Source organism: Oryzias latipes, chromosome 1 (assembly GCF_002234675.1).
Source record: "Oryzias latipes chromosome 1, ASM223467v1".
NCBI lineage: Eukaryota > Metazoa > Chordata > Actinopteri > Beloniformes > Adrianichthyidae > Oryzias > Oryzias latipes.
In genome coordinates this window covers 28372519-28443187 of record NC_019859.2, presented here as the reverse complement: position 1 = coordinate 28443187, position 70669 = coordinate 28372519, and the positions used below count along the sequence as shown (strand labels likewise).

General features: G+C 42.4%; 5 protein-coding genes across 5 annotated transcripts in view; 4 read left to right on the top strand and 1 right to left on the bottom strand.

The window, feature by feature from the left end:
- Positions 1-13689: 13689 nt before the first annotated feature.
- LOC101169836 (cell death-inducing p53-target protein 1 homolog) lies at positions 13690-19876 on the top strand. The gene is made up of 5 exons (XM_004066139.4): positions 13690-13791; positions 14373-14592; positions 14674-14817; positions 14897-15044; positions 18842-19876. Exons 2-5 carry the CDS (start codon positions 14427-14429, stop codon positions 18945-18947), a joined length of 564 nt encoding a protein of 187 aa, XP_004066187.1. The 5' UTR covers positions 13690-13791; positions 14373-14426; the 3' UTR covers positions 18948-19876.
- Positions 19877-28230: 8354 nt separating this feature from the next.
- Positions 28231-38450, top strand: LOC101174248 (G-protein coupled receptor family C group 5 member B). Its single transcript, XM_011478918.3, has 4 exons — positions 28231-28570; positions 30308-31415; positions 35356-35456; positions 35531-38450. Exons 2-4 carry the CDS (start codon positions 30308-30310, stop codon positions 35573-35575), a joined length of 1254 nt encoding a protein of 417 aa, XP_011477220.1. The 5' UTR covers positions 28231-28570; the 3' UTR covers positions 35576-38450.
- Positions 38451-43471: 5021 nt separating this feature from the next.
- knop1 (lysine rich nucleolar protein 1) lies at positions 43472-51525 on the top strand. The gene is made up of 6 exons (XM_004066138.4): positions 43472-43778; positions 47444-47512; positions 47587-48657; positions 48725-48781; positions 50868-50918; positions 51106-51525. The coding sequence occupies exons 1-6, from the start codon at positions 43677-43679 to the stop codon at positions 51409-51411; spliced, it is 1656 nt and encodes a 551-aa protein (XP_004066186.2). The 5' UTR covers positions 43472-43676; the 3' UTR covers positions 51412-51525.
- A 3930-nt stretch (positions 51526-55455) lies between these two features.
- Positions 55456-63663, bottom strand: exosc1 (exosome component 1). The gene is made up of 8 exons (XM_004066137.4): positions 63559-63663; positions 61610-61725; positions 61269-61343; positions 60426-60514; positions 60325-60358; positions 60209-60259; positions 60050-60134; positions 55456-56038 (listed from the first exon to the last, which is right to left on the bottom strand). The coding sequence occupies exons 1-8, from the start codon at positions 63584-63586 to the stop codon at positions 55929-55931; spliced, it is 588 nt and encodes a 195-aa protein (XP_004066185.1). The 5' UTR covers positions 63587-63663; the 3' UTR covers positions 55456-55928.
- Positions 63664-68397: 4734 nt separating this feature from the next.
- Positions 68398-70669, top strand: part of pi4k2a (phosphatidylinositol 4-kinase type 2 alpha) — a 6487-nt gene continuing 4215 nt past the window's right edge. The window contains exons 1-2 of the mRNA XM_004066136.2: positions 68398-68843; positions 69458-69658. Of these exons, the coding sequence (XP_004066184.1) occupies positions 68511-68843; positions 69458-69658 (534 nt within the window). The 5' untranslated portion in view covers positions 68398-68510. The remainder of the gene's footprint in view (positions 68844-69457; positions 69659-70669) is intronic.

The window sequence follows — 70669 nt, the reverse complement described above, 5'->3', positions numbered from 1 at the left end:
ATGTCATAAAAGTAAAACATCCAACACAAGAGACCTTCAGTTCTTATCTGTTTATTTAGCTGTCGGACCGTGCAAGTTTAAAAAATAAATAAATGAATAAATAAATAAACAGGCTCACCCACAGTTTGAGAGCATTTAAGGGCAAGGACCAAAACCCCCACCACAGGGACACGGAAACCCCCAGGCTCAGTTGTGATGTGATCCCAGGTTTGTGGTCTTGCCGGAGAACTCAGTGATCCCTCTCTCTGCATGAAGAGAAGGCTGTCCAGGAAGCAAGCACCTAAGGAACAAGGCCCCCGTTGCAGAGGGTCTGGTTCCCCCGCCAGGTATGGGGTAGTGAACAGAAGATCAGAGGTCCCTCTTTCCTTGTGTAATGTATGTGTGTTTATAAGCGTGTGTGTGGGGTAGAGTGTATATAGTTGAGGCATAAAGGATGTGTGTAATAAAGGGTGGTGGGTGGGGCACTTAGAAGACATCTCCTGCTTGCTGGCAGTGATGTCCAAGCACCCCCCGAGCAAGGGGCCCTACATGTCTAAGTTACAATTAACAGCGGGAGGGGAAGGGTTCAGTCCATGCATCATGACTCATTCTTTAATAAAAAGTTTAGTTTCTGCCTAGAATGTTTCTGTTATACTGTGACCACGTATTTATTAAATAACTTTACACCTTTCTAAAGTTTTGCATCACTTCATTTGCTCCATTGTTTTGCTGTCATTGGTAATGTAAATACATATTTTCAGTCCTAACAGGTATCTTATAAATAACTAACTGATGAGAATGATGTTTTGGCAATAATTCACACTTGCTGAGGTTTCGTTTTAAACCAGATGCTTTAGAGAGAAAAATCTACAGTCTGAAAGATCTCATGTATTTGATGACTGTCCTTCATGAATATGGCCGTGTCATCTGCTAGCTAAATAATGGTTAACTGTTCTCCCATTGAGTTTACAGAAATCAGATTTTTTGAGGTCCTGATAATATTTCTTTTGCAATTCCAAAAAGTACTGGTGGGACTGGACTGCCTTGTCTAATTCCTTTGTTAATGAAAAATCTGGGAGAAATGCCACTTCGTAATCTACAGTAACTACACAGTTTGTATCATTATAGATTGTTTTAACAAAACTTGTGAAATTAGGTCCAAATCTAAATCATTTTAAAGTGCAAAACAGACATTTTTGCTCAATCATATTGAAAGCTTTAAAGAAATAAAAAAAATAAAAAAAGAAGCCATCATGTTCAATAGATTAGTATCAATCAGTTCAAGAACTAAGCGGATATTATTGTGAATTGATTGTTCTTTAACCCTTGTGCTATCCTAGGCACTTTAACATTGGGAGTTGGGTCATCTAGACCCACTAGACAGTGCGCTTAACCCTTTTTTCTTTAATGATTTGTGATCTTCACTGGTGTCCATGAATTACATGAAATCCTCTTCACCTTTATCCACCTTTGTCCTGGTAGGGAGAACACGTCAATGTTCATCTTGATCCCATAGGATAGCACAAGGGTTAAAAACCCTTATTTTGTGTCAGAAATAATCTGATTCATTCCTGTTTTCATTTTAGATGCATAAATATTGGTTAGAATTGTATAATCATTGAGGAGGGATATTGGTCTAAAATGATCAATTAGTCTGGCGTCTTTCCCAGGTTTAGGGATTAGGGTGATAAAATCCTGCTTTATGGTGGTTGGAAGGATGTTCAAGACAGAAATTTCATTTATAACTAACATAAACTGCTCTTTCAAACATGCCCAAAATATTTGTAAATGTTGATGGTAACCCCAACAGATCCTTGAGATTTATAGCAAAACTTCTAATGGCCTTTGCTGCTTCTCCCATTTAATTGCTGCTTCACACAGTTTTCATCCACTTTGGGAGCCAAATCCTTAAATGACTGTAAAAGGCATCAGCAGCCTGAGATGAGTAAGAAGAAGAGTACAACCTACAACCTCGTAAGGTTGCAGGTTCGATTCCCGCCTTGCACGCCCATGAGTCGAAGTGTCCTTGGGCAAGACACTGAACCCCACCTTGCCTCTGGTGGTAGGCGGGCGCCTGTGTTTGGCAGCGGAGCGACCACCAGTGTGAGACTGTGTGTGTGAATGTGTGTGTGACTGGGTGAATGGGTCTGTGACTGTAAAGCGCTTTGTCCTTGTAGGAAGAAAGGCGCTATATAAGTATACGCCATTTACCATTTTACTGTAAAACTAGAACATTTCTCTATTCATTTCTTCCATATTTGTACTTTCTCTGTCAACTAGTAATCTGTTATTAGCATTTTTCTCTTGCCTCGTTTTTTCCAGTCTACAAAAGGAAACTGAGCTGTTCAATCCATTTAGCCCCTGGACCCAATACGTGCACCTTTGACTTTAGATACGTACATGTTATCCAGTGAGGTTGGCAGGAGTGTAAATCTCTGTTTCTCGCTTTCCCTTAAAACAAGATTTGCATCAAATAGAATTAATTTCTCTGATAACTTCCATTTCTTTTTGTTTACTATCTCTGCTCAATCTTTTTTTTTTTAACTTGTCCTGTCCAACAGCTGGGCAGGCAGATGAGAGCTGACGGCCTCTTGTGTTGGAAATATTTTACTTTAACAAGAGGGGTTATTAATCTTTAGACAAACCAGAGGTATGTCTGAATAAACCCCTTTTGTAATTGAGGCCAAACTTTTTAATTTCAATCATGTTTGAAAATCTTTGGTGTTGGAACGAATGGAAAAGGAAAGAAGGGAAGAAGAGAGAGGGGATGTAAGGGGGGGTGGTAGGAGGGTGATAATAGCAGGGGGGGGGGTAAGACCATGAAGCAGCATAAAGCAACAAGTTTACTGGTTGTTTATCATTACGGTAAAGTTCAAATGTAGCACAAAAAGGGCGGGGCCTGTCCACACACACACTCAAATGTTATCAACACACCTGCTGGCTGAAAAAAATGTCCACATGTCAACATGTACACAAAACTGATAGTGTTCACACACGAATACTTATGCCTTTAAACCAACTAGTGTGAAATATTTCAGTCATTCAATCATGCAAACTATTAGTGCAAAGGTGAGCTAACACCTGTGCTCAGGTGAGTGTTTATGGTTTTCTAAAATGGATGGTGGAATGTGAAAAGAAGGAAGGAGAGTGCCCAGCCATCCCCACACCAAGACCCCCGCCGCAGCAGCAGCGGCAGCCTAAACCCCCCACACTGCAGCAGGCAGGGAACAACCGCCCCCCGGGCGACCCAGCCCGCCACCCAGGCCAGGGCCAGCAGGACCGCCGCGAGGCCCCCAGAGCCAGAGAGCAGGGAGGCACGGGGGGAAAAGGAGCGCCGCCCCAGCCCAACCAGGAGAGCAGCCTCCCCGCCGCGCCGGCAGAGCCCAACGCAGGGCCCCACCCAAGAAGGGCGCCCACAGCCCCAGACGAGCAGCCCACCACCCCCCAGAAGTTCCGGGCATCTCCCCCCCCAACCCCAGGTACGAGCCAGGACCCCCCAAGGGAGACCCGCTCCGCACTCCAGGCAGCCACCCACCCTGCCCACGGTTGGTCCAGGGAGGATCAAGGCAGGGGCCAGCCGCCCCCGCCCAGGAGGGGAGCGCCCCGGGGAGAAAGGGGGCCCACCAGGGATGTTGTAAACTTGGCCCGACCAGGCTCGGCCACAGTTGGAGATTTGGAGGGGCCCAGCACCCAGGGGCAAGGACCAGAACCCACCCCCCAGGGACACGGACACCCCCGGCTCAGTTGTAATGTGAACCCCCCCCCCGCACGGAGACCCAGGGGACACGGCCGCCGTTGCCAAGGGCCCCGTACCCCCCACCAGGGAAGGAGTAGGGGACAGATGGTCCTAGGTCCCACCTTCCTTGCAAAATGTGTGTACATGTATGTGTGTTTGAGAGGGTCTGTGTGTGCATGTGTGGGTGTTTATGTTGGAATGTATATTATGAGGGGGGAGGGGTGTGTGTACTAAGGAGGTGCAGTTAAAATTGGCAGTAGGGCACTCTGCTCAATCTTTTACTGTGCTTATGAATTCTGTCTAGCTTTGAATTTAAGAAACTCCCATTTATTCCTATGAGTAGTGCACTGTCTGTCATTAGTTATTAGTTAGTTATTAGTTGTCTGTCATTAGATTTCCTTTATGATCGCCTGAGAATAAACTTTATCCTCTAGTATTCTGGAATTCCAGTAGCCCTTGTTTTGGGGATTATTGCGAGGTTGAATGAGAATAATCATACAATCATCTGTTAATAGTGCTGAAATGTTAGCTATTCATGAGAAATTCAGTTGATTTTCATGTCAACTAGAAATCCAACCAAGATTTAGCAGATCCTTCTAGTTTAAACCAAGTGAATGCTTGAACATCAGGATTTTCACGGCATTTTAATCTCTACACAAATGAGGAAGAACTGGATTATAATGATGAAATTAAAAAGCCGAAGGAAATCTGTCAAGTTATTCATCTTCCACCATATTAAAATCACCTCCAATTATAAGATTACTGTTAGGATATCTTTGATTTAGTTCTTTAACAGAGTTTGTAAAGTCTGACAACTTGGCTTTGGTTTGTGCTGCAGAGCTGTCCATATATATTCCACAGAATTAAAAAATCTTATCATCTTTAATAAAACACAAAGTAACCAGTGACTGGAACCAACTCTATTTGTAATTACAAGCTTGCCAGAAAAATGATTTAGTACTATTGCGACCCCTGCTGATCAGTTGATGACATTGAACTTTTTGGCTTTTGCAAAACAAATACAGGGATTTTCTTTTAACAGAGTCCCTAAAACCCCTAGGATTTAGAACTTAAAGACATAAAACAAGAAGAAAAAAAAGGAAAACTTAATATAAAAGAAGCTGGTGTTTTAAATTAAAGATTAGCCACACCTTAACTATTTTCTAATTATAAAACTGATACTTTTGAAATCAAATAGTAAATTACTCTGAAATGTTTACCTGAAAAACAGTATAAATTGTTATGAGATATATGATGCAAACATACTAATGAAGACCCCCCAGATCTTGAAAAAAAAGATCTGGGGATCTTCTGTAAGTAAAGATAAATACTTAACTTAGTTTTGCTCTAATATGTAAACAAAGTGATTTAAATCAAATGTAAATAAACCAATAAACCTTTGAATAATTATAATTTATCTATTTCAATAGAAAAATATCATATCTCAATAACAAAAATCATTAATCCACCTCCATGTAAATATCTCACTCTACAGTGACCCTAGTCCTGTTGATCTATCCCACATTTCCCCTGAAGTACACACGACCACTCGAGCTTCCCGGTCTGCTTTACTGAAGTCCTTTGCAGGTCTGACAGTTCTCAGTGATTTTCCAGAAAGCATCTCTATGGCACCTCATAACGAACTTCCGGATGACCTTCTCGGCTGTTCTTGTCATCTTTTTCTTTCAGACCATGGATTTTCAAGTTCCAGCTTCATTTATGTCTTTCCAGTTAGGCAGCTTTTTCCCTCAGTTCTTGGTTCTCTTTCACTATCTGTGGTATCTCTCTTTCTGTCATTGCAGTCTTTTTCTCAGCCCCATTATCTTAACCAACCAGGAAATGTTTGCCACCATTATAGAGTTTTCACGCAGCTGACTTTCAGTTTCAGCCAAAGTAACCTCTTCTGACCTGGATTTAGACTCCTGTCTCGCCTTCACCATCAAAGGTGGTCCAGTAGATTTTGTGGTAGTTGGTGGTAGTTTCCTTTTCATGTTGGAAGTGACCTCCATCTGAGTATAGTCATGCTTGCACATGGTCTACAGCTGGGATGTAGCTTGCTTCAGACCAGTTTTCTTCAACAGCATTCAACTACCCCTGGCTGCAGCCTGCAGAACTGCACAACATAGTGGAATGCTGGAACGCTGAGGAATGTGTACACGCTGTGGAATGTTAACCCCGCCCACATTGAGTCTGTCTTCTTCATTGGTTTTACAAGTTTCCATGTGCTATATTGCCACCTACCGGTTTTTAAGGAGTTTTTCCATACCGTGAAGGGGGGGGGGGGGGTCTAAGGGCAGGAATAACAGTTTAGTTTTGTCTGTTTTGTTAAAGTTTAGTATTTTCCTAATGCATTCTTTGTATTCATGATCCCCTTTTTAATGTTTTTCATTGCGCTAAATAAAAAATTTATCCAGTGATTCCTGTCTTCTTATGCCTTTTACAAGTTTCCATGTGAATGTATTAGGGAGTTAATAAATTCAGTCTGGCCTCACAGACTCAAAAAAATAACACATTGGATGAACTCAATTTAATTGTGGGCAGGATTTCCATCCAATAAATATGAGTAACCCCACCTCAAAGAAAATTCTTCCATGTAACGAAATATAATCGAGTTAGTCGAACTCAGTTTTATCAAGAAAGGCAAAGGAAAAAGATCACGCAACAGAAGTCTTAAGCCAGATTCGAACTCAGAACCTCTGTATAATTAAGCCGCTAACTAAGCCACTGGGCGGTATAAATAAATAGATTCCTTATTTCTATAAATGAGGCTCGTCGTGTATCGTCTTATTGGGAGAAGCCGAGTTGAAACGATTTCATGCCACAGTTTCGTTTTTTACGTGGAAAAAACGAACTAAAGTTTTCACTTTTGAAAAGTCGAAGGATTTGAAGGACTAATAGTCATACCAGGCATTACATTAGACGAAGGAGTTGAACATTTTAAAAGTTCAATGGTTAAAATAGGTGAAAAATTGTAGCCGTGAGACGGCAAAAAGCATAAAGAGAAACAGGAAAACAGCATTCAACAGCATGCCCCTTACTTGAACTAAATTATTTTGGATTACTGGAGTTATAGGGGAAACTATTAATACATTTTGTGTTAGGTCAATTAAAATTAGATACAATCTTTTAAAATAAATATTTTTAAATAAAACAAACAGAATTTTATTGTGTTACATGAAAGAGAGACTTGAATCATTTTTTTGAGGGATACATAAAAAAAATTGCACCATTCAAATTTTCCTCCCCTCTGTTCTCTTTCTTCCTCATACAATTCACAATGACACAAAATGTGCTCCACTGATTCTTCCCCTTTCCTGCAATCACAACTGCTGTGACAAAGATGAATCAAATGCACGGGCTCAGCGTGGGCGGGGTTAACATTCCAGAGCATGTTCACATTCCTCTGCGTTCCAGCATTCCACAATGTTGACCAATTCTGCAGGCTGCAGCCAGGGCTTACTCACAGCATTAAAGTAAAATGGCAAACTTACAAAGCTGTTTTCCTCAAAACAAAAATTCAGTCAAAGCGCAACTGTTTTTCAGTAAGGCCGTTTAGTGTCAGTTTTAAAATTCTACCTTTTGCAGCAGAAAACAGAGCAAAAAGTGAGAGCTTAGTGAAAACCTATATAAATAAAGTTTGCAGTTACGTGTGCAAATTATCTTTGATTGGATCAAGCATCGGATTCGAATCGAACTGTGTACATGCGCCAAGAAAGACTTTATCGCGGATGCACCTAAATCCATGCGGGCAATGCCATAAAGCGCATCCTGGCTGCACGTAGAAATGTGAGAATAACTTCAGCCTTTATTGTGTCTAGACATGAATCAAAAGACATATGTCGGGTGGCTTATCACATGTTTTTTTATTGAATATTTATGTGGGTTTCTGTGTTGCATGACTTTGTAGTGGATTCCTTGATTCTTTGCATGAACTCTTGCATGGACTGATTGGTGATGCATGACACCTGCTAATGAGCCGCACCTGAAGCACACAGGAGTCTATAAAGAGGAGAACGTTTGAGTGAGCGGGGCGCGAGGGGGAGCAGCAGAAGGACGAACAGGAGCAGCATCACCAGACGAGTAGGTGCCGGTGTAGGTACCGGATGTTCTCGGGTTGCCGCATGTTCTCGGGGTCCTTCAGGGTCCTTCCAATGAGTTATATCACTAGAGGAGACATCACGTAGTTCCTCATGGGAGGAGAGCACCGCCATCTTGGTGAGGTCAAGTTTTGAAGACCAAACCACTTTTATAACATTTAATAAAGAGCTCTGTTTTTGCTTTCAATCACTTCATTATATGAAAAAGAAGAATGGCTTGAAATTGCTTAGTTTTGTTCAGAAATAAAAACTTCACGAGTACCCCTAACTTAACTAGTATTAGACTACTTAGATTTTTTCTATGTTCCTTTATTTTATTTTACTTATGTTTTTATTTATTTGTGTGTTATGTTCATTGTTTCTTTTTTTCCCCTCTATTCTTTATTTTCTATGTCAATATGTTATATTTGGCAATGGTGACTGATCTTCGAGGCAATATTGATTACATCGTTATTGTTCGTTGTTAACGTTTATGTCATTGTTAATGTATGATACCGCAATTGTCAATAAAGTTTTTAAAAAAACTTAGCGACGTTAACTCATTGGTCGTGGCAACTTACAGCCAATCAAATAGTGTGACGTCATCATTGGTCGAAGGACCCCGAAGGACCCCGAGAACATCCGGCAACCCGAGAACATCCGGTACCCACACCGGGACCGACACAGGGGAGGATCGCTGCGGCAGGAGCAGGCTTCGGACTGACAGCGGAGGAGTCCCCCCCCCCCACCCCCGAAGGAACGCTCACCGGGTGAAGCAGCTCGGGGTGAAGTGGTGCCAGAACGGGTCGCCCTACGAGTCAGTCAGACGATCGAGCGCTGGCTCGCAGCAGAAGAGCAGCACCACCAGAGAGCGGCCAGGGACCAGCAGGAGAGCCGACTGGAGAAGAGAGGCGTGTGGTCGGAGCGAGGGGGGCTGCGGAGTAGGACCAACCCCAGAGGCCAGTTGTGATGGGCCTGGAATGGATGTGATGAATCGCCTCTAAAGCGTTTAAAGGAACGTATCTGGTGTTGTGGCTATTGTCTGGCCTTGTTGAACTGCAGCTGAGTTTCCTTCTCCCCATTCCAGTGGCGTGCAGGAAGGGGCCCACTGCTGAGGCAGAAAAGTATTAATCGGGACCCCTTTCGTGGACTGCTGCTCACCCACTGTTTTAAATTGAAGGACTTGCTATTTTTTTTCTTTACTATGCATGAACTGCCAAGATGGACTCTTAATGTGTTTTTATAAGCGTGTTTTTTTGTGATCGATTTTGCTCCTTTTACCTGGCCATTTTATGCTTTTGGGACTTTTAGAATTTTTTAGCTTTTTTTTCTCGTGGTAGTCACCACTGGTACATATTAAAGATTTTTTTTGACACCAACATATTTTAGAATAGAATGCCTTTATTGTCACTGTACACATGTACAATTCACATCACACACACATGCAGGGAAATTAAAGCCGCTCACTATTCAGTGCAAACATACAAGAGAGAAAAAACTCGCAGAATAATATAATAAAATAAAATAATTTCTCAAAATGAAGGGCACAATTTACAAATTACAAACTACAAAAGAACAAAATCTACAATAGAAATTTCTGCAGAGAGGTAGTTATGACAGAAGAAACCTGCTGTGTCCATGAATGCAGAGATATTTTGCGTTCATCCTAACGGTGGAACTCGTGCTGGTATCCCAGAACCTTGCGCTGAAGGCGCGACACATATTCACATGACTGTTTACATGGTTTCACAGGACTGTGCGGAGCGGCATTTCTCCATTCATTTTTGCCAGCTCACACACCGTCCCAAAGCTGCTCCACTGCTTGGGGACACAGTTCTACCTGGGAGACACGGCTCTCCTAAGTCTGGCAACTCGCTCACACAGTGCAGCTGGACCAACTGCGGTCTGAAGCCTCCTCCAGACTGCACACCATAACAAAGCACCCTCCCCTGCCCGCAAACACAAAGCCACAAGTCCGGCTGCTCTGCCCAGAGACATGGTTTGCCAACGTGGAGCAGTCGGTTGGCCCTGTTCACGCTCCAAAGCCTTCTCTGGAGCGCCACACCGTCTAGCTATGACGTAAAGGCCAGAGCAGTAGTGACTCACAATTGTAATAAACTGTTTACATTCACCCGATCGGATCAACAATGGGCACAACCCACAGTTGCACTACAATTTTAACTTTGGCATATTTTCCTTGTGCAATATTGTTATGAAAGAACTTTTCTGAGTTAATCTTAGAATATAAAGCCTGCTGTTTGTGAATTAAATAAAATTTCAGATTTTTGGAAATGTTTTTGTTTTTCTGTTAGAATTCACATTATAGTTGGTGATGGCACAGTTGTTAGGTAAAAAATTTCGAATTGCCACTTCATGTCATAAACGTTGCTGACCGCTGTTCTATACAGTACAGCTATTTAAAAAATTCCACATCCATTGAGAATGATTACGCACAACTTCTGAAGGCGGGGCCACTGAGGAATACCAAGTACTGAAGGAGACTCTCAACAGCTTTTTGTCCTGGACTGTAAACAAAGAACCAGAATAGACAGCCTGTGTTCAAACCCCCCCCCCCCTTCCTTCCACACACACACACACACACCCACACACACAGACACCACCCCACACACAACCACACACCCACCGACACAGCTATAAGCTATAAGCCTGAATGTCCCTCCAAGTATGTGTGTGTGTGTGTGTGTGTGTGTGGTGCAGTAAAGTAAGTTGTTTGATATTGTTTTGAATTACCAACAAACAAGAGTCAAATTTACATAAATCCATGTCTGTGATAAGAGCAGGCAGACTGCTGGTTCTAGAAGCAGGAGGTTTATTTACTCAGCTCAAAGTCCACAAAGCTAAGTCAGGATCAGGCAGGCAGGAGTCAATAATGAGCATGAGAGCATAAGAAAAGTAACAGGATCAGGATCCAGGCGAGATTTGGGGCGGGCAAACAGAGTCAGAGGCAAACAAGGTAGGAAACAGAAGATCAGGTTCAGGTATAACACTAGGTAATGAAGGCAGAGTGGCACAAACAATACTTCACACTGAGTGAGACTCAGTACAGTGTTTAAGGATGCTGTAAGTGATTATACATGAAAGTCAGTTGTGTGGCATCCAGGAAGTGTGCGCTGATGTTACAAGGAGATGTAGTGTCTAGAACTCTTGGGACAGCTGGAGACAGAGTTCTGACTTCTGTCAATGTCTCACTTTACAAAGAAAACTCAGATCCAAATGAACAAATATTTGTATTTTGTATTTATTTATTTAAGGGACAATGCATACAACAAACAGTGTAGAATACTCTAAAAGTAATGAGACACTGTAAATATGCAGGATTGTAGCCTAGGCTAATTTCCATCCTCTGTCCCGTTCTGACCATGGCCAGCCACCTAGAGACTAAAAATAAAATGAGTAAAACAAAGTAAAAATGTACATATATAGCGTAAAATTGCATTAAATAAATGACATAAAATTAACATAACTCGGATAACATTTAAAACTGTTTCAAATGCATAGTTGCCCTAAATATACATCAATAAAATCGCCAAAATCAGAACAATACTATGACAACTGTGACCACTTTTTTTCTCCCCCCAATGGTTTATTTTTACTTTTTTAGCAAACAGTTTTCTTGCATTGTCCCTAAAATTAGCTATGAGTGCAAGTTTGGTTTTCCAGCAGCCAAGATCTTAATTGTTTTGAGAAAGATGGAAGTGTGGAGAGAGCTCTCGAATGTTTTCTGGGATTGTATTCCAGGTTTGAGAAGCTCGAATGGAGAAAACAGTCTGTCCAAAGCTGCTTTTCTGGAAGGTTTGATGCAGTCGCCTCTTGAACTTGCTCTGGTGCTTCTGTTTTCTCTTTTTTTGACAAAGTCCTGAAGTGGGGGAGGAGCCAAACCGTGAAGGATTTTATAGACCAATATGCAATCTGTATGTTGAATCATATTATTGAAGCTCAGTAGATTGTGTTTCTGAAGTATTCTACAGTTATGGTGACTTTTAGGCTTTTTGTCCAAAGTTTTCAGAGCTTGTTTGTGAACAGTTTGTAGAGGTTTCAGAATGGTTCTGCATGCTGATGCCCAGCTGGTCATACAGTAAGTCATTTGTGAAACAATCATTGCATTACAGTACAGCTGAGCAGCTTCCAGAGTTAAGTTGTTTCTAATGTGTCTAAAATTTGATAAATTTAATTTAATTGAGTTAACAACCTTTTTGATGTGTGATTTGAATGTTAATTGTGTGTCAATTGTTATTCCTAAATATTTATATTCAGAGACTGATTGTATAGCTGTTCCATTTATCAATACCGGAGGGGTGTCTTGGTTAGTTGAGCTTTTGGAAAAATACATGCACACGGTTTTAGATACATTGAGAATCAGCTGGGATTTTTGGAGCCATTCTGAGACCTTGTTCATGGCTGATGTCAGCTCTTGCGCTGCTTGGTATCTGTCCCTAGCATGAACATAGATGACAGCATCATCTGCATAAAGCTGGCATTGCACATTAGGCGGGCAGCAGCTAGGGAGGTCATTGATGTAAAGACTGAACAGTAATGGGGATAATGATGAGCCTTGAGGTAATCCTAGTTGATTTTCTCCACATGATGATGTTGTATTATTGACTCTGACCTGTTGTTTCCTGCATGTCAGGTAAGATTCCAGCCGGAGTAGAGTTCTTGGTGAAAGATTAAAATGATGTAATTTTTCGGTTAAGATATCCCTGTTGATTGTGTCAAAAGCTTTCTTAAGGTCAAGGAACACAGCTCCCACAACTCCTCCTCTGTCACTCTTTAGTTTTAAGTTTTCGAGAACAGACCGCTGTTTCCGTAGAACAGGGTTCACCAACCTTTTTGAGACCGAGGGCTATTTCATGGGCACCAAGTGGTATGAAGGGCGCCACTAAAAACCTCCTAGCCCCCCCCCCCCCCCCCTAAACTTTTAAACCTTTAAAACTTTAACTTAATTTTAACTTTTTAAACATAAATGTAAATAAAAACAGACAGGAATATTAATCCTCACATTAATGGATTACTCAACCACCTCAACCTATTCTCAAAATCTCAGAATTGATATTGTTGTCATTGACAGACATGCCGTGGTTGTTTGTTGAATATTTGCTTCAATAAAAAAAAAAAAAGATTTTTTTTGGGTGCATTCCCTGCGGGCGCCACAAGGGGTGCTCGCGGGCGCACTGGCGCCCGCGGGCACAGGGTTGGTGACCCCTGCCGTAGAGTGATGCTTTCTAAATCCAAATTGCATTTGATGGAGGTTATAAGAACTATAGTTAAGATGTCCTGCAAGTTGTTCTGCTACACACTTTTCCAGCACTTTTGACACGGCTGGCAAGATGCTTATTGGTCTGTAATTGCTTATTTCTGTTGGATCTCCAGATTTAAGGATTGGTGTGATCACTGGTGTTTTCCAGAGGTCTGGAAAAGTACTTGTGTTTATTGATTTGTTGATTATGGTGGTAATAGGACATACCAGTGACTCTTTGTGAGTTTTTATAATTAATGTGCTCAGGCCAAATGCATCTTCGGCTTTAGAATTTTTGAAACCACCAAGTATTTTTCCAATTTGTTCTTGTGATACTGGACTTAGACAAAACGTTGGTTCTATTACTGAAGCAGGCATTACAACAGGCTGGATTGTAACAGGAGACAATGTCTGTGTCAAGTTTATGGCCGAGGTCACAAAATATGTGTTGAAGGCATTTCCTAACCATATCACAAAATGCTTTCAAAATATGAATTTACAGACAACATTAAGGGGATTATAAAGCATTTTGGAAAGTGTTGCGCCACATTGCATTACAACTGCTGTTGAGTTGTACTGTAATCATGATATCTGCAACGTCATCTGCAAACCAGAAATTAAAGTCGTCAAACCAGCACATCCAGTGTAGCTCCGCACCCTTCTCACCGACTCCAGAGCTTGTGTGGATGTTTGATTGGATTGACACCAGTCCGACTCACACAGCTGGACAAGATCTCTTGAAGGTAATCACATTTCTTTCTGTTTTAAAGGTTTGGTTTCAAGAAAAACGTATCAGTTCTTGTGATGAATTGTCAGCATTTTTCTATTTAATTTTTGTAATTGAAGCAGGTTCTTCAAGTAGGTTGTTTGACTTTTTTCAAAGCATTTTCCACTGAGTTAGCTAAGGTGTGGAGTCGCATCATGATGCTAGAAATGTTTGTTCAGTTCAGAAGGTAATCCTCAAAGCCAAAACCACAGAAACCAATCTTCACGTTTTTAACTAAAACCATAAAGAGGTGGAGCTATGAGCAGATTATGGAATCATCTCCTTTGCTGGATTATAGTAGATGAGATTGAGGCATGTGCTTTATTTGTAAAACACCATTCATGGGGTATAAAAGTGTTTGCTGAGAAACCAAAGCATCCTCTGCCCTGTTTTGTCTCCTCTTGAAAAAGAAATGCAACCAAACCTGCTTTCCTGCCCACGCAAAAGGGAGTTCTAAATTCTTGGGTTTATAAAATACAACCAGGTCTGATGCTTGCTTCTTACCCCGATCTATGATTTTTTTGTCCTGTCTTACCTATTTTTTTTCAACCTTCAAAGCTGTAGGTTTTCTGAAGATCTTTCGAGTTTACCTCTTCACCAGAACTTGATAAAATGGAAAAGCAGGGGCCCCCTACTGATATCCCAGCGCCACCCTACCCTGGCCCACCTTTGGAGCAGAGCACGTCAACCAGCCAACCACAACCGCCCTCTTATCCAGTTTCACAACAGATGTACCCACCACCCCAATCGGCATCATACCAGACAGCTCCTCCCCAAGGTAAGAGTACAGGGATGTAATTTGAGCACCCTCACCTGCACCTTCACCGCTCCATCTCTGAGGTTACCTCTCTTTCATCAGTTCAAACTGCACCATACCAGCAGCCGCAGATGCAGATGAATCCTCAACTTCAGCAGCAGCCTCAGTTTCAGCCGCAGTTTCAGCAGCAGCCTCAGTTTCAGCAGCAGCCTCAACAGCAGCCGCAGCATCAGGTGGTACAAACCGGTGAGCTACTGCTCCTTTCAAAAGACCATTTGATTTTGGTTGAGGGTGGATGTCACAAATGTCTGTCCTGTGCCCTTAGTGAACCATATGGTGGTGGTTCAGCCGCATCCCACTGATTGCCCTGGACAGATGCGGTGCCCCCATTGCCAGAACACTGTAGTGACGAAGACCGAGCACAAAGTGGGGATGCAAACCTGGCTCATCTTTGGTGTGCTGGGAATCATCGGGTAAGTAAAACCCTAAAATGGCAGAATATCTGCATCCCTCCAGCACGGAAGCTAAAAGTTAAAAAACAAAAGACTTAATCTAAATTCTGACAAGTGTTTTTATCTTTCACTTCTTGACTTAAACAACATGGAAATAATCAACACAGGTTGAAATTAGATACATTCTTTCAATACCTGGTGTCAGCCTCCAGACTGAATTGTTTTCTTTTTATACTTTACATAAGATGATAGAAACCATCTCATGAGAAATATACAAATACAATCTTAAGGAGAAAATCGTTTTTGTTTGTATGCATGTGTGTGTGAGCTGTCGTTGTATTGTGTAGATGACCTGTTGGTGTGTTGTGTGAAGAAGTTTGGAGCCAACACGTATGTTTGTATTATTTGAATGTGTCTGTGTACAGGCCCTTCCGTTTGGTCCAACAAGAAAATGTATACAAACAACATTAATATAAATAAAAGTTAGCCTCAAATACAAGAGGGGTTTATACAAATACACACCTTGTGTGTCAGAAGATTCATAACTTTGTAGTGTAACAGTAAAATCTGTCCAACACAAGAGGCCTTCAGCTGCTGGACAGGACGATTGAAAAAAACCTACAGGGAAGACTTCAGAATTGACAACAAGCCACAAGACTATCAAGATTCCTAGCTAAGGAGGCTGGCTGTTTACAGGACTCTACAGTATGTCCAAGCAGATCAACGGAAACTAATGGAGGGGCAAAATTTGGCAGGAATCAAAGTGACCATGCGCTTCAGTAGATTATCAAAAAGATAAGATTCAAGAACCTACAGACTTCCAAAAAGAGTGGAACAAGGTGGAAGAACAATAGATGGGCTATCAGGTTCCTCCGGTCAAGTCACTTCTGAGCCTGGACCAAAGGAGGCATCACCTCAACTGGGCCAAGAAGAAGGAGCCCTGGACTGGACTCCTATTTTCTGATGAAAGTGTGCCTGTCATTTGGGAATCAAGGTCCAAGGGTTTGGAGGAAGACTGGTGAGGAGCAGAACCCAAGCTGTTTAAGATCCATTGGGAATTTCCACAGTCAGTCAGGATTTGGGCTGCCATGTTTAGCGCTGGTGTTGGTAAACTCTGCCTTCTTATAATAATAATAATAATGGATTGGATTTATCTGCGCTGTTCAAGACACTCCACATACTTGGTGACTGTAGCTGCCCTGGGGAAGACTGACAGAGGCTTTGCTGCCAGTACACGCCTACGGCCCCTCTGACCATCACCGGGACATTCACGCACATTCACACACCAGTGGAGCCACACTGGTGTGTGGCTTCAATCCAATATCACTGCAACAGTCAACCAAAATGTTCTAGGGTACTTCATAATCCCTTCTGTTAAGGATCTGGATGGAGATGCAGATTTCATCTTACAGCAGGACCTGGTCCCTGTTCATACTCTTTAAGTATTGAAGATGGACATGTCATTTTGAAATTATTTGATGTGATTATAATATCCATCTTTACTTTTTTGCAAAAACAGAGAAGTAAAGGGGGATTTCTTTACATAATTCTAATATTTGGAAATCCTGTTTTTGTGGGTTGAAACGCGAATTTATGTAATGAATAAATAAATAAAACACAGGGCTCCAGACTGCGACCAAAATTTGAGAGTGTGCGCCTGAATTTTACATCTAGTCGCACATGTGCTACCTGTAAATTTGCCTCCCCCACCCTACGTTTTTTTTATACATTAAACGTGGAAGGGGCACGTCAATGATCAATGAAATGAAAAATTAAATAATCAATGAGATGCGAGCGCACACACACGCGCTCGCACACACTCGAGATGCGAGCTCACACTCGCGTTTCGTTGAGTCACGTGTGTCAAACTCAAGGCCCGGGGGCCAAATGTGGCCCTCCATTTCATTTTATGAGGCCCGCGAGAGCATAAAATTTTTTTATTTTCTTAAACTAAAATAAAAAGAATTGGTGTCCTTATTCATATCTAGGGGTAATCTGACTTGAAATATCAGATTGGGCAACACTGGGACTTAAACACTGCCAAAATAACCTAACCTGACAGTAATGTAAAAGAATTTATGATAGAGTAACAAGCAAACTGTCACGGTGAGGGAGGCTCGAGAGCCTGTAGGACCCAGACGCAGAGACGGGAGGCCAACGGGTTCAGGACTAGAGGGTTTATTTAACAAAAAGCGCTGCCGAGCAGGATGACAAAACAAAACCAAAACTTACTGTGACGTGGAACAAGGACGCTAAGACAAAAGGACGTTAACACCATGACCAGAAGTTAATGGACTAGCACAAAAGGAAGGCAGAGACAAGACTTATATACAGACAGGGCAAACAAGACATAGGTGAACACGATCAGGGCAGATGGGGACCAAAGGAAGTACAACTCAAGACATGACAAGACAGGAACCCTTTCAAAATAAAACAGGAAACAAAACCAAACAAGACAGAACAAGAACTAAAACAAAAACCAAGACAAAACAAACTCAAACCATGACACAAACATTTTTTATGCAACTGTAATTTTCACTTGAAAAAGTTATAATAAATAAATAATGAGTTATTTAAAATTAAGGAGTAGTTACATTTTTTTTCTCATTACATTTAGTTACATTTATAAGTTATATCTGGCCCTTTGAGGTCAGCAACTATGCTGATGTGGCCCTCAGTGAAAATGAGTTTGACACCCCTGCATTGAGTGATGCCTGTCTGTGAGGCGGTCAAGTGTGTGTGAGAAGAATAGGGAATGGCCACTGTAAGTGGCTAAAATGCGTGGAGGGGGAGGGGCCTAGAGATGATCGAGCGTGCGTTAACATCTGTGGGAAGGAAACGGAGACAAATATCATCACAACCTGATATGTGCATCTGAGCTATGAGTAAGAGAACTATTGATTCATTCTTTACGACCTGCGGCTAGTGTACCAGTGCCAGAGTCTAAAGCAGGGGTCTCAAACCCACAGGCTATTTGCGGCCCCCAAGATGATATTTTGCGGCCCCCGCCTTAGTATGAAAGTTTAATGTTAATGCGTCCCGCCAGTTTGCATGAATGACACTTTTACATTGTCGTGCGCGGAGCGGACAAAGCAACCGATCACAGTGGGGTATATGAGTCTTGGGGGCGTGACAATGACCGGGCTTCAAAGCAGGAAAACATTAAACGCAGGACATCTGACAGCCCCCTCCACGGACCACATTAAGGAGTTCCTCACTTTCCTTTTTAGAACGTATTTATTCGCTCGTAATTTTCTGAATAGATGCAGTCAAGGCTGAACTTTTCTCTGGGCTGCACAGACCTGGAGGAGGGTTATGGTTAGGGTTAAGCGCGCGGCGGCATATCAACCTCGATCAAACAGGTCTCATGCACGGCTGTTACGGCAGCACACCGCTCCCCCAGAAAATGGTTAGCTGAGGAGAATAAATGTCCCACACCTACATGCGTGACAGCTAACGGAGCTCTAACATTAAACCTGTGAGAGCGACAAGATTTAGTCTTAGACACACTGAAAATACCTGTGGAAAATGCAACGATGGACGCATTTAAGATGAACCTCGCCTGGATCGTTGGGGAGACCAGGGTGGGGTGGGGGCGGGATACTAAGCACTTTTTCATTCTGAATGTATGGTATTTTCTTTACTATTTGGACTGTCATGACAGTGATGGTGCTGTCAGTTTACCTTGTTGCATCTTCAAAAGTGCAGAATAAAATGTGACACTGAATTAGAAACAGCACATTGTAATTTCTGCATCTATTATTAAAGTATTTATTAGTAATGCAGTGGAAATATTTACCCCTCTTTTCTTCACACAGATGCTGGCCCTGCTGCCTCATCCCCTTCTGCGTTAATTCCTGCAAAGACGTGCAGCACTCCTGTCCCTCCTGCAACAACGTGCTGCATGTGCACAGACGCATGTGATGACCTGAATGCCTTGCAGACTAAATCCAATCAGCTTCTCTCTATTTTGTACATTAACCTATTCTTCTCTTTGTCTGATGTGCAATCAAGTTGTGAACCTGAAATGTAAAAATTTGAGAAAATAATCAAAACAGCCTCTTTTCATGTAATGATTGCTCTCCTCCTGTACAGTAAACATCAGCTGCAGTTGAATTTTGAGTCAAACTTATTTGAATTCCTCTCACATAAACCCAAAAGGTATAAGTTGGTTAAAACTAATCTAGTTTTTTGTTTCATGGCAGTACATGTGTGATCAGGTCTGATTAGTCTTTGAACAGAAGAACATTTGGAACGTCCAGGTCAGGGTTAGGTCAGGAAGGGCATCTGATCTAAAGCCAAAGGTAAACCACGTAGGTTCATTTTGGGGTGATCATTGAATAAACAGCAATGATCAGTTTTGTCTTCATGCTGCTGTTTACTGCCTTTTTGAAAACCAAAAAGATGACTTTATTTATTACCATAAATTGTTCAACTTGCCCATTTTGTTTAAATTGTGATCAAATATGTGCACTTAAAAAATTACGAGGCAAGCTTTTCTATTTTGTCATTGTACAAAAAGTAATTAGGAAATTGCTATTTTTAAAGGTTTAGTATTAAAGTCTACCTACTTTAGGCCTTTAAACAATTTAATTACTTTTATTCGATTTTAAAGTTACTTTTACTTTACTTAGGGTAAAGCTTTTAATAACAAGATTCATAAAAAAACTAGCAGAAATACATTTTTGTCTTGTTGCATACCTGACTGTTGCTTTATATTAATTATGTCAAAAAAGATACCTACCAATAGTCTTTGTTCTGATCAGAACATGTTTTTCAGAATCATGTTTTGTCACTTTTATCACTTCATTTTTTGTCTCTCGCATATAAATAAATAAATCTAAATTTAGCATTTAAATTCATTGTCTGCAGTCATCTGGTCATTCTGGTTTTGCGGTTTCTGCTGACGACAAAAGGTGTGGCATGTTTGCAGACCAGGCTTTCCTGGTTGTTCAGACACGACTGGAATGTGAGTATTCCTTCTGTGGCTTTGCAGTGTATGAATAGATAGCAACAGATAGAAAGCAGATGATAAGAGAAGGAGGGATATTAGTTTATAACATGTTTTTTTTTATTCTTCCCATCTTTGACTTCATCGCTTGGTTTTTCATTAGCGTTTACTCAGCAGCAAACGCACCAGCAATGCCTCCAATTGAGCAATCTTCAGAGTCCAGATCATAGTAGACACACCAACCATTCAGCGGATCTATTACTCCTTCATCACTGTGAAAATGTACTGTAGCCCCCATCTAACCACCCCCAGCAGAGGGAGGAATCTCCCATTGTAACCCAACCTGAAGGAGGTGTCCTCATTTTTCTGCCTGACATCCAGTCTCAGACTTTGAAGTGCTAATTGTCCTTCTAGATGGTTCATTCTTAGCTGCAGAGCTCCAAAGTTGAGCTCTGCGGCTCAAGTTGAATGACTCGATTTGCATGTGATTGCACTATGGGCGTAAAATTCCAGTTGTGGGTGACATCACCAGCAGGTGTCTCATTCTGAAAGGACTGGGACGATTCTGCTCCGATGGCCGTGTGACCACTGCAAGGCGAGTCATTACAACTCACTGTGAAGTCTAAACCAGCCCGTATACCCAGACTTTCTTTCTGTTCTGCCGAAATGTGAACAAGTTTTAAAATAAAACTACAGCTGATCACCAATCCACTTACTGGGGGTATGAATAATGACGCTGTCCAATTGTGGAAAATGTAAGTTTATATAATTTGTCATCCAATGAAACAGTAGAAATATTAACGCAATAAAAGCACCATCACAAAATGAACTTACATTAAGTTACTCAGGCCCTGCCTCACAATGTAACAAAGATGAATAAGCCATAATGTTTGTGGTTTTACGTTTTTTACATATCCAATCCTATAGCTGCAGGTGCGACATACCACAAATACAGTACTTTTTGTTTCAAACAAACACACAGTGACAGTACTAATTACACCTTTGTTTATTACATTGAGTAATAATGTTATGAAAGACTTTTGTGTCGTTAATGCCAAAATATGTCTTAAAAATCTTTTTGACCTGCTGTTAAAGAATTATGTAAAATTTCATATTGGAAATGTTTTTGTGTTTCTTAGTTTTAGAGTTCGCATTACAGTTAGTGATGGCGCAGTTGTAATGGAGAAAATTTCAAACCGGAACTTCTTGTCATAAACGTTGCTGACCCCTGTTCTACATCTTTCAAAGACAGTTGTGATAGGCACATCAACTTCCATTTGCCCTATGGATCATTAGTGGATCCAGCTGCAAAAGGGGCCTCTAGTTAGGAAGAGTGCTTTCTCGTTCCTTGGTATGGAAAACAATTTTGTCAATCAAATTCAAAGACCAGCTTATCAGATCGACTTTGAAAAATGCAGAAAGGCTGAACATAGGTACAGTTGCTCAGAGAGATAGACAAGACCGGAAAAGCCTTGGCAGGGGCGCCGAAGGAAAATGAGTGGCAGAAAGAACAGGAGGAACAGGGGGATTTTGGTCACAGGTCTGAATGTTTTTCTTTTTTTTTTTTTACTTGTCCTGTCAAACAGCTGAGCAGACAGATAGGAGGAAAATGACACCCATCTGGAACAACCCAGATATCCTTATAAACAAAAACTGTTGCACTTCTCATCTTGGCCAGTAGGGGGAGTTATACACTAGAGCACTTACTTATTGATATAAGATAAATAACACCCCAGTAGCTACAACAAAAACATGGAATAAATAACTTTTTGGATTACCAGCCACTAAATCTAGAATTACTGAAAAGTTTAAATACAAAGACAATGACCTAAAGCAACCAGAACTGGGTTCCTCTTCGATTAACATTTCATTCAATAAATCTTATGCAACCTAGATAGTAACATTTTTAATTCTTATAACAAAATAGGACGCAAAATTCAGCAGCAGCACAGATGAAAGCTTCTAGGCAGAACTTTTTCTAAACACCTTTAAATTGACAAAAAGTCCAAACTTTAATCCATTTCAAAACTCTTCACAGAATTTACTACACTGGACAGAGGATGTTCAAGATGGGTCTCAGTAACTCAGACATTTGTGAGCACTGTGACAGTAACCTGAAAGTTACATGCATGCGCTGTGGTTTTGCACACCTGTCCAGGCTCTCTGGAAACAGGTATGTGCCGATCTATGAGTCTGGCTTAATTTTTCAATCACTGCTTCACCATTGGCTGCACAGTGGCGTAGTGGTTAGCGCTCTTCCCTGGCTCACAGCAAGAAGGCCCCCGGTTCAAGTCCTGGCTGGGGGACATGAAAAACACAACATCAATGGGGGCCCCTTTCCTAGGTATTGGGATGACTGGGCACTCTCCCTCTTGTTTTTTAGATTTCATCATCCACCTTAAAAGAACAAAATCACTCACTTGAGCACAGGTGCTATCTCACCGTAAAACAAATAGTAGACATGACTGAATGAAATGTTTCACTTGTGTTAGTCTGAATGCAGAAGTATGCGTGCATGAACAGTATTGTATTGTGTACATGTGTACTTTATTGGAGCCAACAGGTATGTTTGTAACACCTGAGGGTGTGTGGACAGGCCCTGCCCCTTTTAGATTTGTTACACATCTAAACCTGACAGTAGTGATTATAAACATCCATCAACTTGTTGCTTTGTGATGTTTTATGATTTTAACCCCCCACCCCCACCCCCCACCCCCCCCCCCACACACACACACACACCACCCTCAATAAAAGTTTAGTCTAGATTACAAACTGAGTTTATTCAAATATACATCTAGTGTGTCAGAAGATTTATAACCCCATGTCATAAAAGTAAAATATCCAACACAAGAGACCTTCAGTTCTTATCTGTTTATTTTGTTTATTTAGCTGTCGGACCGGACAAGTTTAAAAAATAAACAAATAAATGAATAAATAAATAAACAGGCTCACCCACAGTTTGAGAGCATTTAAGGGCAAGGACCAAAACCCTCACCACAGGGACACGGAAACCCCCAGGCTCAGTTGTGATGTGATCCCAGGTTTGTGGTCTTGCCGGAGAACTCAGTGATCCCTCTCTCTGTATGAAGAGAAGGCTGTCCAGGAAGCAAGCACCTAAGGAACAAGGCCCCCGTTGCAGAGGGTCTGGTTCCCCCGCCAGGTATGGGGTAGTGAACAGAAGATCAGAGGTCCCTCTTTCCTTGTGTAATGTATGTGTGTTTATAAGCGTGTGTGTGGGGTAGAGTGTATATAGTTGAGGCATAAAGGATGTGTGTAATAAAGGGTGGTGGGTGGGGCACTTAGAAGACATCTCCTGCTTGCTGGCAGTGATGTCCAAGCACCCCCCGAGCAAGGGGCCCTACATGTCTAAGTTACAATTAACAGTGGGAGGGGAGGGGCTCAGTCCATGCAAAGTATTTGAACAAACATTTTGGTAGACAAAGTGCAATGCTACAGCATGACATCCCCATGTTTGCTTCTAAGCAATACACCGTTATGCTAGTGGTGGTCAACAGATTTTCTAAGACTGTTTGTTTTATATCTTTGCCAAAGTTGCCCCCTGCAAAGAGATATATAATATTTTGTGCAGCATGTCTTTTTGATCCATGGTATTACCAAGGACATTGTTTCTGATAGAGGACTACTAGTCATTGTCAAGTTTTAGAATAAGTTCTGAGAACTCCTGGGAGTCCAGTTATATGGTTTCCATCCTTAGTCAAAAGGACAGTCAGAGAGGTTAAACCACCAGTTGGATACTGGCCTTCCTTAATATTATGATCGCAGGTCATATGAATATTTGTCTTTCACTGTCACTTTTTGGTTTATTTTCAATTGTTGGAGCTGACCCCTCTTGATGAGAGACTGGCGGCAATAATTGGGGAATCCCTTTTAAGTGGAGTGGTGACTTAGGCGCAGGGGGAACACCGACGTGCCAGATGCACCGGGTGACACCCCCCCAAAAGCCCGCAGAGGTCCAACAGGACGGCTCGAGGAAGTCGGAACCGGCTCATAAGCCACTCGTCCTCGTTTGCCAGCAAGTCATCTTGCTGTCTAAAGATGCATTCACTGCGAACTTTTCCATTTGCCACATCTTCTAAGAGCGCAAGATCAGCCATTGTGCGTCATTACGCATTGTGATGGGGCATTTTATTTCCATCCATTTATTACATCTAACAAGCTACAGATGTCGGTAATAATCCACGTGGAAATGGGAAATTGATCAGCGCAAATATAATTTCTTGTTGCTTTCTGAATGGTTGAGACATACGCCATACACTGTTTTATCAAAAATAAAACAAACTAAAGGCATATGTATGAATACTATAATTCCATATCTTATGAAGAAATGTTTTACTATGAAAACAACTTTCCCCAGTGAACAATTAATATATCCGTCTGTCTGTCTGTCTAATTGCACCTATATCTGCTCCGCCAGATGGACACATTGACGAGAATATCAGTTTTGTACATTATTTCGTTCTGTTAACTATATTATTTATGGGGATGAATTGCATAACATGGCAATATTGCAGAACATATTTCACTTTTCTTTTTGCAAATATGTGTTCATTTGAATTTCTGTTGTAATTTTCGTTTGATTTTTTTTGTTTGTTTCACTGCTGATCGATCAAACGGGTGTTCATGTAGCTGTTAATTGTAAGACTTGCTTTGTGAAGTCTTCATGTTATTTATGAGAGGCAGGATTGTCATTTTCACTTTCAGGTGTTTCTTCCATCTGCCGACTGTGTCGCCGCTTCTCATTTCACCCGTTTTTGTGCGTACGCCTGGGTCAGAGCTTGCGTGAAGGACCGCACATTTTCCCGTCAAGTTTGCTTTTTATGAATCTCAACTATTGCGTTGAGAGTGGCGTACGGCTTCTTTTGTGCGTACGCAACGTTTATAAATTAGGCCCCTGGTCCTGATCCTTCCTGAAAACTTTGTCGGGACCTCCAAAGAATTCATGCTTCATAGGTTGGGCTTCCATCGAAGAATCCTGTAAAAGGAGGGGATCTGGGGAATGGAAGAAGAGAGCTTTACTTTTCAAACTTGAACCAGGACACATGGAAAGTAGCATAAATCCTCAGTGGTCTGGAGAGTTGCAGCTTGACTGGTACTGGATTGACCATTTTGCCTAGAGAAAAATAGTCCTCAGATCCAGGAACAACAGCGTAGTTTCCATCCTGGGGACCAGCTCTACATCCTCTTTAGGATGCTGGAGGGTTCATACAGTCCATTTATATGTTGTGGATTTGAAAAAGAAGTTTGGCTGCGTCCCCCGTGGTGTCTTGTGGAAGGTGCTCTGAGAGTATGGAGCCTTACTGAGGGCAGTCCGGTCTCTGTATGACTAGACTAAACTCTAGTCAACCACACTAACGTAGCCGTTAGTGTGGTTGACTAGAGTTTGGTTCGGCAGTAAGTTGAACCTGTTTCCAGTGCATGTTGGACTCAGGCACGGCTGCCCTTTATCAAAGGTTCTGTTCATAATCTTTATGGAAAGAATTTCTAGGCACAGCCAGGTGCTGGAGGGGATCTGGTTTGGAAACAACACGATTTTCTTTCTGCTCTTTGCAGAGGATGTTGTCGTGTTTGCTTCATCGAGCCAGGACCTCCAGCATGCATTGGAGTGGTTTCCGGCCGAGTGTGGAGTGGCTGGGATGAGGGTCAGCACCAGTTTGAGGTCATGATTCTTGACCAGAGAAAGGTAGTCTGCCCTCTCATCTGCATCTGCAGTTATGTGGTCGCTGTACAGGTCATTGTGGTGAAGAGAAAACTAAGCTAGAAAGCAAAGCTCTCAATTTACTGGTCGATCTTTGTACCAATATGCACCTATGGTCATGAGCTCTGGGTCATGACCGAAAGAACCAGGTCCTAAATACAAGTGGCTCTGTCACCCGAAATGAACTCAGAGTACAGCCGCTGCTCCTCCACATTTAAAGCACCCTGTGGAGGTGGCTCAGGATGCCTGCTGGACACCTACCTGGGGTTGTTCTGGGCATGTCCCACTGAACAGGCGCCCTAGGGAAGACCCAAGACAGACCGGAAAAACCATGTCTCTCAGCTGGCCAGAGGAGCTGGAGGAAGTGGCCCAGGTGAGGGAAGTCTGGGCATCTTTGCTTAGACTGCTGCCCCCACAACCCGGTCCCGGATGAGCAGAATAAGATAAATGGAAAAGGGTCCACAAAATGTAGAGCAACATACAACCCTCGAGACAGTGGGGGACTTTAGCAATTCACCCTTTGACCAGCAGCATAATGTTAAATTCAAAGCCAGTGGAACCCTGGATTTCTCCTGCTCCTCCAATCCCCCAAAAGGCAGGTGAGACAGCTATTTTTCATTTTAAAATGGGTCAATTAATTGTCATAGAGTGAACAAGGCCTATAACCCTTTTGCTATCCTATGGGGTCAAGATGCCACTGACGTGTTCTCTCTACCATGACAAAGGTGGATAAAGGTGGAAAGATTTCATGTAATCCATGGACACCAGTGAAGATCACAAATCCTTGAAGAAAAACGTTCAGCACACTGTCTTGTGGGGTCTAGTTGACCTCATTCCCAATGTCAAAATGCCTAAGATAGCATAAGGGTTAAAACATACAACCCCTCTGAGACGTCTTAACCTTACCTACCAAAAGAAGAAATCAAAATGTAAAGTCCTAAAGCTAAACCTGACTAGACATATTTAAGGCACAGTGGACCCTGACAACATGATATAAGAACTCGGACCTCTCCACCATGCAGGGGTTTTGCAGGGCTGCAACTACCTAATATATAGGGGTATGAGACCACAAAAATCTCAAAATGTTCAATTAAAATCCAAAATATCTTTTAGCCAAAGTGATATTAAAAGCAAAAGGCTGTAGACTAAATAGTCACTCAAAAAGAAAAAGAAAATAATAAAATATAAAAAGAAACAAAAACAACGTATAACCCACATCGCACATACTTCTCCCTACTTCTGCCCAGAGGAGCCACTTTTTATCATCATTTAGCGCTGTTTCAGTCAAAGGATAAAAACTATTTCAGTGTTTTGGTACATCTAGTTAAAGAAATCATTTAAAACAATATCAGCACAAACAAGCTCCTTTTTTCTCTTCATGATTATTGATGCTGTAAATCCTGCTCAGTACAGCTGCAAGGCCTGCTGTCTCTCTCTTTCATCATTCATTCCACATCTTTGTCCCTTTTGCGTTTTCTGTTTTGATCCCCCGATTGTTTTTTCTTTTGCCTTTCCATTTAAAAAGGGCTGTCATCAGATGATCACACAATTCAAATAAAAACCATCAACAGCGCGCCCTCACGGACACGTGCTGCATTGCGCTCTCTGTACAAGACCCGAGTGAGGGAGGGAGGAGCGGCGGGGGCGTCCAACCAGTTACGATGTTCTTCTGTTACTGATCATATGATGTAAAAATATGTGATCCATCCCCCTTTGGCCGGCGCCCCTATGCAACGCACATGCTGCATACCCATTTTTTGTGCCACTGGGGCCTGTTCAGTGCCTTGTATAACCTTCATATGCACACATACACGAAGGGTTGAGGGTCTAGGGTTCAAAGTCTGGCTTTTAGGGACAAGAGTCTGACAGGAGCATCTATTAACATTGATTTCTATAACGTCACCTTCTGGGTTTGTGAGCTACCTGAACCTTCATCCATCATCCATCTTCCTAGCCTGCTGCATCCCTTTTGGGGATACAGGGATGCTGTAGCCTGTCCCTGCTACTATTGGGTGAAGGTTAGGTGCACCTTGCACCTTCACACCCTCATACACACTCACATTCACACCTAGGGACAATTTATCAATTAACCTTAAGAAGCGTGTTTTAGGGACTGTGAGAAGAAGGCGGAGTTCCCAGAGAAAACCTATGCATGCACAAAGATAACATACAAACTCTTTCAAAATGTATTTTTTATCTCACAAACATCTCCTTTGGAGAATAAAACTCAGTGAAATCATGCATTTTCCTGTTCCAGGATTGTCATTTGTTCCCAGATTGACCACATGCACCTCAAATTTACTGTCTACAAATCATCCCCCATCTCAATGAATGTCAGAACTGTCTTTTCCTTCTTCAAAAATTTAAATTAGCAGGTGTTTGGGAAGCAGGAAATAACCCAAATGTACAAACAGATAACTTATTCTGTCTTCACAGTGAACTGCTGAAGCTCCTGAGCTCATTCCTGAATACAGGTGCAGCAGAAAATCATGCAAGCAGCGTGGGAGAGCAGAAGTAAGCTGGACTGAATCAACACCTCCGCAGATTCAGTGCGAAGCGGGTAGAGGGAAGAGCAGACAGAAGGAACAGAAAAAGAAGGAGAGGGGGAGTGGGAGGGAAGAGTTAAAGGGACTAAAGATATATTTAATAGTGTGGGTGTGTGAAGCAGCCAGGCATGCATCATAACTGTGCCTTCTTCTTCTTGGAGCAGCTGGATGGTCAGAGCATCAGCAGAATTTAGCTGCTTTGTCCAAGTGCTGTTTTCACGATGGAAGCCGCTTTGTTTCTGCAGCCTGGACGACTTTGTTAACTGGAAACAACAAATATACGAGTGAACCTTCATGAGCCTCCTGTCTGTCAACAACCGAGATTTCACCCGAGGTGAGTTTGACACGATTGAATGAGACGAAGCTTTTGTTTGTCTTTGTTCTCTTTGTTCTCAAAGCTTCCAGCGTGAAGTCTTACAGCATTTTAAATATCCTTTGTTTGGGGGAAGTTCAAACTTTTGCTGCATCTGATTAGATATGAAACCTTAAAACTACATTTTTACAACAAATTAATTAATTAATTAGTGACACACATGCACATTAACACTTTCATAACAGGAAAGCAGAGACTCAGAAACTTTCACATCTCAGATCACAGTCAGGACTTTCAATTAACACACGACTGAAAAACACTGGTGAGTTCTGTATACTGACACAGTTAAGTGAACCGTGCCAAGGCCAGCTTGCAGAGGTGGTCTAGATCTCAGGTCAGTGTACTCTGGTGTTATGTAACACCCCCACCATCGTGTTAAAAAGACCATAGAGGCAGATAGGAAATACAGCTTTAGGTGTAAAACTGTTTATGGGAACAACAGCCAGGCTCAGACTGATTGGTTTGGACAGTTTGAGTTTGAACAAAGAGTAGCCAGACCAGGAGAAAAACTGTGGTCTAGCATGGATTCATGCAGACTGTTGTGAGAAGGTCTTTTGATGAGATGTAAGAAGAACATGTAAAAAGTATTGAGATCTATGCATTTAGAAATGGTCTGCAATCATTCTCCTGTTAGTGTACTCCTTTCTTCTTTAGGTTTTCTCTTGTTGTGGACTTGAAAGAGTAAACTGAGACCTGTGTAGTTTGAGATGACTATCTCTCTGGGTTTTTGTATTTACCTCCTAAGACCCGAGCTAATATTTGAACTAACCCTCTACACGTCGTTGCAGGGCTCCAATTAAGCAGAATTAACGACTGTGATAACATAACCCAAAATGTGAGCGGCAGGTCCTACGAGGTTAATAAGCACTGTGGAATCAGATTTTGGTGTGAAATTCAGCTGTGAGACAACCGTCTGTGGTAAATGTCCTCCTCCAGGTACATACTCTGTCTCTGTTGACGTCCTTCCGCCTCTGCAAGGGACACAGTGATGCTTGTTCTAATCCTCTTACTGAATAAGCTGTTTAGTGTGCTGAAAATCAAAAACCAGCGACATCTTATTAACATACAGTTTCTGAGCTTAACATTTCTAGTTTCCGAGCAATTTTTCTGAAGCGCAGATTCATATTCTTATGTTGGGTATGAAAATATTACTTTCTGTTGACCATCTCTGATCAGAAATGGGCGCAAGTAGACTTTCTTTCTGCTCTGAATGTATTTGTCTGTGATTTGCGGCGCTGAACTTGACTCCTCAAGAGCCCGGTGTAAAATGGAGCAGCCCACGCTGTCTCCCGTATCCATGGAAACTCCTGCCCTGTGCTAAATGCAGTTCTGTTCTGTGCAGCAAGCCTGTGTAGACATGTGTGTTCATTAAGGTGTGTGTGTTTCTGTGCATCTGTGTCTGTACATATACATTTGTACATACGTGAGGGTTTACTTGTTTGTGTGTCTTTTTTTCATGTAGCTGTGAGTCTGTGTCCCAATGTCAATGGTCTGCACCTGTGTGCTTTTCTACCGCACTTAAAGTTCCAGTCCTATTCACACAAGGACAAATATGTTCTACACTTTGATACATGGGCAGACTGCGACCAGCCAGCCAGAGGTCAACAGCTCTCCCTATGTGTGTGTGTGTGTGTGGTTGTGTGTCTGTTGGATATTACCTGGCTGCTACCTTTTCATCTCTTTGTTCCACTTCTTTAGATGGCTCTCATTCCTGTCATCATCTGCCTCTTGTTGATGGCAGCCCTGGCCTCCCCCCATCCCACTGTTCCCCCTTCTCCCCGTGGGTGTGGGCCAGATGTGGACCCCCCCTACAGAGTGCTGTGTGACCTGGAGGCGATATGGGGAATCGTTCTGGAGGTGGTGGCATGCGGTGGTGGCCTCACCTCTCTGGTTCTGGCGGTTCTTCTGATCATCAAGATCCAGGGGGTGTCCGACCCTTCACGGCGCTCTGGCCTTGGCCCCCTCCTCCTGCTGCTGGGCACACTCCTGGGGCTGTTTACCATCTCTCTGGCATTTCTGGTGGGGAAGACGCAGGTGCTGTGTGTGGTGCGGAGGGCCTTCTGGGGCCCCCTGTTTGCTTTGTGCTTCTCGAGCTTGCTAGTGCAGGGGGTGCGGCTCAGGAGACTGGTGGGGGGCCAGCCAAGCCCTTCAGGAAGTGCCCTGGCAGCACTGGGTTTGGCTCTGGCTTTGGTTCAGGGGATCATCTCTGCTGAATGGGTTCTGCTGACTGTGGTTCGGGAGGGACACCCCGCTTGTGAGTACCCACCCTTGGACTTCGCCCTGACCTGCAGCTACACTTTGGGCTTGCTCCTCATCGCTATGGGCCTGTCTCTGACTGTAATTCTGTGTGGAGGAGAGCTGGCAGCAGATGGAGGGGATGACAGCGAGGAGGACAGAGAGGGTGAGAATGACAGAGGAAGCTGGAAGTGTAACGCCGTCTGGGTCTTCCTGTCCAGTCTGGCATCAGCCTTGCTGTGGGTGGGCTGGCTGGGATTTTACCTTTACGGCAGCCAGGTATTGAGGGGAAGGGGGAACAAAGAGAGGGGTGGAGTAGGCAGGGATACAAAGGTGTTGGATGAGCCTGCTCTGGCTGTGGCCCTGGTGATCCAGGGATGGATCCTGTTGCTGTTCCATGCCATACCAGAGTCACATCTGTGTCTCAAGAAAACTCCCCCACCTGGCTCGGAGGACCTCTTTGACGGCAGCCAGAGGTCTCCAACCAGACAATATGGAGAGGAGCTATCTGGACATTCCCACCCCTCCTTCCAGGAAAACCAGGCCTTCTCCATGGAGGAGCACAGCTCAAGTAGGTGAAACACAGCATTTGTCTGAAAACCATATCAGACCCCATACCTTTTAGTCTCCATCACATCAGCTGAGGCTGAGCACACTGGTATTTGAGCACCACACTGAGTGAGAAGAGCACACTGTTGCTAGGCAACTCTCAGCATAAATGGATGCTGAGTTGTCCTGTGAAAGTGGGGATAGTTGAAAGACAAAGGACCTCCTTGTATCAGTTTTAAGACCAAAGGTTCATTTAGGTTCACCAACACTAACTGATGTTCCTGTCAGCATTTAAACAAAGAGAAGTAAAAAATACACATGATTGAATAATTGGGGGTATAAAATAAGCTGATTTAGAAACTGTTAACCCCTGTTTTTACATCTGATGTCAGGTAAGGCAGGTTGACAAAGGACCCAAAATGCAAAGGCGAGGAGGCAGGTGGTTCCAAGAGAAAAGGGTTGAATTCTTGTAAAACAAAAAGCACTGCGGAGCAGGGGAAACCAAACATAACAAACCGTTGGGGTAACAGGAAGACAGGTAAATGATGGTATGGACCAGCACAAGAGGAAGGCAGAGACAAGACTTAAATGCAAACAGAACTGACAAGACACAGGTGAAAACAATCAGGAGAGATTGGGACCAGGGAAGTTAAACTCAAAACTACTACATACAGGAAACCTAAATACCTTGAAACCTTAAAATAATTTTGTTGTGCACTGCATAATGATAATAAAAGATTCCGATTCTGATTCAAAATAAAACAGTAAACAGAACTCAAATAATGACAGAACAGAACAGAAGCAAAAACCAAAGCAAAACCCTGAATTCTGATCCATGTTCAAACATTTCCATAGTTCTTATAATCAATAGTAGATCTGCTATGACATTTATGTGAAACCCCAAACTGTTGCGCCCCCACCCCCACCCCTCAAAGGAAGAACACCACTTTTTAGACTGATGAAGCTACTTAGATAACTGACAAAACATTTCAGGTAATAAGACTAAAAATCCAGACGCCACGTCTCAACTTATTGACAGCTTCCTCAACAGGCGAATCAGAGTTCTTTCCATCTTCTTATGCCCTTCCCACAATATTTAACCGTTTTATTAAAATGGCATTACTGTCATAAGTAAAAATTTATTTTAAAAAGGTTGTGACAAACTAAAACCACATAAATGAAAGGGAAGTCTAAAGAAAACTAAGTCATAAACTAAAAGATCAGAGTCTCAAAACGAAGGAATGTGCTACCTGAAATTCTTGAAATTTTTAAATCTATTCATTTAAATAACAAATAGATCCACGTCAGTTTGGATCGTCTGGATGAGCCCATTGCTTCTGTTTATTTGTCATTTGCACACAACCTCTAAGTGCAGCCATGAGTCAGAGGAAGCTAAGTCTGAGAATCACAGGTTACACCTCAATGTTGTTCCTTCGGCTTCATCAATCCAAGATATTCAGTATCCACTCGGGTAGTTTGCAGCCAGGTGTGAAGTGGCTGGAATGAGAATAGCCTCCTCCAAGTCAGAGGACACGGTCCTCGAAAAGAAAAAAGGGGTTTCTCTGGAAAGGTGGAGACCAAGTTGCCCCAGATGAAGACGTCTAAGTATTCTGGGTCATGTTCACGGGTGAAGGAAGGGTGGAGTGTGAGATTAACAGGCAGACAACAGCATTGGTTGCATTTATGTGGGAATGCAATGAGCTAAATGGCAAAGCTCTTGATCTACTCAGTCAGTGTCAGTGTTCCTACCCTCATCTCTTGAAAGGACAACATCCCATAGACAAGCAGCTGAATTGAGTTTCAACTACATTGTGGTTGGCCAGCTGTTAGAGACAGAGTACAGAGGTAGGACATCTAGATAAGCGCTGGTATGCCGTCACATCGAGAAAGAAAAGTTCAGGTTGCTGGGAGAATCTTTTGAATTCTCCCATCTGCCTTGTGGGAAATTCTGGGTATGTCCCTGGAGGAGCCCCCCCCCCAGAGAAGAACAAGATGCACTGGAGGAACCATGCCTCTTAGCTGAACTGGGACCACAGGCCTTCCCTAAAACAATTGCTGAAAACTGGATGGAGGTCTGAACATCTCTGCCAAGAATTCTGGCTCCAGATAAGTAAAAGAAAATGGGTGGATGGAAGGATATCTATTGACTTTTATGTCAACTTGCCTGTGAATATCTCTTTTAGAGATGACGTCTAAAAGACAAATTACTCAAGAGATTCCTGATCACTTCATGGTTCTGTTTGAAGCACAGTTAGTGAAGGTGAATATTCTCAGGGGTGTCAGACTCCAGGCCCCAAAGGCCAGCATCTATCAAAAAATCCTGCCTTATCTTTTAATGAGTTCCTGGATCAGGTGTGTTTTGCCACTAAGGAGCTTCAATGGAAGATTTGTTGGTAAATACGCAGGACACTGGCCCTCAAGGTCTTGAGTTTTAGAGCTTTGATGTGAATTCTTCTCAATGACTTCTGTGCAGCAGTGAGGTGAGGTTTCTCTCAGCAAGCTGCTAGCAAGCATTCAAAAGAGATGTCTGATCCAACTCAGCAGGCCTCTCCAGATGTGGAGAAGCAGCAGGTCTTCTCCAAGCTCCTCCTGGGACTAAACTTGTAATCCTGTCTCTAAAGGAGATAAACTCATTTCAGCCATTTGTGTCCAAGACTTTATCCTTCCAGTCATGACCCAGAACTCTTGACCAAGTGTGAGGGTAGGAACATGGATTGACTGCTAAATTGAGAGCTTTGCCTTTTTAGCTTTCGACACATGGAATCAATGCAATGACTTTAGTACAGCAGACACTGCAGCTGTCCACCTGTTGATCTCACGCTCCGTGCTTCCTGAACAAAAAAAACATTAAACACCTCCACCTGGGGGGAGAAGCTCCCCACTCCCAGGGAAAAGCACCTCTATCTGGTTGAGAAGTATGGCCTCAGAAGTGGAGGTGGTGACTCATTTGAAGGTCCTGGTTTGCAAAAATTTCATTTGAGGATTGAAAGACATTTCAGAGGATTTCCTTAGGATGCAATCACGGAGATGTCATTCAGATCGTAAACTGCTTCTCCTCCAGTTTTATTTTTGTTTTAAAATCTCCAGCTCTCAGCTACTTCAATCATTCTGATGTCTAAGCTTCTAGAAATTCCTCCTTTAACTTTTGTTTCCTCACTTTTAAGTTTTTTTTTAACCATTCAGCTGTTGATGCTGATGGCAAATACATCAGAAAAACCAGAATCCATCTAATATTTTTGCTCTTTCAGACTTTCAGCTACAAAGATTATTTTTTCAGTCCAGTTAATATCATTGTGGGTTTTATATAATCTCTTACATAAGCAAAATTCACAATTTTCTGTTTTTTTAAATGGATTTCAGTGCATGAAATGTTCAGGAGTTCCATATTGGCGGTTTGATTTGATAGGCTGTTGCTTTAAGCTCAGCGGGGTTGGAATTTTTCTTTTCTTTCTTTCTTTATTTTAGTTTTTAGCCGATGAAGTCCAATTAAGAGTGTAATATCTACATAGCTTATATGTAATATATGCTTTGATTGATAAAACTGTGGAGAACTTTCTGCTAAAAAGATTTTTCAGCCAAGGCAGTTTTCATTCATTCCTTTCTCATCACCCATTCGGTGCCTATCCCGGCAACTCGTGGGCGAAGGCAGGGGGCATCCTGAACAGGTCACCAGTCTGTTGCAGGGCCCAGGCAGTTTTGATTGCAGCATTGTAGTATTTGTAGGTCTGCGTACCGTTGTTCTGTTTTCATTCTTCCTTATTTTATTGTTGCCTCTCCTTTTTGAGATTTGTTTAAAATCCGTTTTTTCAATGTTATTTCTTGCTGATCTTAACCCCTTCAGCATTTAATACTTTTGTCAGACTTCTAAAATATCCTTTAACAGTTTTTGCATCTTCTGTTATTTATGCATGAACAGATTATCACAGAAATGTCTAAATACCTCATGCTTGAATTTAACCCAGGCCTCCGAAGTGCAACTTACCACGGCAGCCGCCCCGGCATCGCCTTCAGAGGCCACGTCTACCAGCCCACTGAGATGGCTTTGGTCATGAACGGCGGAACCGTAAGTTGGACCCAAACCTCTCTGGTTTGACCAAAATACCAGCAATTTTGCCAACGCTCACTGTTTTTCTGCAGATGCCCACAGCGCCCATCACCTACACTGGACGACGCTTATGGTAGCCAAAAAGGAAGAGAGGAGTTGGACAGGAAACGTCCAGATGGCTGTGATGAAGACAGTGCTTTACTGTGTTTGTTATGTGAATTCCTCACTTTAGACCAAAATTACATTTCTTCTGCGCCTCTTCCCAGAGGAGAAACCAGAGGCAGCTGCAGTTAGAGATGCTCCGATCAACAAGCAATGACTCACAATGAAACAAAAACTTCATGTAAACTAAAAAACAAATCATACGCTGCATAGGAAAGCTTTTTATGATAAGTGTTTATGATCATGAACATGTTTAAACAAAGGAATTGCCATAGTTTTAGGCAGACAAGGTTAGAGACCCACATCTTCCCTCTCATCTAAAGGGACGTCCATGAACCAATTTAGTGAAACAACTCAACATCAGAGCAAAACTCCAGAGAACTGCATTTATGAAAACGGCCTCCTTCAGCTTTTAGGATAGAGGCAGCAGTAAAATCCAGTCTATTCTATCAGAAATGATGCCCAACACAATCTGATTTCGGCTTGGTAAAAGAAAACCAGCTTTTACTGTTGTTAGCTTCAGTAAATGAAAATAAAATGATGGACCAAAGAGAAGAGGAGAACCAAAGGGAGGAGATGCTGTCAGCTCCGAGAACAAAACAGCCATAATCTAAATCTGCAGAAGCAGGAACAAAGACAGTTTGAAAATGTCTGCTGGGTAAAGGTGATGGGGTGAGAAGCTGCAGGAGTTTCTTCAGAGATGAGAGTTAGAGGACACTTTTCTTCTTCTGGATTATTTTGGTCCTGGTCAGAGCTTGTTTTAAACAACAGCGCCCCCAAATGAAGAGCTGTGGGAAGTGCAGGATGTTTCCAGGCAGTTTGGTCAGCTTGTGTTCTTGGGTCTCTGCTGAGAGTGTCGTGTGTGTGAAAGCAGACCAAACCAGGAACAATGGGGCTGTCACAGAGCAGAGGAGAGCTCAGCTTTAGTGTTTTGTGCAGCGTCTGTCATGTTTTGCTGCTGATGCGACAGGATCAGCAACAACTTCGGCTTCAGAAACGACGTAAAACGTGTGAATGTATATATACATTTTCAAAAGTGCTTTATAGAAAAGTGAATAAGAAAGACTCCACTCCATTCTCTGTTTACATCACAGTCAAATATTTAAAATCATTGAAACTGCTGTGTTTGCAAAGAATATACATGCATTTTAGCATCCATAGTCATGTGAGCTGCTGTCTGCATTATTCTGGTCAGTCCAAAAATTCTAATAATAATAAATCAATTCTTGACTAAAGGGGCTTGAGGAGAGCTAAAATTTCATAAAATTCTTTCTCTTTTTTTTTTGCTTTGTTTATTGTGAGGATGAGGAAGATGATGAAGAGCAGCTTCAAACCAGTGTTTTGACACGAGTGAATGTTTAATAATAATATATGTTGCATAAAACTGCACTTTCCTCAAATCTGCCTCTAGTATATTGATGTAAATTAGCAGCAGACGCCCACGCAGCTGGCTTGTTGGCTGCATTTCAGGGTTCCCATGGCGACTGCAGACAGCAGGACACTTCCTGTCTCTGGTGCATTCAGAAGCGTAAAATAAAGCCATGTAACTTTGTAATGTCTCTCTGCCACCGGACACAACAACCTTGAAAAACTGCAGGACATTTAGAAGACATAATATATTTTTGTTCAGAGGTACAAGCGAAACATTTCTACTTTTATTTATTTCCACATTTCTCGTGCCTATGTATGTTTACGGCGTGGCCAAATTGATAGCACCTCCCTCTCATTTGAAACTGTAAAGTATTATAAAAACTTTCTAGAATTTTAAAAACAAAAAACTACATAAATATGGAAAATTATGGAAAAATGACTTTAAATATTAAACAAATGGAAAAACATAAATAAGTACATTTATACATTTTGATAGTGTGTATATCTGAACAAAAACTATGCAATGTCTTTTGTTTTTGGTGGTGAAACAGAGTTTTCACTGTGGATTCAAAGAGTTGAAGCCAGGTTAAATATTCAGCTAAGTTTGTCCTATGATCATGAGGGCTCACTCGGCCAGAACCATAGAACTCCTTATTTCTTTGAAAGCTGGCTAAAGTGTTTTAAGGCGTCGCCTAAAAACAAATAACGACAAAAGGAGAAACTGAAGCTTCATCCAGTTCAGGCCTGGTCCTCCCAGAAACCCAGATGAGCTTCATTGCACTTTAAAAGGAAACAAACTCCAGCAGAACCAGACAAAGTGTGTGTGAACCCACACTCTCGCTCCTGCTTCCCCTTGACTTCAGTTTTGTTTGGCGCCCCCATGAGGAGCAGTGGAGCAATGACGCTGTTTGTTCTTGTTTCCTCATCAGGAAACTTTCAGCGGATTTGGGCCTGTGGCCTCCAGGGCGCTTCATTTTAAATGGATTCTCTTCAGACTGTGGACGCTTGAGTTCTGCGGTTTGATCATCCATAACTAAGTTATGAGTTTATGAAGCAATATAAAAACCTCTGCCATGGACCCTAACAGAAAGATCGGCTGTGTTGTTTCTTTGTTCATCAGGGTGTTTACAATCAGTATTTCTAAGAACATAAAGGCCAAACAATCCAAACACTTGAGGGGGGGTGTCATTTAAATCAGATTCAGCTCCAGGTAGGAGCTTTTCACATGGGACGTAAAGTGCAGGTCTGAGCTGAAAACCTTCAGTTCAGCGTGATGTTTTTGTGATCTTCTTCCTGTGCCGCTGTTTCACTTTTACAGCTTTCAAGTGCATCGTTTTTAAACCTGCCTCTGTGACCTGCGACCTCAGAGTCAGAGTGGATGAACTAACAAGGATGGAAAACTCTTCTATGTTCATCCCCCCTCCAGCATCACTTTATATTTGAAGTGCTTCAAATGTTAATAAAGTTTTGTGAATTTGAGCTAAAATTGTGTTGTTGTTTTGTTGGTCCTGTGGATGGTGGTGGCTCACGTCCAGCCGCTTCTTCTGACTGCAGACTGTCAGCATGGCAGCTGATGATTTGGCGCAATAAAAAGCTGATCAGAAGAACCAGACGTGCAGAAATCATCTGCCGAAGCAAATACATCCTGGAAGAGGAGCCAATCACCATCTGTTCTCCAGAACACTTTCCAAAAGTCCTGCCAACACATAAAGGAAATAAAACAAGCTTCATACGTGTGGGAATGTTCACGACAAAACTGCAGTGCAAAAGTGTCTCACGATGCATTCTGGATGTCTGCATGGAACTAAACCTCCTGGATAATCATGAAAAAGCTAAGCTGCCTTATATATCGTTCATATGTAATGACCCTGTTGTGATTTCCCCTAGACTTGGACAGGTTTGCCTGTCGGGGCCGTAGCAGTATCACACTGTTTAGCTCATGAAAGTCTGTTTAGCACAGTTATTCTCTGCTGAATTTGCACAACAGCTGATTTTATCGGTGGTACATCCCACGCAGGGGTTTGTCCTCCCATGAGGATCTGTCCTCCAGCACTGCATCCTCTGCTCTCCATTGACTGAGCACACTGTCAGTTGGGGCCTGGAGCTTGATGTACTCATGCATCTTGGATGTTTCATCCTGGATAGTGGCTTGTTCCAGGTTGCCATTTGTCAAATCTAAAAATTAAAAGATTTCCTAAGAATCCAGACGTTTTATGGAACATCCATATCAACAATAATCAACATACAAATCATCTCTTTGGTAAAATGGGATGTCTGGATTTCTTATTTAGATGTTCATGTTGGGTTTGGAAGCTTTCTGTCAAACCAGTTTGTTTCCTAAACAAGCTTTTTTATGCTGGACTTTTTTGTCCCAAAAAACACAACTTTTGCCCTGACATTTGTGTTTTCTGGGACAAGTTTACATTTTACATGAAAAAACAAAACTTTATTCTTATAAAATACTAAAATTAACACTGTTAACCAGTTACTTGATGATAGAAGAGAACCTATGATTGTCTTTTTAAGTAAATACAATATTGTTGCACCACATAGAGAATTTGAGCTAGTCATCCGACCAATTCCACATGGCACGCATGTGTCAGCACAAAATATAACATTTGAAGATCTGAACTCAGTAGCATGCCCCAATTTAATGGAGATGATTGGTCCAAAGGGAAGTGTAAGAACAGTCTTATCAGAGCTTAGTTAGTTCACTATTCAAACCCAGCATTTCAATACAGATGGTCTTATTTGAGTAAAAAGCAAAGGATTGCAATACTTTTATTCAATATATTTTTACAAAAAATATGTAAGAATTTCTTTTCAAAAATGTGTTTAGATATTAGACAGTAAGAGATCGTATTTTAATAAAATGTATTTTTGTCAGGGAATTGAGTATGGACATTTTTTTTATTTTTAAAATGTTAGTTTAGTGAGAGACCGCAGATAACAAGAAAACAAGAATTCACATAAAACAGCAGCATAACACAGTTCACCATTAAACACAAAACAAAGAACATTGTTAAAGCACCACAATATTTTAAAACAGGACAAACGGTTCGACAGTTGGAAGAAGGAGAATTCCAACTTCAGCCTGGAAGGGACATTGCAGCACCAGATTAACCCTTGTGCTATCTTAGATGACCCCATCCTTACATTGACGTGTTATTCCTACCGTGACAAAAGTGGATAAAGGTGGAAAGATTTCATGTAATCCACGGACACCAGTGAAGATCAAAAATCATTGAAGAAAAAGGGTTCAGAGCACTGTCTAGTGGGTTTAGATGACCCAACTCCCAACGTTAAAGTGCCTAGGATAGCACAAGGGATAAAACTGCATCAGCAAAAGGTTCACCTGCTATTTTGTGCTTCCTGTTTATATGAACTGCAAGTTTAGCCTTGCCAACAATAAAATTAAGCAGTTGCCACTTCTCTTCGTCAATCTTCTTGTCCCCTGACCCATAAATAAAACAACGAACGGAAAACGTCACATAAAAAAGAACAAATACAGACATTAAAAGAGAGAAGAGACCTGAAAGCCTCTCAAAGTCACTCAAAACATGACAAATTGTCTTCCTTTGATCAGCCGTCAGAGGCAGTGGGGTTAAGAGTTTGCAGCACTAGCACCATGGAAGATCATCCAATGGAAGTCTCCAGTTCTCTTCCATATGGGAGCTGTGTGAAGAACTCTCCAATGTGGTCCAGCTTACCCTCCACTCAGTTTGTTGGTCTGTGAGCTGGGGAGACGGTTCTGTAACTTAGTCTTGTTCAAAGCCTTCACACAGTTTATGTACAACGTCCTCCTGTCCGCACAGGGAAGAGTCAGGCCATTGGGATTGAAGGGACGAAGCAGCTGACCACCCAGATTAGGACTCAACCACACCCCGGATAAAGATCATCACGGACAAGAGCAGTGGTCCAGCAGCAGTAATCGGCCAGGCGCCCCCTCTCTCTCTCATCCAGCCGGTCTCTCCAGCGGTCCAGGAAACGATGTGCCATCCTGGCAGACCAGAAACCCATTCACGCACACAAAGAGGGGCCGGCCGGCAGATCGTGGCCTGTTGCAGTCACCACCTGTTCCAGAGTCAGAACTCCAGACCTGCAACGGATCAACTAAAGTCCAGAGGGTGGTGTCATCGCAAATGTCCAACCATGCCCCAAAGATCAAAGGCTCCTTTAACAGCCAAAACAGAGAGCGAGTTTTTTTCATTTCACGACGTTAAAAAGTTTCCGAGACTTAAAAACACCCTGATAAAACAGAGGCAACCCACGTACATTTAAAACCTTGGCGTCCGTAAATAACATCCAGCCTCAGACCACTCACATGTTTTAAGATACATCTAGCCAGCTCCCTCCACATCAAATCTGTTTGCCCAGTCGAAAACCTTTTGCAGGAACTGGATCCTGAAGGTGGCAGTTCTGTTGACCAGGTGCACTAGGCTCTGTCCCCCCTCCTCCCTAGGAAGACACAACACTCCTTGTGGCACCCAGTGCAGACTGTCCCAAAAGAAGTTGATAAGCTTGGAATGAAGCTGAGACAGCAACCCGGAAGAGGGGGGGGGGGTCCAAACAGATCAGCCAGTGTCAAAGCACGGAAGCAACAAGGTTGTTAATAACTAAAACTCTCCCCCTAAGGCATCTGGGGGAGCAGCCATGGCCACTTATTCATCTTATCCTCCAGTTTGTTGACAACATTCTCCCAGTTCTTTTTTCTAGTGGCAGGATCACCCAGAAGGACTCCCAGGTACCTCGAACTATCAGAAGAAGAAGAAGAAGGTCTGGCAGCATAGAAGGAGAACATGACAGTTTGGTTTGTTTGATGAACATTTACAAGTTCCTAATATGTAAACTTCTATTTATTGTCAAAAAAATATTGGGAACAGCAACTAAGCAAAATTTTCTTGTTGGAAAACAGTTTAAAAAGTGGATTGTTTTTTGGTTTGGTGGCATTTGAACAGCTGACTGGTTACTGCTGAAATGTCACAGATGCTATACCCTTTAGTTGCTGCAGCTTTTTCATTTTGTTTTGTCAGTCCACCCATTTGCAAGATAAAATGACAGCAAAGAAATCTACAATAATATTAGTTGTAGTATTTTGCAGTGCAGTCCCAGCTAACCTGAAAGGGACAAAGTGGGTTTAGGACAGTGTTTTTCAACCTTTTCTGAGCCGCGGCACACTTTAACCTTAAAAAAATCCCACGGCACACCAGCATCCAAAAATTTAAAAAAAAGGAAAAACTCATAGTCTGTATTGATCTACATCCCCTCCACAATCTCACATGCATTTTTGAGATAATTGTTACAGAAAAAGCTGGAAACTGCAGCTGTTTTTTTCTAAAAGATGCAACAAAAGTTAAGTTAGAAGATTTAAAAACAGTTTGATGTGTGTTCGTTGGTTTCAAGACGTTTAACAACCGATCTCCTTGTGCGCTGTCACTCTCACAACCCAATGCATCATGGGAGATGTCGTGCATAAAACGGCCGAAGATCGCTTTTCGGAGCTTCTTTGTTTTGTTCACTTGTTCAACGGTCTGATACCGGATTCTGTGGAAAGCTACACCGCTAAAGACGAGCTTTAGCTGGTATTTTTGTCAGAACTGAGCGACTTTACGAGCTAAATCGGACAAGGAAGTGAAGACTTTAAGCACTTCTGATTGGTCAGACCGATGACATATGATTAAGCCCCCCAAGAATGATTGGCGGAGACAGTTAAAGGGGCGGGACTTTTCCAAAATACAGCCAAAGGTGCAGCTGAATCGCGGTACGTCATTCTTATCAAAATGTCTTTAATAAAATAAAATAAACGAAAAGAAAAAGTATTTTACGATCTTTTATATTCCTAACTCCTCAGTGTTTTATCAGGGCCTGCTTGGATGAACAGAAAGCTCAAATCCTGGAGATGGGAAATGTTTTTAGATCAGTTAAGGAGGGCAATTTCCCACGGCACACTTGACCATCCCCCACTTGTTGAAAAACACTGGTTTAGAAGATGAACGAAGAAACACTGGTTCCTAGTATTTATTTCTTTTTGTGTTCAGTTTATCATTTTGGTCATTTGTAGCCTTTTCTATGTTTTGTAAATTTTTAATATTCACACCAGGCTAATCCTGCTTATTTTCAGGTTTTCTTTTTTTTTTTTTTTTTGCTAAAATCCTCAAAATAAGGATCTGAATAAAACTTTATTTAAAGAAGACCACACCCACATTGCACGCGCACAAGCGCACGCGCCCCCTTTTGAGTGTCTCTGTACAATTGCAAATGATATAAAACAAATACAATACTCAAGTTTTTTTTCGTTTATTTTGTTTTCATGTTAGGTTGATTTATTAATTTTTTATTATTATAATTTTATTTTTTAAAGAATATATTTGAAGACTGATGTGTATACTATAATAGATACATTGCACTGTATTTTGTACCAAAAAAAGAAGAAAAAAGAATGTCTTCAAGAGCGTTGTATTGTTGCTAAGGACGCGGGTCTCTAGCCGGAAGTCAAAAACTACTTCCGGGTGAGGAACGTGAAGTAGCGTCACGTGGAAGAGTTTTGAAAGTGGCCAAAGTGAAAGAGCCTGCAAGGCTAGGAAGTTTGAGTTTTCTCCTCTCTTTAGGCTGGTTGTCCGCGTGGCTTTGATGTTAGCCAGTAAACACGCACGAGCTGCGCGTGAGGGGCGGTGCTAGAAACTGTCCGGATGTTTATTTAGTTCTATGTTTGGTTCACTTCATTCGCAGAGGGATTCCGATCAAGAGGTGGTTTTTGTGTCTGAAAGGTCTGCGAGGCGACGTAGTCAGGACATCACGATTGACCAGGTAAAGGTGTGATTGGTGATGCACTTCCGCCCACATGAACGCGTGTGTCTGTGCTGGAGCTGGTTTGTGTTCACGCCCAACGCGATTCGTGGGTCGCCTCTGTTTTGACAAACCTCCAAAAGTGTGATTGATCATAAACGTGACGCTCCTGACTTGTGTGGGAGGAGCTTCCCTCATTTTGACACCATCAGTGCTACAGCAGACACTGGTGATGATGATATTTTCAAGAGCTCTACAAAAGCATCGCTAAGCATGTTTCCATGTTCATGACCTCGTTCAGATTTTCTTCAGTACTGTGAGCTTCATCATCTCCTGCAGGAGCTGCATTTCAGTTGTACCTTTGTCTCTCTGTGATCCAGCTGGATGACTATGGAAGCGATTCTGTAGCATTAATATAAAGCAAAGTCAAAACCAGAAATGCTTTTTCATTTTCAAAATGAAGCTGCATTTTTTGACTCAAAAATAAAATGAAAACGCAATCCACCAAAATGCTTTTTCTTTTCCTTCCTCAACACTGCTTATTCTGTCACTTAAATAAAATTAAAATTAAATTGGTATTTGACATTTCATTTTCAAGACGTTCTCTGGTAAATGTGTAGCATAATTGATTTGGAAATGTTTAATTTCACGTTTAAAATAGATTAATAGAAATGGTTTTTAATTTTCAAAATGAAGCTGCATCAAATGACTCAAAATTAAAAAGAAAAAGCAATGTACCAAAGTGCTTTATCATTTTATACTTCAACCCAGCTTTTTCTGTCACTTAATTAAAATGATAAAGAAAATGGTATTTGACATTTCATTTTAAAAAAGGTCCACGGTAAATGTGTAGCAAAATTCATTTAGAAATGTCTAATTTGACATTCAAAATGGATTAATAGAAATGCTTTTTAATTTTCAAAATGTAACTGCATCAAATGACTCAAAATTAAAAAGAAAAAGCAATACTTCAAAATGCTTTTTCATTTCCTTCCTCAACACCGCTTATTCTGTCACTTAATTAAAATGACAAAGAAAATGGTATTTGACATTTCATTTTAAAAAAGGTCCACGGTAAATGTGTAGCAAAATTCATTTAGAAATGTCTAATTTGACAATTAAAATGGATTAACAGAAATGCTTTTTAATTTTCAAAATGAAGCTGCATTAAATGACTTAAAATTCAAATGAAAAAGCAATATTTCCAAATGCTTTTTCATTTTATACTTAAAACCGCTTATTCTGTGTCATAATTAAAACGAAAATGCAAAGAGGGGATTGCATTTGCATTTTAACATCCACCCTGGGAAACTTGTAGCAATATTCATTTCTTAAAAGCATTAGCAGAGGGGAGGCGGGGCGATGACGTCACTGCTTTCTCCGTGTGTACGGCCGCTGACTGACACACACACGCACCAGGAGCAGACTGTGTTAGCGGCAGAGAAGACGGCTTTGAGTTGGTTGTGAACTTCTGATGAGTTTCCACAGCTTCTCAGGACTACATAACAGCATGTCCTTCTTCTGCGGTCCTCCTCCTGACGCACCGCGGACAAGCTTTTGTTCCTTGGACCGCCAGCTGCCTTCGCACAGCGGAGCGCGAAGCTCCCGATGATCGCTGAAGGCGGAAATGCTGCTGCGATCTGAGAAACCATCATATGAATTTGTGTTTCCAGTGGTGTCCAGAACAGAATAAACACTGATGCAATTCCCACATATTTACACATTTATTTGCAGCTTCGCGCTGAATTTGCTGTTTGATGACAGCTGGAGCTCCATCAACAGATGGCAGATTTCTCCATGCTAAACGTTTGCTGGTTGGACCAAAAACACTCACTCAGCGCGAAGCTGCAGGAGACTATCTTCATAATGTGCTTTTATTACAGTTATGCTAATATTTTACGGCCTGCTCTGCTCGATCATATGTTTTTAAATCCGTGCGGTCAGACGACGCTGAAGAAGTTGGGTTGCGATTCACAGCTTCTGATTCGCGAGGGAGATAAAGGAACATTCTGCTGCATTTCTCGCATTAAGATCCAGGAATCCAGGTTTGAGCAGTCCAGGTCCAGCGGTTTGTGAACAGGACCCGGTTTTAGGTGATTTCGATGCGAACACAGACACACCAGGTCTCTCAGCGACAGCGGCCGTACACACGGAGAAAGCAGTGACGTCATCGCCCAGCCTCCCCTCTGTTAATGCTTTTAAGAAATGAATATTGCTACAAGTTTCCCAGGCTGGATGTTAAAATGCAAATGCAATCCCCTCTTTGCATTTTCGTTTTAATTATGACACAGAATAAGCGGTTTTAAGTATAAAATGAAAAAGCATTTTGAAATATTGCTTTTTCATTTGAATTTTAAGTCATTTAATGCAGCTTCATTTTGAAAATTAAAAAGCATTTCTGTTAATCCATTTTAATTGTCAAATTAGACATTTCTAAATGAATTTTGCTACACATTTACCGTGGACCTTTTTTAAAATGAAATGTTCAATACCATTTTCTTTGTCATTTTAATTAAGTGACAGAATAAGCGGTGTTGAGGAAGGAAATGAAAAAGCATTTTGAAGTATTGCTTTTTCTTTTTAATTTTGAGTCATTTGATGCAGCTTCATTTTGAAAATTAAAAAGCATTTCTGTTAATCCATTTTAATTGTCAAATTAGACATTTCTAAATGAATTATGCTACACATTTACCAGAGAACGTCTTGAAAATGAAATGTCAAATACCATTTTCATTATCATTTTAATTAAGTGACAGAATAAGCTGTGTTGAGGAAGGAAAAGAAAAAGCATTTTGGTGGATTACTTTTTCATTTTATTTTTGAGTCAAAAAATGCAGCTTCATTTTGAAAATGAAAAAGCATTTCTGGTTTTGACTTTGCTTTTTATTAATGCTACAGAATTGCTTCCATAGATGACTTGCTGTCCCGCATTAGTCCATAAAAGGAAAAACAGTCAAATAAAATCAGAGGACATTTTACTTATTGTTGCAAATCAAATAACAAAAACATCACAAAGTTCAGGAAAAACAAATAGTTTTGGATTCCAGCTGTTGATAACATCATCAACACCTCACTGCCAAAGCTGAGTCCCTGATTGGTTGAGTTAATTGGCAGATTTGCCATAGTTTGGATATTTGAGGTCTGGAGACAGGATTTGGGTTAGAGCACATGTGTCAAACTCAAGGCCCGGGGGCCAAATGCGGCCCTCCATGTCCTTTCATGTGGCCCGCGAGAGCATAAAAGCTTTTAAGTAATAGTAAAAATTGGTGTGTATTTATTTATATCTAGGGGTAATCAGACTTGAAATATGGGAAATATACATTAGAACTTTAACACTGTCCATATAACCTAACCTGACAGAATCAAATGTAAAAGGATGTATGCTAGAGTAACAAGCAAACATATGTTTTCAACTGTAATTGTAATTTTAAAAAGTTTTAATAAATAGATGAAAGAGTAATTTAACATTAAGGAGTAGTTACATTTATTTTCATTACATTTAGTTACATGTATAAGTTATATCTGGCCCTTTGAGGACAATCACTATGCTGATGTGGCCCTCAGTGAAAATGAGTTTGACACCCCTGGGTTAGAGAATAGTCCAGAGGCTGAGGCTGCTTGAGGCTGTAAGCTGGATGAAGGTCTCTGACCTACAGTGATTTCTTCTCCTTCTTGCTCTGCTGCAGGTGAGGAGATTGGACCTTCAGAGAGATATCGACCTGCAGTCTCAGCCCGAGCATCCAGACAGACTTCTGGTTTGTGCTTTTCAGCTCCACCTGCACTTCCTCACAAGTTTACCATTTACCTTGACATCTATTTTTCTTTCCAGAGAAAGGTCACGTCTTCTCCTGCTGTGAAGCCAAAGGCGTCAAAAATGGAAGAGAACAATGTAGAGAGTAAGAAAAGACGCAAGAAAGGACAAAAATATTCGGAAGAAACCAAAAGCTTCACTTCTGAAGACTCAAACCACACGGGTGAGGAAGAAAAGAAGAAAAGGAAAGCTGGAAAGAAAGAGACAGAGGAGGGAAGCAGTGAGAGGAGAATGAAGAAGAGGAAGAATACTGACAAAGATGTCGAGGAGGACAAGAAAGTCTTCAAAGAGGAGAGAAAAGAGATGATGATTGAAGAGGAAACTGCAGAGACTTTATTAAAAAAAGAGAAAAAAAAGAAACAGAAAAGAGAGACTTTTCCAAATGAAGAGGAAGAAAAAGAAGATAAAGACACGCTAAAGAAAGCAAAACAAAGAAAAAAGCACATCTTATCTGGAGAGACGGAGCAAACTCAGGGGGGCGCTACAGAGAAAAAGAAACAAAAGAAGGTGAAGAACAAGACTTTTCAACTGAAGCCAGAAGATGTGAAAGAAGAAAAGGAGGAAGAGGCTAAAACTAGAAAGAAAAACACGACAAAATCCGTCAAGAAACGAAAACACTGTCCCTCTGAGGATGTTGTGATAGAGGAGACGGAGGAGGAAAAACCAACCACGAAAAAGAAAAGGAAAGCTAGAACAGAGGATGGAGAGGCTCAGACCAATGAGATGAAGAAAAAAAAGAGAAAAGACAAGAAGAAAAATGGGTCTGAAGCAGCGGAAATGGAAGAAAAGGCAGAGCAGGAAAGTGACCGACTTTGCAAGAAGAAAAAGGACAAACTGGCAGAGACGGGAAACGGGGAGACGGAGTGCAGGGAGAGGAGGAAAAAAGAAAAGAACAGAACAGCTCTTGTGGAATATCCAGGAGAGCTGAAAAAGAAGAAGAAGAAGAAAAGAGCAAAAATCAGTGCTGGGGGGGACTATGAAAATGCCGAGGAATCCAGGATGGAAGCAGCTGACGTCGACGGCAGGAAAAGCACCAAGAAGGACACGGACACATCAGTGAGGATCAAAGGGGAGTGGGCAGAGCCTAAGGTGAGCCCCCTCCAGGTGTCCGGGCTTTCACTCTCTCCCACCCTGTCCTGACCTTTCTCTGTTCCAGGACGTGGTTTTCCTGTCGGAGAAGAGCGGGAACACGGATGAGATCGACATTAACCAGGTGGGGTGGGGTCTCCGCTGCACCTGAAACTAACCCTGAGTCACAAGCTCCCGTCCTCTCCCAGGAGATCCCAGGCAGGTTGTCTGTCGACATGTTGAACAGCAGATTTTCCGGAGCTCGGCGGAACCACTGAACCGTTCTGTCCGCTGCAGTGAAGATCCACCCGCACTCAAGGTCGCACCATTTCAGAAAACCAGAATTCATTGGCTTTTAAAAGTCAAGAGGCTCTTTGCTGCTACAACTCTGACTTCAGGTTGTCATAGCTTTTTATGCTAATGGAAGGCCTTGGATGGGCAGAACCCGTACGAGGAAAGCAGGTCACCCTCACGAAATGACAAGGTCATAGAGCATTTGGTGAGCCTGTAGAACCAAAATGTTCATGTACATTTTTCCTTCGGGCATGCTGCAGGCGACCGGTCATAGCCAACACATATACAAAATGCAGTGACGTGCGGTGAGGTTAATGGCTGGTGAGGCACTGACGTCATCAGTCAGATTTACAAACATATGAACCATACTGAGTAACTTATTCACCATTTAATTGACAACAGTTAACGTGTTTTGTTTAAAATATCATTTCAACGTGTTTTTTTTTTCATATACAAACTGCAGCATAGAAAAAGCACAAACGTTATTATCATCTTACCTTTACTTGTAAATAAAGTCCATACGCCGCTCCTTCTGAAGAAAATGACTTGCCGCTTGCTATCACTTCTTCTATTATTTTTAGCGTCATAATCTCAGGGCTCACCGGCGCCCCCTAACATGAGGCACGAGAATGTCTGGCCTCACCCAGCGGCTTTTCCCCCGGCGTTTAGCGCTCGGCACAAGAAACACGTCCCTCACATGCAGTTATTTATAAAAACAAACACTGTACATCATATACATCTGCTAAATTATGTAAACTCAGCTCATATAGTACAAGTGATTGAACCGACACACAGAGAGACAGCAGTACTGTCTGACTGCATAGGTATTGCGCAATCCAAGGTGAGGCTCAGCGTGCTGGTGCCTCATCGCACGTCACTTCTTAGTATCTGAACGGCAAATGCGGAAATTCAGCGATTTTGAAAAGAAAAAACACCCAAAAATGGTACATTTAAATGGAAAATGACTGCAAAGCACAAATTACTGATTAAATATAATAATTGAATTTATTTTTTCTCTTTTCTTCCCATGACAGGTGAGGCACTGCCTCTCCTGACTGCACGTCACTGACATAATGTAAAGATAAACATTTTGCTCGTTGTTTTGATTTTTCCTTTTTTCAAACCCGGTGCAAGGAGCCTGTTGGTGTTTTCTGAGAGCTGGTCAAGTGTGCTCCTGGCGCTCCGCTTGCATGCTCTATGCTTGCATCCAGACTGTTAGAAATGAGGAAATGTGACAATCGGAGCATAGTTTGTGTGGGCATCCTACAGGTCCTATGGGCAATCAAGCATCACCTGTACATCCTGTGCGTGCAGTCAGTAAGGAGCCATCTTACTACCGTAGTTACTAAGAGAGCAGCATTAGGGCACCATGGGACAGCATCACCCATGCATCACAAGTGCATCTAACTTACATTATCTTTACAAGCATTTCACCATAACACACGCATGACAATGGTACGTTCCATATTCTAGATATTCCTTCAGGTGGCCGCATGAAGGGAACTGCAAGACACAACTGCACTTCCCTTAAGATGCAGCTGCTCCTCTCTATGACCCTCAACGGGTCCGGACAACCCAAGAACCTGCAGCGTCCGTACAGGTCAAGCTTTATGTAGCCAGCAACTACATCAATTGTTCTCCTGTCGGCTATGGTTGGAATGCTAACAAGCTAACCAGCTTTGTTAGCTGCTGATTCCTTTAGTCATGGAAAGTGCAATGAGTTTACACCATTTTTCTACAAATAAACAAAATGCATTCATCACAAAAGACCTCAGCTGCTGAAACAGAAAGGATCCAGAGGAAACGGAAAGTTTTGGTTTCATGTTTTGAAAGAAAAAGCAGAGTTGTATAAACCAGCTGATCTGACTTCATAGTGCTGGGAACAACCCAGACAGGTTTGCCTTCATGATCTCAGGTGTTGGTTCTGTTTGTTTCAGGAAAGAAGGCGAGCCTTGCAGATGGAGGTTGAAAAGGCGTCCCAACCCACGGTCAGTGTGGGGCTTTTTTCAGCACCCCTTTAGACTTTTTATAGCGCGAGTGGAACAGTTCTCGTTTTTCTTAATTTGTTGGTGAAATTTTTAGGATAATTTTTTTTACCGTGTTCCCATGATGCATCAGTCTCGTCTGCAGACAGGTGAAGTGTTAAGCCCCGCCCTTTTGTGTTTGTGCGTGCAGGAGCTGGGACAGTGGAGCACTGCACACTTTGACAACTCCCAGCAGCAACAGAAGTTCCTGCGGCTCATGGGCGGCCTCAAAAAGGGTGTCAAGACTTTTGGAGCTAGTTCTGGATCGGCCAACATGGCGATGGGGCAGAAAGAGCAGAGCCAGCTGCAGCAAGGCCTGATGGGAGAGTTTGAACGGGCCCAGCTGCGTAGGATGGACTTTAACAAAAGGGGAGTGGGACTTGGCTTCACACCGGCTTCCAATAAAAAGTTCTCCATTGACATCAGTGCACGCCGATCAGTCCGCTTCGATGACTGATCGGATCAGACCTCGTGATTTACCCGAAGTTTGCTCATCCTCAGCACGGGGTTGAGGGGGACACTTCTCTTTGAGCTGTTGTTTTAATAAAGTTTTACCAATTACCCCAAAAAAGTTTCTTCTTACAATTTTTTTCAGACTTTGGAACAAAAATATTTCAGTCAGGGGCTTGGTGATGACTTTAGCCCATTTTGGAAACAAAGGTTTAGAAGCCATGGCACCACTTTGAACTTCCTTCCATGATGGACTGTTTACATCACACGTGTCAAACTCGAGGCCCGAGGGGCCAAATGTGGCCCTCCATGTCATTTTATGTGGCCCGTGAGAGCATTAGAGTTTTTAATTTCTTAAAATAAAAAATTGGTGTGTATTTATTCATACCTAGGGGGAATCGAAATGATATCGGATTGGGCAGCTTTACATTAGGACTTAAACACTGTTCATATAACTAACCTGACAGAATAATTTAAAAGGATTTATGCTAAAGTAACAAGCAAACATGTTTTCTATGCAACTGTATTTGTCACTTTAAAAAGTCATAATAAATAAATGAGTAATTTAACATTAAGTATTAGTTACATTTATTTTTCATCACATTTAGTTACATGTATCAGTTATATCTGGCCCTTTGAGGACAGCCACTATGCTGATGTGGCCCTCGGTGAAAATGAGTTTGACCCCCCTGCCTTACATGATAAAGTTGACTTTCAATTTTTTTTTTATAATAGAATGCACATCACATCAATTGATGCATTTCCTTTTTTATAGTTCTTCTGAATCTCAGATTTTTATAGCCATGTATCATGGCAGGTGCGGTTCCCGCCCTACTCACCCATGTGTCGGCGTGTCCTTGGGCAAGACAGTGAGCACCACACTGCTCCTGGTGGTCATTGGTTGGTTCCGGTGCCATCAGTGTGTGAATGTGTGTGAGTGAGGGTGAAAGGGACCGTGAATCTTTCTAAGGAGGTAGTAAAGCGCTATACAAGCATGCTCCATTTACCATGAATGTTTTTGTTTTCCTCCTCTGAGCTGCCTCCTGGCTCAGAACTGTACAGTTTTGCTTGACGTTTTTGTGGCACTGCTAATGTGATGTTGGGGTTGTGAGGGGCTGTAAGCTAGTGGGACAAGGCGTATATGGATGGCAGGATGTGGCGGCAGGCATGCTCTGTGCCAACGGTCCGTCCCACAACTCTGAGGCAAATTTCTGATGAACTCCTGCCACTCTATGTCCTAGAAAACAACACAGGTTTTTGTGATTTTGGCCTAAAAACGGCATCATTACAATTAAAATTTGTATGAAAAAATCTGTGTCATGTTAACATTTCAGTACTTCACAATTTCTTTATTTTGATCCATTCATGCATTTCTGAGCGTCAGCCCCTCCCAACCTTCAAAAACAAGCGGTTTCTCACATTGTGACGTAGACCAGTGAGAACAGCCCCTTCCAGGGAGGGTCTATGCTGCCAGCACCACCCCCAGGCTAGCACACACACCCCTACATTCTCCACGGAGCTAGTGGTTACTGACATGTTTTCTTTTTATATGCAAAATATTCACATCCATCTTTACAAAAGTTTGGATGTTTGTTTTCAGACACTGCCGAGGCCGGCTCTATCTAGGCTGACGTCAGTAAATGTAAGCAATGGTGTTCAACAGGGAGGGTTTCTCCATTTTTATTCAGTGTATATATTGATGATTTTTTGGGAGCCAGTTTAGCTCATGCTGGTTTGCGGCGCCTTCCGTCCGTGAAACCCGGATTCGACTCCAGGCTGCTCCCTGTTCCCTTCTCTACCTCTGCTGGTTCCAAGCCCGGCTTGAGAAGGTTGCGTCAGGAAGGGCATCCGGCATAAAACATTGCCAAATTTACCATGCGACTCGTTCGCTGTGGCGACCCCTGATGGGAGAAGCCGAAAGTGGAAGAGAGTATATATTGATGATTTTTCTACTGAGTTAAATCTGTGCAAAACTGGACGTGTTGATGGATGTCAGGTTTTTAACCATCTCAGGTACGCTGATGACCTTGTCATTTTTAGCCAGGACAGTGCTGGGATGCAAAAACTTTTAGAAGTTTGCTCTGACTATGGCAGAGACTTTGATATTAATTAAAATCCTTCTAAAAGCTAAATAGTGATTATTAGGACCAAAGACGACAAAAATGTAAACTTTCCCATTTTTAAGCTTTGTGGACGGCCTTTGGTACAAACTTCAATCATTTTATTACCGATGATTGGTGGGATGACAGAGATATCCAGAGACAATATTGTAAACTCTATGCTCAACAGATATGCTGATGGGAAAATTCAGTATGTGTTCTCTCCAAGGGAAGTGTTCATTGTTCAGAGATTACTGCACTCCACTGTATACGGCTCCTCTGTGGTGGAATTATGGACGTGGACATTCTGTAGATTCATAGTGGCCCATAATGAGGCCTTTAGGCTTCTGCTACAGTGGTGGTACAGAGCCAGTCAGCTGTTTGTGGATGCTCACATCTCCACCTGTGAGGCACTACTACGGCATCTTACCTACAGCCTCATGGAGCGCCTGGACAAGTCTAAAAATGTAATTATAAAGTTTCTGACTGATCCCAGAAGAAGCTCATGCCGCTAGACCTCTGCCTTGAGAAAGCACTGGGTACAGAGATTACACTCTGTTTAAATGGCTGTAAATTGTGGTTCTCTTTTTGAATGTTCTGTTTGTCTGTCTTCTTTTATGGACTGCTTCTCAGTCTGAAATGAAATGAATTTATTAAATGGAGAAAGAGCAAAAGGCGGAGCCTCAGAGATCGAGTCGTCTTACTTTTGGGTAGAAAATGAGCTGTGAAAATAACTTTTTATCGTTTTGTGTGCCAAAGGTAATATTCTCATATTTAGTCTATTCTGAAAGGCTTAAGAAAGAGCATGTTATAGGGCCTTTAATATCTTGGGAGAAATTAGAAAGAACTTTCTCCGATTTTTCCGTTGTAGAAGTTCCAGCTGTGAACAGAAAGCATCTGCAGCTCATCTGAAGAATCCTGTGACTCTAGAGGCTTATTTGGGTGTTGAGACTGTTGGTGTCCATCCTGTTGTTCATCTAAATGTCGTTCCTTGGACATTCAAAGATTTATTCAGTGTTTAAGTTTTCTTTGTCAAACCAAACTTGTCTTCACTACCCTTGACTGTACATGAGAACTTAACAGAGTGAACCCTTCCTCCTCGCATTCTGAATAGGAAGTACCCAGTGATAAAATCCCACAGACTTCTGCAGAGAAATGAACAGTTATTAATCAGTCATTCTATTCGACAGAATAACTGTTCTTGCTCTGATAACTTTTTTTAACATGTTCCTGATATTTCTAAATTTCTTTGGGATATCTTGGTCTTTGTTGCAAGTTATAAACTGACCAATCAGATGGCTCAATGAAAAGTATGCAGTACATCTGATCTCCACGTCAGACAGATTCTCCCAAGCCCAGTTTCAAATGGTATGGGGTGTGGACTTCCTCACCCTTACCCCTGGTTGACAAGTGGTTGCCATAGAAACGTTCACTCAGACTAACTCGGTCCAATCACTGCTAACTGACGTCGACCGGCTCCAAAATGGTGGCGCCCGTATTGACGTCATTTGGGTTGGAGCCATTGTCTATGGGTGGCGTCTCACAGGCCAGTTCTCCCTAACAGTGAATGGTTATTACATGTATTTTTAGAGAAAGTGCAAGTTTCTTATCTACTTTTTAAATTCAGTGCAGTTATTAATGAAAAAACTAAATTGCAATTTAAGGACTTTTTTTTTTTTTTTAAATTGAGTTTTTTCAGTCAACCGCATTGGTGACTGAAGTTCTCCCACACAAAAATAAGAAATCCTAAAGGTGAAAATCTTCAGCAAACTGCAACAAAAACAGCAGATCAAACTGCTTCAGTCACTTTGTCTTCATGGAAGATGCAGTAAGAAAAGGCTGCAAAAATCCATCAGATCTGCTGAGGAGAACCTCAGGAGATCCCGGTGGCCTTCAGGATTCATTTTCAGCAGCTTTGTTCAGCTGCTTCTGCTCAGGAAAGAACCCTCATGTTCACATCCTGTTTGGTTTTATTTCCTGTTCCAGAAGACCACAGTGACAGACAGACGCTCAGGAGTCACAAACCAAAGTCATCCAACTTCACAAAACACTGCGGGCAGATCAGCAGGAACACTCGGATGCTTCCTGCAGGAGAAGCAGTCTGGATCAGCGTCTGTTCCTGAACCGCTCTTCTTCTACACAGTCCAGCAGACACGACCACACTCCCAGAATTCAGAGCAAATGTTCAAATCCGAGCCTTAACATTTTATCCTCCAGCAGAAGCAACCAGAGTGAGAGCGGAACCTCATCCTGACAGCAGAAGAAGGACTGAAGCCCCGCCCACGGCCTCTGGACATCTGCAGATGGAGTTCTGTTTCCACACAGGACAAGATACTGCCTTGGCGGGGTGTTTTTTTTTTTTTTTTTTTTTTTTATAAAAGGCAGTAGTTGTGTGGTCCAGGCGCAGGGGGGTGGTGGAAGGTCCTCACGCCTCCAGGTACTCGGGCTGGACTCGTGCCACCTTGCGAAACTCCTTGGTGTGCGTCTGTGGACACTGCATCTCACACCAGCTGATGGGAACCATCTGAGCTCGGGCTGTGGAGACCCCAGAGTCTGTTAGAGCCCCCCCAGTCTGTGACCACAAGTGTGTGTGTTGAGATTTATAAACATGTGGTCAAAGGTTTGTAGGCATCAAAGGAATTCACGCCAGCGCTGAAAAGGTTTTCTCTGAAACACCAGCATGAAAGGGTTCACGCCTGCAGACATGTTAGCTAAGATATGAAAGACTTTGACATCCAATCAGAGAAACTCCTGACAAATGTGCCACTAAGTAAGTGTGCGTGTATGTATTAGTGCAGGGGTCGGGAACCTTTTTGGCCAAGAGAGCCATAAACGCCACATATTTTGAAATGTAATTTCGAAAGAGCCATACAATAATGTAGTGTCCTTTTCCCACACTGAGACTTAACCTCTTTTAAGGTTCTTTATTCTGGTTAATGCAGGCTGTAACAAATGCCGTAAATTAATTCAGCAACTCCTGAATCTCTCCCGCCGAGACGAGAGCGCTTCTCCCAACTTTATATTCCCCCCTCCTGCTCCAGCCCTCCCATTTCCCTTATTTGGCCCATGGCTGAACACCATTGGTCCAAACTACCTAATAACAGGCTGAGCGACAGAACTGAGAGCCAATCAGATGCGTTCAATGAACTTCAGAACTTTCAACGCGGCCCAACAGCCGCTCAGTCCGCGACAATATGTTTAAAACTAAAAATACAAATGAATGTGTGCATTTTATTTAATTTCAACATTTTTAAAGGACAATAAGTCTGTGGATTCTTTTTAATAACATTGTTATGCTGTTGCTTATAAATGATGAGTATTTTTCGTGGAAGTTCTGCTGATGGTCTAGTCTGGTTGATACGTGGTGAGTTTCTGCTTCATGCAGGCGTTGAGACTTTAAACGTGATCGTAGGTCTGAATTTTCTGTAGATGTGAGACAGACATGGAACCAAACAAACACTCACACACTGCAGTGAGTGACGGGCAGCGGGTTTTACGTATTTACAATCCCTGCGCGATTCACCTGCTGCCTGTCCCCACAACACCTCACCCCCACCCTCTGCTTTCTTCCTCTAACATCCCGTCCCCGCAACTGCGCGCTCTTTCTCAGAGACGGGAGGGCGCAGTTTTAGGCACGGCAATTCACAGGTTTCCAGGTGGTACAAACTCTGTGAAATAATAGATAATAGTAAACTGATAGCGCTGGCGCAGATTTTTCTCTCTAAGCACCGCTACGACTGCGCGCTTCTGGCATCGCATCGCGCCCGAGAAGGACTGGTCTAATGAAAAAAAAAGTATAATTAAAGATTTGTCTGCGAGCCACATGTGACCATCAAAAGAGCCATATATGGCTCGCGAGCCATAGGTTCCCGACCCCTGTATTAGTGTGTTCACGTGATGGAGCGAGTCTGACAACTGGTTTGCAGCATCACTAAGTTTGTGTGTGCTTATTTCCATGCGTGTTGCCATGTTAGTGCCCATTTCTGTGTCAATGTGTGTGTGTGTCAGAGCAGCGGTCTCCAACCCCCGGGCCGCGGACCGGTACCTGTCCGTGGGTCATTTGGTACCCGGCCGCACAGAAAGAATAACTTAAATGACTTCCGTTTTATTTATTTCGGAATCTGAAAGAAGTTTTATTTTGAAAAATTGCCCGATTCGACTAGAGAAGTTAACCGGAAGTTCTGTCGTGCACGACAGAACTTCCGGTTAACTTCCGTGTTTCGAGTGTGAGGCCGACAACTACCTGTTGGTCGTGTTAGTGTTGTGGGGAGTTTTGTTGAGTTGCTAGTTTTGAGTAAATAGGAGCAGATTTCGGGTAAAAGAAAGGAGTTTGGTGTTTCAACGCGTGACAAAGACATCACAACATTGTTGTGTATACCCGTGTGCGAATTTGTCAAAGTACAACAGTACTAATATAAGCTTTCATAGCTTTCCAGTATATGTGTCGGTGAGAGCCGAATGATGGTGAACACGGCGGGAGGACTTCACCCCAAACAAGACGAGTCGTGTTTCGTATTTGCAGCAATCGGAAAGAAAATACGTCATGTAAACACACCGTTCGGAATACTTTGCCCCGGTCAGACTCGTTTGGATCAAAATTTCTTTCCGATCGAGATAGCTGGGTATACCGATCGTTGTTCATGTAAACGGTCATTCCGATCGTGTGTCACTGCTGCTCTGGGTTACGTCATGCATTGACGGTGTTTCGCTGAGAGAAAGCTTTGGAGCTCATACGGGACCGACCAGCGGCTCTGCGGACGCCCCGCGTAAAGCGCCGCTCCGCTCTCGCCCCGCTGGGTCTCCCCTCTCTTTCACCCCTCACGAGGGAGATGCGGGGGGGGGGGGGGGGGGTGCGTGTCCACTGACGTCTGAAACCCAGCATCCGAGCTCTGCGTTCGGGCTCCGGAGCCAGTGGACCGAATGAACCTCTGACTGAGCAGATCAGCTGGATTTATTAATGTGTTTGAGGGGAGGGTGCTTTGTTACGTGTGCGTTTTGTTATGTGTGAGAATTCGGACTGCGAGCCGAGCCGCCGCTCTGGGTTAGCGGCTGCCGGACTCGCGAGGACAGAGCAGAGCTCGAGCGGCCAGCTTACACAGCCGTCACGGGGCAGTGTGTGAGCTTTACAGAGCAGAAATGCCGCTCAGTCCTTAGAAACTGTTCAAAAAATCACGACACATGGAATCGTGTTTCTAATTGTGCCCCGACAAATAAAGGCTGATGTTGTTAGCCCGTGTTGTTAGCCTATCCTAACACTGGGTTGTTCTTCAGTTCTGTTCTTCTTCCACAAAAAAAAAAAAAGCACTGACCACAAGGATTAAATATAAAATGATGATCGAACAGGCACTTCATAATATTCATAAAATTAATAAAAGCACGTTTGGAAGATCGCCTCGTATATTACCGAGCTGCTGCATAAATATGTGACAGCACAGGTTTGTTTACAACGGGACACATTTCCTTTCGGTATTTTGTACACTATATTTTTCGACACGATATTTTGCCCATGTAACCACGCACTGGTCGACAATCCTATAGATGTCGTTCACGTCGATTTTCGGGAGACCTTGTAGAAAACGGGTGAAATATGCCATCTTTCGCAATCAAAATCTGCCGTGTCGCTGCTATAGAAGTCGCAAGCCGGAAATGGTCGGCCTCACACTCAAGGCGGCGGAAGTAGAACTCCTTACTTTCGTGCACGGAGCCTATTCCATCCGTCTATGTCACTCTTGACGCAGGCCAAGGTTCTCTTCTCGGTCACGTGATAGGATCCCGCTAAAATAAAACCCAGGAGCTGGCAAAATTAGTAAAAAACAAACGTCTTTGGAAAGTGTGAAAAGGGGAAAAACGCCCAGCCAGGAGACAGAAGAGGAGCCTTTGCACCAGGAGTGTAGGAAGGGGAGAAGATGATGACACCTGAGTGACGTCCGTGTCAAAATGAAAGCACGGATTCTTCTTGTCATGCCTGCGCTTTAACTTCAGTGTAGCGTTGCTACAATAATTGTCGGCCACATCATATAGACCGGCCCGTGAAAACTTTGTATGACGTCATACCGGTCCGCGGCGTTAAAAAGGTTAGAGTTTATGTCAGCACAAACATAAAAAACTGAAACCAACGCAAAGCACACAAATGCCAAGACAAAATCAAACTGACAAACTCACACACCAACACATCCTAACACAAATGCTAACACACATTCACACACATCCATGCTAGAACAAACTCGCATGTTAACACACATACACACCAACATAAATCCTCATACAAATGCTAATAAATACGGGTGCATATAAATAACCCTTCTGTTATCTTGTGGGGTCCAGATGACACGCTATTCACGCACACACGCCAACTCTACCTCACACACACAAACTTGCACACATATGCGCTGACCCAAACACACACAGACATGGCTTTTCTTCCACATATGAGGGCAGGCGAGGACAGAGGATGACATAAATTCTATTTTGTAATATTTCGAACTCCCGTCTGACCCGGTGGTTGAACACCGCCGTCCCGTCACAGCAGGGTGACCGTGCGCTCACCTGCGTCGCTGTGCGCCACCACCACTCCGAGCTCGTTCTCTGCAGTGGTCAGCAGGTAGTTGGACTGAACGTCTCCCAGAGAAATCTAGCGTCAGGTTAAGGTCTGCCATGCCAGCTTCTGAGCTTTGTGCGCGGAGCATCAAGAAATATGAAGGATACCACTTTGGCCAGAACAATGTCCCCAGGTCTAAAGCTTCTGTGCATCTCCACCTAAACAAAGCTCAACGTCAGACCAGCAAGGACGGACGGCGCCGGGCCAAACGGATCTCGCTCACCTTATCTTTCTCTGTGGCGCGAACGTCTTCTTTCCTGAACACACAGAAGAGCGTCAGACAGCACTAAAACAGCCACATCTGCTGCGTCCACTCTGCCTCACCTGATGGTTCCTCTGAACAGGTCCTTGAGCGGCGTGGAGCCCACATACAGGATGTGCACTTTGGCGAACCTGGAATTGATGCTCGTCACCTGTAACATGAAGGATCTGACAATTAAAATGTGTGCTTGATGTACTCACATATTCAGACTAGAAGCTTCTGGGATTCAAACAACTTTCTCTGGCAGGGAGAAGTCCAGCATCTGTCCCACAAAACCTAACCAACTATGTGGAAAACATCATCTTATCTGCAATTTGGTGTCAGCTAAAGCTTTGGAAAAACCTTTGATTACATAAGTGCTGTAAAAGCTTTTCTCTTGTAGAATCAGTCTAAATAGGAGCTAATATTTGTTCACACATGTGAGTGTGAAACCGCTTCCAAATGGCGTAATAACACCAGTCCTCCTCTCTGTTCTAGGTATTGAAAACAAACACGTCTTTGATTTTGAAAGTCTCCCTGTGGTTCAGCAACAGACAGAAAAGATGTCAAACTGTGATGCTAAATGCAACCCAGTTTCAAATGTGGAGCTGCTTTAGACTAGAAGGGAGTCTACAGCTGTGAGTTTAGTTATGATGTTTTTATTTATTTATGATTTTAAAAACATGCAGGAAAACAGCAAAGACAAAGGCAGGAATACTGAATCCATTTACCACATGTATTTTGTCATCATCGCACTTTCTTCTGTTTAAAAAAATAAATTTAATTAATTATCTATGATAATCTATATTTCTAATCTGCAAACAATTCCGCTACCAAACAAGCACCATGAATGTGACAAAGTCCTGGAAAAATCTCCTAATGAGGCTAAAAGTGTAGGTCCCACCTGTGTCAGCCCCCCCTCCTACCTTACAGGTGACGATGGCGCCCACATCTGGCAACAGCTGGACTTCTGTTTCTCTGACCACAGAGATCACAGGTAACTGTAAAACACCACAAACGTGCACGAGAACCAGTGCGGACCAGACTCGTCATCACCCCGTTCCATCCCAAACTTTGATCCCTCTGGATTAGAGGGTGGGTGGAGTCAGGCTAATGGTAAGGCTGGACGATAAATGAACTACAGTTTGTCCCCAAATTTGAAAAAAATTAAAACAAAATACTCTCTCTCTTTAAAGGAAAATCCCCTTAACTACAGACTTGGAAGATGTGTCAACAAGTCAACTCTGCTAGATCCACCCCTCCTCACCTGCTCCCCCTCATTCTTCTTCAGCACGTAGCCTGCAAGAGAGGAGTAGATGTAGCCGTGCCGCAGATACACTCCAGTTCCCAGAATGCAGTCCTCCACGCTGCACAGTTTGTCACCTGAGACACAGATGGTCAGAATGAAGGTGGGGCTTCCTGCCAAACCACAGTAAAACCACAGGATTTACCTGTTTTCTAGAGCAGATTATCTGATCAGGTGTGTTCAATCAATCAGAGCCTGTCATGTGTCTGCCCCCCCCCTCTTGTTTTTCTTTCAATATTGATAATTTTCCATTTGAAATTATTGCAAACTTTGCAATAGTTGCTTCGTTTTTCTCACAGCAGAGGCACAAAGCTCCTTTATACATATGCATATGCAAAACAGCAAACAATAAACAATATTATTTATTACATTGTTGTTTTTGAATTCCAACAAGGAAATAAATATTATAGAGATTTCATAAATAGTATATTGGAAGGGGAGCTAGAGTATATATATATAACTGAATGTTTAGTGAAATAATCTTCAGGCTCTAAGTATGTAAAATACAGCTCAGATTCAAAGGTTCATTTATGAGTCCATTCCATGTGTGTGGAGGGGCATGACATCTGCAATTATACATTTGTTTATTCTGCCATTAGTTTAAATGACAAATATAACATTCAAGATGTATATTGGATCCGATTATTGAAAAGGTTCCTCAGGATGTTCACCTTTTCCTAGTTTAACATTAAATGCTTTGTTGTTTCAATATTTACACTATTAAAAAGACACATTTCCAACTACAGTTTCAATACGTCTTTTCAAAATTGATTAAACAGGTAAATACTGATTAGTATAGGGGTGTCAAACTCATTTTCACTGAGGGCCACATCAGCATAACAGCTGCCCTCAAAGGGCCAGATATAACTTATACATGTAACCAAATGTAATGAAAGATAGACGTAACTACTCCTTAATGTTAAATAACTCATTTATTAAATATAACGTTTTATAGTGACAATTACAGTTGCATAGAAAACATGTTTGCTTGTTAATTTAGCATAAATCCTTCTACATTTTGTCTGCTTATTAAAACCCACGCTCAAACTGTCCAAGTGAAAAAAGAAAAATAACTTAAAACTGAGCTAGAAAGAAGATTAATTACACGTGTAACATTTTACAATAAAAGGCTGCTCACAGCCTTGCATCCAACTGATGGTTTGATGACAACAATTTGTCTGCATACACACACAAGACCGGCAAACATTGTATAATTACAACTGCAGCTACACAAATAATATGTAATCAACTAAAAAAACATTTCATTTTAAGAAATTAAAAACTTTCATGCTCCCGCGGGCCACATAAAATAACACGGAGGGCCACATTTGGCCCCCTGGCCTTAAGTTTGACACAGTAGTGAATGATGATGAACTGTTGTACAAAGACAGCAGGACTTAACTGACTAGAAGCTGTTTCAGACGAACACCACATTTCTGCTGATGCATGACGCAGCTTTCAATAGTCAATATTCTAAAATGTTGTACCCGTCCGAACTTCTGAAGGGGACCACATGGGGCCCCGCTATAACCACGTGATCCTAAGGATCGACTGCATAGTTTTCGGGGGTGGGAAAAGTCACAGTCCTTCACGTGTCGAGCCTTCCCCGCCCCCTCACGTGTCTCGGAGCTCAGAAAATGCGAGCACGCGCCCAAACTAAGTAAGAAAAGGGAAATATAAGCATGCACACAAACGCAAATCTACGAATTTACTACTACCTAAACGATGAGTGCGCAAAGACGAGCTAAATCGCGCGTAGCTATGGCAGCAACATTTACACGTTATACCGCTACGGAGAATTTTACGCCATTTTCTGGCGTCCCAGTGACAGACTCACAAACGGGATTAACAAAAAAACAACACACAAAACCAATAGAAAACCGCTAAAAGCGGTTTTTACGGAGACTTACCTGGAACGCACAGCCTCGTGGGAGACATGTTTGCGGAAGACGCGCACCACTCAATTGGCTCTTTTCACGGGCGCGAGGCGACTCTGATTGGTTAATTCAGAGTGGGAGGGTGTGTCCGAAAGAGGTGCGCATGGGCATGAAACGTGACGGTGTAGCAGTAAACAAATAATTTGGTTAATTTTGTATCGATATATATATATAATTTTATTTGGAAGTAATTTAATATTTTATACAATTTAACAAAAACTTTTTTATTAGAAGTGGGCTGCATAAAAAAGAGCTTTTAAAAACGATTTTTTTCTCGTTTCTAATTAGTCTTTTGGGTTTTGTTGGCAAGTTTAATTTAGAATTATTTCTATAAATGACAAAGTTGTTAATTCTGCTCAAATAAAATGACTTTGTTCTGCGCACAAACGGTAATATTGCAAATGTCAACAACTCTGAACAACAAATTTAATGTCCATTCAAAGTAGAGAATTTGTGACTTAATGAGCAGAGATAATCTGTCAAACTAAGTACTGGTGTTCCCCTTTTTTTGTTTTCTTGCTTTCTTTCTTTTTTTTTCTTCTTTGGGAGGGAGGTCATTTAGTTTGTGTAATGATCATCAGACAAACAGCTTTGGTCAGTCACTACATTCAGTATGGGGCAAGACTTGAAGATCATGTGGTAAACCATGTCATATCAAATTAAATCAAACTTTATTTATAAAATAGTGCTTCTCATGCGTTTGTGCAGCTCGAAGCGCTTTAGCATTAAAAACAGAAAACACACAATATTACAGTAAAAACCCAACCCACCCTTCCCACTCCCCTCTGTTAAAACATATGAACTATGGCCTGGATTGCAGGAAAACCATGCAGAAAGAGATTTAAAAAAAGACCTTTGTGAGTCTACAGCAGAAGTGCATATACAGTGTCTTCATTTTTTATTAAACTCCAGTTTTCTAAACGCCATTCGTGGTATGTAATGCTGTCTCACATGGTATTGGGAAGCACTTTTAGAGTAATCTGTCTCAATGAAAACATGTATAAACCTTTTGACTTGATTGTTCAAAGATGCTGGAGTCATAACTTGTTATTTTGATGACACTGAAACTTTCACTGACATAAATACTTGACTTTGAAGATCAATTCATCCACTTTGATTAAGGGATTTGCTTTTGCAGCTTGAACTACCCATTTTTTAACTACTGACTTCCTTTCCAGAATTTGACTTTCCATTCTGAAAGAGTGACTCGCTTTTGCAGGTTGTGCATCGAGTTTTGCAGTTTGAAAAATCTGTTTTGAGAAATGCCTTAGAAGTGCTGCAAACTTTAATACTGTAGTGAGAAACGTACCAATGCGACTAAGAAATCTGTAGTCCTCCAAATATTAGGGAAAAAATGATATTTCATTTGGCTGGAGCGAGATGTCGTCATTGGGATCGTGTTTGATCTTCTTTTGTGTAGTCCTACTCAAAGGAAAAACCTGATGAGTGAAAATAATAAGAGGGAAATAAAATCAATCTTTACTCCAGTTTTTCTAAAAAAAATAGCACACAATTATTTTGATAAAAACCTTCTTGAAACGGTTTCAACTAATTTAGTATCCTTTTAAATAAATTCAGAACAAACTTCTTCTGTATGGATTTTTGATTTATGTCCACCCACTGTCATATTTAGGATGGTTCTGAAAATGTCTTGTTTTTAAGAAATCACATAGCCATTCACTTCAATGTAAAACAGTCCTGAGGAACTTCAACTCTCTCTCCGCCACTCCTGACTTCCTCATCCAAACCACAGGAGGTGGAACCAACAACCTCTCCCTATATTCTGTCATAGTCTTTCTCTAGATCTGTAAAGACTCAAGGCAGCTCCTTCTGATCTTCTCTGTCTTTCTACAGAGGCATCCTCAAAATAAATATTACATCTGTGGTTATTTCTGTACATGAAACCATACTATTTCTCACAAATGCTCACTTCTACTCTCAGTCTTGCTTCCACTATCATAACTTCCTTGTCTGACTCTTTATTCCCCTTAGTTTCTACTACTCTGCCGTCGGCATTCTTCTTAAAAATAGAACTCTTCTCCATTTCTTAGACATCTTTTCACTCTCCAAGATCTTGTTAAACAGTCCAGTCAGAAACTCCCCTGCTCTTTAAATTTCAATACATTTCCTTAATCCATAATGGAGCTTTCTAGCCATACTGTTTGGAGCTAGATATCATCTCAGATGAGGAAAACAAAAACGTACCTGGATCTATTGTCTGCAAGTGGATGCTTGAGAATTTTAGTAGAGAGGGGAGACTTGGCCAGTTACTGTGTCACAAACCTGAGCCTTTTCAAATGATGGCTTTTTACTCCTTATCCATCACATTTTGAATAAATACTCAGAAACAAAGTTTTAATCTTAAGTTGTTTTACATATGACTTCCATTATGAGAAACATGCTACAAGAAAATATTGGAAACACCATTTTTATTGGAGTGGGTCCTTCAGTAATAGTTTAGAATTACTTTTATCTTTCACTTGAATACCTTTTCATCAGTACCCTTATTTGTAATGGAGCACATATCTGACAATGTAGAAGTACCTGTTTGAGTAAAACCTTTTGTGCATTATATGTCCTCTTCTGTTAACACGGGTATAGGTATTATGACACTGTGATGCTCACCTGTATGAATGAGTTCTGCTGGAAAAGATTTGGATTTTGTATTTGTAACAGTCAGTGGATGTGTGCCCTTAGAGGCACCTGTGGACTAATGCAAGGTTGCCAGCTCTAGAACCTGAAGCAGCTGCATGAAGCTAAAGCCTGCGCAGGCTCTGGGACCTGCAGTGGCTGCATAAAGCTAAAGCCTGCGCAGGCTCTGGGGCTGCAGTGGCTGCATGAAGCTAAAGCCTGCGCAGGCTCTGGGACTGCAGTGGCTGCATGAAGCTAAAGCCTGCGCAGGCTCTGGGACTGCAGTGGCTGCATGAAGCTAAAGCCTGCGCAGGCTCTGGGACCTGCAGTGGCTGCATAAAGCTAAAGCCTGCGCAGGCTCTGGGGCTGCAGTGGCTGCATGAAGCTAAAGCCTGCGCAGGCTCTGGGACTGCAGTGGCTGCATGAAGCTAAAGCCTGCGCAGGCTCTGGGACTGCAGTGGCTGCATGAAGCTAAAGCCTGCGCAGGCTCTGGGACCTGCGGTCCCAGAGCAAGCCTGCGCATGCTCTGGGACTGCAGTGGCTGCATGAAGCTAAAGCCTGCGCAGGCTCTGGGACTGCAGTGGCTGCATGAAGCTAAAGCCTGCGCAGGCTCTGGGACTGCAGTGGCTGCATGAAGCTAAACCCTGCACGTACATACAATGAACATACAACAGTCTAGTTGTCTACAAGTGGATGCATCGGAATGGAGTGGAGTAGGGAACTTATGGCTTGCCTATTGCAGCTTCTTCGTCAAACCTAGAAGCTTTTTCATACAGCCTTTTTTTGTATGCTCCTAAATCACAACAATTTAAATAAAGAAATACTCAGAAGTGCAATTTTAAGCTTAATTCACTTTATACATGTTCATCGTTTTCCGCCGTGGTGCAGCGGTAGGGCAGTCGATCTCTGATCGGAAGATTGCAGGTCCGATTCCTGCCTTGCCCGCCCATGTGTCAAAGTGTCCTTGAGCAAGACACTGAACCCCACTTTGCCTCTGTGGAAGGTTGGCGCCAGTTTTTGGCAGCGGAGCCGCCACCAGTGTGTGAAGGTGTGTGTGAATGGATTTGTGACTGTAAAGCGCTTTGGGCCTTTGAGGACGACAGAGAGCACTTTACAAGTATGAAAAAAAATACTACGAAAATATTTTAATAACACAATTGACATTGGAGTGGGTTCTTTAATGAAGAAGTCAAAATATGTTTCAGTTTATGTATGATATTGTAGTACTTGTTAGAAGCTGATGGCAAATAAACAGTTATTCTTAAACATGTATCCAACATTTTTAAATGATTAATGAAGGAATACTAGAAATGAAGTGTTGAGAGTCATGTTTGTTAAACTCTCTGTTAATTTTTCCTGAGCCAATGTTCACTCTTTTGATGATGCAGCTCTGTGGCTTCTTCTGAAACTGTAAGCTGAAATTCTTCATAATCCAGCATTAAAGCCTTTAGCTCTGAAGTCTGCTGCTCTTTTTTCCTCCCCTCAGTTTCCATTAAGTCTCGTGGAACTTGGTGAGCCAATGAAAGGGTCTTTGTGTACGGCCCAGTGCCAGAGCCGGCTTCCGTGGAGTGATCGGTGCAAGAAGAGCCATGGCATCTAAAACAAACGCCACCAGCTCCCTAGAGGCCCGCCAAGCAAACCCTAGGAAACACGCAAAAGATGAACTAATGTAAACATAAACCAATTAACCAAAGTAACAACACTCAGCACCAAAACTATAATCCATGTGAAAAAGACAAAATGTCAACCTCTTCAGCTCCAAAACTCACACTCCACCAAGGAGATGATGATAATGTTGCTTCATCATAGTGACCATGAATGAATCTTAAGCTCATCTTCAGATGTTTATAACTTTGGTCATATTTTAAGAGAATGCTGTTTATTTCAGGGATATGAAAAACGTGGTTGAATAAAACTAAACTGCTCAATAGTCTATCTAAAGATATGTGAACATGTCTTAAACAACCGACCTTTCAGCTGTCAAAGGAGTCACGGATTAGAAAAAAGCAGATATTTGTCAAAGCCTTTTTGAGTAAATCATTAATCGGGTTTTCTTCACTCTCGCGTGTTTTTCGTGGGTGAAGCAAGACTATCCAATCAACGCAGGGGGTCACAGGAGTCCTCGAAAGCTGATTGGTCAAATGGAAAAAAAGTCTGGTCCCGCCTTTTCCCGGAAGTTGAGAGTCATCAGATCTTTGGCGTTAGCCGCGTTTCGTGCTAACCAACAAAACAAAACAACAAAACATCCCGGCCGCTCAGTCAACCTCCAAACAGCCCCACCACGGCTCAGAGTCATGGACGAGACGAGTCCGCTCGTCTCTCCGATCAGGGACTCTGGAGACTTCAGCTACTGCCCCACGGAGCCCACCAGCCCGCGGGGAGCGTTTGGAAACACACCGGGCTCCGTGGTGCGCCTTCCGGCTGGCAGCCCTGGACGCAGCCGGGAGAGGCAGCCGCTGCTGGACCGGGGGAACGCGCAGCGGGAACCGCACAGGAACGAGTTCCCCGAAGACCCAGAATTCAGGGAGATCATCAGGAAGGCCGAGCAGGCTATCGAGGAGGGCATCTACCCGGAGAGAATCTACCAGGGCTCCAGCGGGAGCTACTTTGTCAAAGACGCTCAGGGGGTAAGGGGACCCGAACCCGGGTGGCAGAAAGTTTCCACTTTGTGAAATTCTAGCTTATTTCACCAACTTAACTCCAGCTGTGTGTACTTTACCGCAGCTGCGTCTGCTTTACGGCAGCTCAGTAAACATCAGCCTGGTCAGACGTTCTCACTAAAAATTAGGATTAAGAAACGCATCGTTTCAAAGCACGTGAGGTTTAGTTCGTTCCTGTCCCGCCTGGAGCTGTGGGGGGAGAAGCTCTTTTAATTTAGCAGAGATTCAGTTTGGTCATGTGACCCCCCAACCCCCCCAGCCTTTCGTGAAGTTAGTCACCACAGTCATGTGTTTTCTGTGAAGAACTGGGCCCGGTGCGCGTGCGTGTGTTCGGCCACAGTCTGCAGCAGAGAATCTGAAGTTTCGTGTCTAAAGCTGTGATAAACGTTACAAGGACATTCGGAGTCATGGAAAGCTCATTACTGTCATCCTTGGCTTTAAATACTATGCTTTTATTTTGAAAATATCAGATGAGCTTTAGAGGCTTTGAAGTTTATTTTGCAGATCTTCAAAATAAAGCCCCATTCTGTTTTTACTTTTCTGTGCTTGACTCCGCCCACTTCCTTTTTTTCTTCTCTCAGAAAGTCATCGGGGTGTTCAAACCCAAAAACGAAGAGCCGTACGGTCAGCTCAATCCCAAATGGACCAAGTGGCTCCAGAAGCTGTGCTGTCCCTGCTGTTTTGGCCGCGACTGTTTGGTTCTGAACCAAGGCTACCTGTCCGAGGCCGGGGCCAGCTTGGTTGATCAGAAACTGGAGCTCAACATTGTTCCGAGGACCAAGGTACAGCCGCACACTGATGGACCCACATTGATTTTGCATTACAAGACCTTTAGAACTCCTAGAGAAGGAGTCTTTAGCTCTGACCCTGCCCGGCAACAAAGGACAGCTGAAACGTGATTGGATAAAGGCTCCAATAAGAAAATATGTCTGCCTGGAAGCAGCATAACCATCATGAACACAACAAAAGAGAACGGACAGACCATTTGGAATGATTTAATGAGTATGAATGGACAAAATGTATGATTCTGAATAATGATTCAGATCGTTTTAGGCCTTCAGAGAAGGCCTTGACCGCCCACCACTGGTGTAAGCGTCTTCTCTCTTACTAATTTTAGAGGCAGTTGAGGATCTGCTGAGTTTACCAAGTTCCTCCGGACACAACATAGGAAACAGACACTAAAAAGAGTTTAACTGAAAAGTGTAAAAATAATGACTGCTAATAGTTAAAGAGCCACTCGATTAGAATTGTGTATTTGGGGTTTCTAACATGTTCTTGCAGGATTTTTCTGATGATGGGCTACGTTTATCCAGAAAATTAAGCCTAAAATTGCATTTGAGTATTTCTTTATTCAAATCATGGTGAATCATCTGACTCAAAACTGCACGGCTGGATAGCTCTAATATCGCACGTCCTTTTTGCTGCACCGCTAATGTTAGGTTGGGGGTGTGGGGGCCTGTAAGGCAGTGGGAGAGACCCCCACTCAGCCTTTTTTCCACCCACGGCTCGCTGCATTTTGTAGATCTGCACCTCTAAGGTCTGGAGTCACCATAACGCGGCCTCACACCCCTTTAAGTCTCTACCCTCATCCTATGGTCAGCGTCCGTCATCTTCCATGACTCTGCAGGCCACGCCCTCACACAGGTGCAGCGCATTCGTGTTGCTTTTTTCTTTTGTCGTTTGTTTATTTTTTTTTATTTTTTATGACATTAAGCTGCTGGAATCATGTTAATGTGTTAGCAGGATGCTAACAGCAGTTTAACCCACTGAAACACCTGAAATCTGCACTGACT

Excerpts from the sequence above, each read along its gene's own strand:
- knop1 (XM_004066138.4), top strand. The coding sequence starts at position 43,677 with ATGTTTGGTTCACTTCATTCGCAGAGGGATTCCGATCAAGAGGTGGTT. Across the intron at positions 43,779-47,443 it reads AGGACATCACGATTGACCAG|GTGAGGAGATTGGACCTTCA; the intron begins GTAAAGGTGTGA and ends GCTCTGCTGCAG. Across the intron at positions 48,782-50,867 it reads ATGAGATCGACATTAACCAG|GAAAGAAGGCGAGCCTTGCA; the intron begins GTGGGGTGGGGT and ends TGTTTGTTTCAG.
- LOC101174248 (XM_011478918.3), top strand. The coding sequence starts at position 30,308 with ATGGCTCTCATTCCTGTCATCATCTGCCTCTTGTTGATGGCAGCCCTG. Across the intron at positions 31,416-35,355 it reads CATGGAGGAGCACAGCTCAA|GCCTCCGAAGTGCAACTTAC; the intron begins GTAGGTGAAACA and ends AATTTAACCCAG. Across the intron at positions 35,457-35,530 it reads TGGTCATGAACGGCGGAACC|ATGCCCACAGCGCCCATCAC; the intron begins GTAAGTTGGACC and ends GTTTTTCTGCAG.
- exosc1 (XM_004066137.4), bottom strand. The coding sequence starts at position 63,586 with ATGTCTCCCACGAGGCTGTGCGTTCCAG. Across the intron at positions 61,344-61,609 it reads AGAAGAATGAGGGGGAGCAG|TTACCTGTGATCTCTGTGGT; the intron begins GTGAGGAGGGGT and ends GGTGTTTTACAG. Across the intron at positions 56,039-60,049 it reads GGTGGCGCACAGCGACGCAG|CCCGAGCTCAGATGGTTCCC; the intron begins GTGAGCGCACGG and ends GGGTCTCCACAG.
- LOC101169836 (XM_004066139.4), top strand. The coding sequence starts at position 14,427 with ATGGAAAAGCAGGGGCCCCCTACTGATATCCCAGCGCCACCCTACCCT. Across the intron at positions 14,593-14,673 it reads CCAGACAGCTCCTCCCCAAG|TTCAAACTGCACCATACCAG; the intron begins GTAAGAGTACAG and ends CTCTTTCATCAG. Across the intron at positions 15,045-18,841 it reads GGTGTGCTGGGAATCATCGG|ATGCTGGCCCTGCTGCCTCA; the intron begins GTAAGTAAAACC and ends TTCTTCACACAG.